The sequence below is a fragment of the Triticum aestivum genome, chromosome 5B (genome assembly GCF_018294505.1).
Source record: "Triticum aestivum cultivar Chinese Spring chromosome 5B, IWGSC CS RefSeq v2.1, whole genome shotgun sequence".
NCBI lineage: Eukaryota > Viridiplantae > Streptophyta > Magnoliopsida > Poales > Poaceae > Triticum > Triticum aestivum.
The window spans coordinates 318,460,756-318,532,844 of record NC_057807.1 but is presented as its reverse complement, the minus strand read 5'-3'; positions in this window follow the sequence as shown (position 1 = coordinate 318,532,844).

The following is a 72,089-nucleotide window of genomic DNA, read 5'->3' as shown; positions in this document are numbered from 1 at the left end:
ATGGTATGATTGTTGTTCGTCCTACGGACTAAAACCCTCCGGTTTATATAGGCACCGAAGAGGGTTAGGGTTACACAGAGTCGGTTACAATGGTAGGATATCTACATATCCGTATCACCAAGCTTGCCTTCCACGCCAAGGAAAGTCCCATCCGGACACGAGACAAAGTCTTCAATCTTGTATCTTCATAGTCCAGGAGTCCGGCCAAAGGTGATAGTTCGGCTATCCGGACACCCCCTAATCCAGGACTCCCTCAGTAGCCCCTGAACCAAGCTTCAATGACGACGAGTCCGGCGCGCATATTGTCTTCGACATTGCAAGGCGGGTTCCTCCTCCGAATACTTCATAGAAGATTTTGAACACAAGGATAGTGTCCGGCTCTGCAAAATAAGTTCCACATACCATCATAGAGAGAATAACATTTGGACGAATCTAATCTACTGATGTATTCCGCAGCGCGACATCATGCCGCGCCCAAGCCTTCATTCGAATCGTTTTATTGTCCCACCTCAGCGCGTTTAGCGAGGCGGTTTCCTTGGCACGTATTGTCAAAGCAGAGATCGTGTCCCCTTATTCCGGGATTCTCATCAATACGGGCGTGGGTAACCCAATCGTGCCCGTTGGCACGCCCCCTCTATCGAGGGCGAGTCCCGAACGGTCACGGGGAAGGCTCTTGGTATTCAACATCTTTATAAAGAGAACAAGGCCCCGCTCCTTTCTTTCAATCTCAATCGAATCCGCCCCTCGCCTCGAGTTCCAACACCCAAAGCTCCAAATTCAGGCGCTTCAGACCTACGATGATGTCCGGCTCCAACCTGCAAGGCCGGTGGATGGCTTCCTCCGTTACGGAGGAAGACGTGCTAAAGTTAAGAGATGCCAGGTATCTAACTGGCGAAATTTCGCATAGGCTACCTGCCCAAGGGCAGGTTATTCCCACTCCCAAGCCTGGCAAAAGCGTAGTGTTCGCGTCTCACTTTCTTCGAGGGCTAGGCTTCCCGACGGACCCCTTCGTGAGGGGGCTCATGTTTTATTATCGGTTGGAATTTCATGACTTGGATCCGGAGTCCATCCTCCACATCTCATCGTTCATTGTTGTATGTGAAGCCTTCCTCCGTGTTACCCCTCACTTCGGATTGTGGCTCAAGACCTTCAAGGTGGAGCCGAAGATGATCAAGGGACAGCAGGCAGAGTGCGGAGGGGCTATTATAAGCAAGAATGCTGATGCTCCGTGGCCCGAGGGCTTTTTCCAGGAGGAGCTCGGCCTATGGCAACAAGAGTGGTTTTATATCATAGTTCCCAGGGGCACCAAATGGGTGGTGCCACCTGCCTTTCGCTCGGGTCCTCCACCGCGGCTGGCATCATGGGTTAATAAAAGACTTGACTGGGGGCCATCCAAGGACGTGCCCTTGCTGCAGGGTTGCATTCGAGACCTCCTAGAGAGGGAGATCACTCTGGTCGTAGTAGCGCAGGTCATGCTGATTCGTCGCATCGTGCCCTGCAAACGTCGCCCCCTCCTCCTATGGGAATTTAACCCAGAGGGACCACGAGCTCTCCAACATTTTATAGGTGTGACGCCCGTGGAGATGTACAAGCTTCTCTTCGGATCACAAGCGATGTGTCCGGACTTGACCGAGGACGCAGGTCTGAGCTACAATCGCCCGGATACTCAAGCAAGTAGCCCTGTATCCGAACATACTATCCCGTATTTATTACGAACTTTTCCCTTTAAAAGAGTTGTTCCTTGAACAGGAGTGGATAGCGAAGGCAAAGTTAATCAGGTGTCCGGCCCCCCTCCCTGAGACCATGCCGGTTCCCGTGTTAACCAGGATGCTGGAGGTTGCGCCTTCGGAAGAGGGCGAAGGGGGGAACAAGGAAGCTACCGCCTCCATGAAGGAGGCTGTCAGGAGAGGGGGGATCGAGAATCCCTCCCCCCAAGGGAAGAAGAGGACTGCCTCTGAAGACCCGGAGACCATGGTCTCAAAGCGGGGGAAGAAATCTTCGCCAGAGGGTCCTGCGCCGAGAGATGCCTCGGTCGCATTATGCCCCCATGGGGATCAGCCCTCTACCGAGCCATAAGTAAAAAATGGGGAGTTTATTTTAAAATAAAGGATATCCCTGCCCAATTTTTGATGAAGATGACCGAAATTTACCTTGTAGTTCGGATCTCAGCCCTTCTCAGCAGAGCTTATCTTCGGGGGATCTTCGTCCTGAGATGCTAGAGAGCGAAACGCCTCCCCCTGCCGTACCGTCTAGCAAGGCAGGCGACCCTGAGGTGTCGTCGCGGAGGGTTTCTCCGAGTCCGGCGGGGCCGGAAGGCAGTCGCATGTCCCCTCAAAGCCCTCCGCGTCCGGCCTTCGAAAAAGGCCATCGGACGAGTCCGGCACCACCTGGTGTACGGTCGGAGGAGATGAAGGATCTCCTTGTGCGAGCGTCTATCTCAGAAGATCATTGTGCGTTAATGGGTGCGGTGATTGAAAGGATCTCATGCACTGAAAGCGGATTACATGAAGCCGTCAGAAGTTTACAGACAGGCTTTGAGGTACGCAAAATGATGTACCCTGTGACAGTTCCGCATATAACATGCGCCCTGTGTACATAGTAGCCCCTGAGGCTCAGTGTGTTGTCAAGAAGGACAACGCGCCGAGGATCATAATCCCAGGTATAATGTGTCGCCCTTCCTATGTAGGTGGCGAAGGGTCCGGTGGCTAGCCGGACTGAGGAATTTGCCGAACTAAAGCGGCAACTTGACATGGCAGATGCCGACATCGCGCTTATCAATAAGCGACTTGATGAGTCGCAAGGTATGCAATTTCTCCGCGGACACCTGGTAGGGGAGCTTGATGCCCGTGCCTTACAACATGTATGCTTGATGCAGATGGTGCCGCTTCCATGGAGAACCTATGGGCGGAGCTCGCCCGAGCCAAGGAACAGGCCAGAAAGAGTGATGTGGCTGCCTTAAAGGCGGCCGAAGAGCTAAAAGCCGAACAGGCTGCTCACTGCCGAAGCAAGAAGGAAGTGGCTGAGATGGCCGGGAAGTTGAAGAATGCTGCCGACCGCTGTAAGCTTCTTGAAAAAGAAGATCGAGCGGTGCAAGAGGACCTGAAGAAGGTCACTACCGAGGCCAAGGATGCTCGCTCTGCGATGAGAGCTGTCAGGACCCCGATCCTAAGTCACACTGATCTAGCATGTAACACATCATATCACTTTGCGGCCTCACGCACGGTATTCCCACGGGTGCCACCTTACCTGGCCCAGGACCGTTTGCGCCTTTTGGCTCACGTATATGATAGTGCTGCTAGCATCCATATGACAAAGAATCCGGGCTGACATGGCTAGTCGTGAACCCAAAGTCGCACTAACTTACAGGGACAGGCATACATGACCCAACAACGAACGTGTTGGTCATCAGCTAGTGAATCCGGGCTGTAGCAACTGGGCTAGCAGGACTCCGGTAAACTGGGCTGTAGCAGGCTAACAGGACTCCGGTAGACACCGCGTGACATTTCCCTGAAGGGACAGACACATGAACAAATAAGGACACATGCCGGCCAGCCTAAGTGTTCCGGAGCAGTAGCAAGCTACCAAGGCTCAGTGGAAGCACTAGGAGACATTTCCCGGTAAGAGAGGCTACCAAGGATAAACAACTAGATAGTCAGATCCCACACATACCAAGCATTTCAATAACATTCACACAATATGCTCGATATGTGTAAATACAACATGGCATCACAACATGACTCTACAACTCAAGTATTTTATTCAATAGGCTCCGAGGAGCGAGATATTACAAGCACGAGTCTCATGACCCAACATTCAGAGCAAACAAGTCAAAGCACAAGCGGAAGCTTAACATGTCTGAGTACAGACATCTAGAAATGAAAAAGGCTGAGAAGCCTGACTATCTACCAGATCATGCCGAGGGCACAAGATTGTAGTTGAGGTAACAAGCTAAACGTCGAAGTCCACGCGGTACTACTAGCGAGACTGAAGTCTCTCTGCAAAAACATAAATTAAGCAACATGAGTACAAATGTACCCAGCAAGACTTACATCAGAACTATCTACATATGCATCATTATCAACAAAGGGGATGGTGGGGTTTAACTGCAGCAAGCCAGCTTTGACTCGGTGGCTATCCTGAACTACGACTGCAAGACACTCTTTTGAGGTGGCGCACACAAGTCCACGTATTCACCATATCAATACACCACTATGGATCCGCTCCCGTCTCCCTACGAGAACGCCATCCATAGCACTCACACTTATCTTGCGTATGTTAGAGTATCCACTTTCACTTGTCTATGACTGCACAGGCAACCCAGAAGTCCTTTACCGCGGACACGGCTATTCGAATAGATAATATTAACCCTGCAGGGGTGTACTTCTTCACACACGCTCTCACCACTTACCGCCGTTTACACGACATGTACTCGGCAACCTTCAAGCGGAAGCCCAGCGAGGGTGTCGGCCACGACCTGACTAACCACACAAGTCTCTCGTCCAGGTTTATCGCCTATTCGGGTTCCATCCGCAAGGAGATCCGGCCGGGGTGTCGCTCATGGCCCCAAACGATGTGTGCAGGGTTCCCAAGCCCACCATCCGGGTGCCACTTGGTACATCGGGCCACTGTGCCTAGTCTGTCCCAAGCCCACCTGTACCGGGTGCCACTCGGTAGACTACTAGCACTACCTGCAAACACCAGAAACTAGTTGCAACTCCTGGACAGAGATCAAGTTGATTAATAAGTCGAGAGAGTCAATTAAGGATCCCAATGTGTGGTAGTAGCTGTTCATGGATCACAAACACAGGACTCAGTTCCTGAGGATGGCTGCAATGAGACAACCCACCATGTACTCCTACGTGGCCTCTCACCGCTACCTTTACCAAATTGTGTTCACACACTTAGCTCTCAACAGTAGGACATGTTCACCACATTCCAATTCATCCCCGATGAATCAGACCTGACACAACTCTAAGTAATAGCAGGCATGACAAACAAGCATGAATGAGTAGGCACATCAGGGCTCAAACAACTCCTACTCATGCTAGTGGGTTTCATCTATTTACTGTGGCAATGACAGGTCATGCAGAGGAAAGGGGTTCAGCTACCGTAGCAAGTAACAGATATGTCGTTGTTGTCCTAATGCAGTAAAAGAGAGCAGGAGCGAGAGAGTGGGATTGTATCGGAATGAACAAGGGGGTTTTGCTTGCCTGGCACTTCTGAAGATAGCATTGAGTCTTCATCAGTGTCAACGATCACAACGTCGGAACATCGTCTACCGAGAGGGGACAAGCACCGACAAACAAAGAAGAAACACAATCAATGCAATGCACAATATGATGCATGATCATGACATGGCAATATGCTATGGTTTGGGCTAATGCAACTAGCAGCAAGTTAAATGGGGTTGGTTTGAACCAAGGGTTCAAATTCAAACTCCATATGTGCTTATTTAAATGCCATTTATGCAAATTGCCATATACAGCAACCTTAGGTTGTTCAAACATGCATGAAAATGGTACAGATGGATAGATTGGATTTTTCTGATCATTTTTCATATATAAATTATTTCATTTGGAGTTACGGTTGATTTTCTATGATTTTTAGAAGTTTAGGACATTTTATGGAATTTCCTAAATAAACTTAAATCCAGAAAATGCTTTATTGCGTCAGGGTGACGTCACTGTGATGTCAGCAATCAACAGGGTTGACCCAGGTCAAACCTGACCAGTGGGGTCCACTGGTCAGTCAAACGGTGCTGGTTAGGGTCGCTGTGTGTGGGCCCAGTCAACGGCCACGTCAGCGGGGTCAACTCGGGCATGTGGGTCCCGCTGGATTTTAAACTAACCTAAACAGAAACAAAACTGGGATTAATTAGGGCGTGGGGCCCATCTGCCAGTGAGCTAGGGGGTTAGTTAGTGGCGTCATTAGTGTTTAATTAAGGTGCCACGTCATCCTCGCCGGAGGTTAACCGGCGACGACCTCGGCCGATGGCGGAGGTGCATCATGTGCTCGCTATGGAGCACCATTTCGCGTGTGGTTTGCGGCTACGGCGAGCTGGCGGTGCGGCACATCTAAACGAGGCAGCGGGAGGTGCCGGGGTGCAGTGTAGCGGTGGCGGCGACATGCGGAGCGGCGGCCAGAGTTCGGCCGGGTGCGGGGACGCGGCTGCAGCGCTCGAGAGAGCGAGTTGGGGTGCGGGTTGGGTTCCTGGAGAGGTCTGGAGCATGTCCACGTGCCTAGGGGCGATGAGAACGGCCTCTGGCCCCGGCGGCGAGAAGCTCAGGCGGCGGCGCGAATCGGTCACCAGCGGAACGGTGGCCATGGCGAGAAAAAGAGTACAAGAGCAAGGGGAGAGGAGGCAGGGGCTCACGGCGAGTCAGCGCAGTAGGTCAGTGGGCTCGGGGACGTCCTTGATGGCGCGAATCGACGGCGGCGATCCTCGGTGGCCGAGGAGGGGAACGACGGAGCTAGCGGAATCCAGGGGCTTCCGGCGCCTTTCGTCTGGGTGAGGATGAAGAGGGAGGCGAGGCGGAGCTTCCTGGGGCGTCAGCGAGGCGGGGCTATGGTTGTGGTCGCGGCGAACGGCATCAGTGGCGATGGTGGCGCTCGGGCATGAGTTGCAGAGTGAGAGGGAGAGCAGCAGGGAAGGGGATGAGCACGGGAGGGAGTCGAGAGGGGCCTGAGGGGGTGCGTGGCGCTGCGGGAGACGTCCAGGGGGGAGGAGGCAGCCAGGCAGGGAGGAGCTGGCCTCCTCGGCCGTGCGTGTGCCAGCACGCAGTTGCTCCTACTGGCAGGAGGAAGACGATAGGAAGGAAAGCAGTGGTGGAATGGTCTAGTTGGCTGGGCCGCCAGCTGGGCTGCACGGGTGAGGCCAGGTAAGGTCAGGTGAGCTTTCTCTCTCTCGTCGATATTTTTTTGTTTCTGTTTTCTAATTTTGTAGTTTATTTTTGATCCAGTTTTTAGAAAACCAAATCAATTTTATAAATCCTGAAAATATTCATGAGCACTCTCTGAATTATTTTAGTGTCCCACAAATAATTCCAACATTATTTGAGCATTTAAATTATTTATAGTGTTTAAATGCCCAAAGTCAAATACAATATGATTTAATTCAAAAATCCAGAATGGCCTAGAAAAATGTGCACCATTTTCGGGAGAGGTTCTAGACCAATTCAAAAATGATGAACTTTTGTGAAGGGCATTTTGGGTTCATGGAATATGATTTTAGGTTGAACCTATTTGAATTTCATTTGGTGCTAGGGTTTGACAATCCCCAATTGAGGTTTAAATGAAATTTAGACATGATGCAGCAACCAAGCTAGTCCAAGTGCATAGCAAGACTAGGGACGTGACAAGTCACCCCCACTAAACAACAATCTCATCCCGAGATTCAAGACATGAGGTAGGAAGACAGAGGGGGACATAAAGCTATCACAGTCTTCATGATCCAGTTGTCCTTCTCGAACATGTTGATTCATTGCTCCAATTGATTTGACGTCTTTGCTTTCGAGATCTTCATCCAACACGACAATGAGAAGAAAGGAAAACTCTAAGGATGCGGTTTTCTCGAAGATCAAGCAACTCGGGATCAACTCATGAAGTGATACATTGAGACATCTCTCGAGCGGAGACACAAGGCATACATCTAAAGGGACGAACTGAAATAGATGACGAAGGTTCACTAGGTAGACAACAATTCCACACCTAAGAAGGTGGTGAACGGTTGTCAACGTAGCGAGGAGTTGAGTTGCCATGATACCACAACGAGACATCTTAGAGGAGGTGACTCGTGGAATCATCACTTTAGTGGCAAAATGAATTACCTTTGAGTCAGAGATCATTGAAACTCGTTATACCAGCCTAAGGCAATTCTCAAGCGATCGTTTGGACGGGTTTGGTAGAATGGCATACCCGGATTAGAATGGATGATGTGGATTACCTTGTTGAAGACAACACAAGGGATGATTTTAGTAACTGGGGAGAAGCTCAACAGTAGAGAGTAAGTCCACTGTTTGAAAAGTTATAGCATAACTGTCGTGGATTTGTCACGGCAGGTGTCCTAGCGAAACGACTTAGTCGTGGAGCCATCGCTACGGGTTTACTTGAAGGGGTTAAAGCGGACACAAAGACACGAGGGTTTTATACTAGTTCGGCCCCTTCAATGAAGGTAACAGCCTACGTCTAGTTGTGGTGAATATTGATATGATCTCGATGGCTAGGGAGCAAACAAGTTTCGCCTAGGCTCAAGCTGTGGTTCTCTGCCTTGAACCGCCGCCGGGTCGTCCCCTTATATACACGGGTGACGCCCGTCGGTCCATAGAGTCCCAGCCGGTTCATATTCGTATCCCGGTCGGTATCTCTCTATTCCTAACTTACAATACAAGTTATACATCAGGTCGGTTTTACTGATACAGATTCTAAACCGACTATAGGCCTTGGGCCTTCACCTACTTATACCACTATGAAGTTAACCCGGCCCAAGTAAACCGGTTTACGCCCAGTGGTAATATCCCCAACATTAGGCCCCAGATTGATTTGAACTGGTTCATTTCAATCCTTCACACCATCTTGCGTCTTGGATGTCTTCTGTTAATTGGCAAATCTCCATGTCGTCATCATTTTTGGTTGCTGTAAACCGGCATGACGTCATCAGTTTTGGCTACTATAAACCGGCATGACGTCATTATGAAATTCATAACGCCCTCTTAATGACAGCTCCTGGATTCGCGCGTTTGACCTAGCTCAGTTGCCTTATAAATAAGACCGAAGGGTCATTTCCTTTCTCTTCCCCTTCGTCCCTTCTTCTTCTTCTTCCTCACGTCGCTGGCTTTGGAACTCCGCCACCACCGTCGACCTCTGCCTCGCCTCAGGCCGCTGCACCAACCTATACGTACCAGAGTATTGCGGCGTCTTTCCGCATCTTCTCCTTTTCCGGTAAGTTCTCTCTTCCTCTTAACCTAGATCTGTTCTTAGGGTTCCATGTTCTTGCTATGTTCATTGCGCGTTCCTAGCTGCTCTCTGATCTTGAATGCATCTGTGAACTCTTGCTGTGTTTAGTAGCGATCCCTTTAGCATCCGCTTGCCACTTCTCATCCAAGCTCATAGATCTCCCGCATCTAACCGCCCAATGGTTCACTTCTGTTTCCGTCTTAGTCTTCGAAATATTTCCTGTTTTTATGAGCTTGCTGTAGATCCGCGGCTGTAGCATAATTTTGTGAAACTTGTTTCTGCATAACTAGTTATCCATAATTTCGATTGCCTCCGATGCTTAGGCCAGGCGGTTTAACTTCACCATAGAGAAAAAATTGCTAGACCAGTATATATGTCATTAGTCCCCTGGTTGAACCGCCAGAATCCATCTGATGCTGCATTGTAGAAAACCGGTTTATTTGTACTACCTCCGGTTTACTGTAATTAGATCAACACCGTTTTATCCGGCATGTTCTTGAACCGGATCATTTATTTCTTGTAGATCTTGTCATGGCCAAACAAGTGTACGAGTGCAACTGGGTTCCCTCCCGTGTCACAGAATCACAGCTGAACGATCTAGTCCTGATTGGTGCTTTGGATAGCAAAGACACGATTCATTGGAGGGTTCCTGGAGATGAATGTCCTCCTACACCCCAGGAAGGAGAGGTCGTGGTCTTCACAGATCATATGGCCCGGGGCTTCAAACCGCCCGGCTCCAAATTTTATCGGGATGTGTTAGCCAACTTTCAACTCCGTCCACAGGATATTGGCCCCAACTCCGTCACCAATCTATGTCACTTTCAAGTACTTTCTGAGGCATACCTTCAAGAGGAGCCTTCCGTCGAGTTATTTAGAGATCTCTTTCATCTGAACCGTCGCACTGAATTCACTGACGGCCCTAATACCGAACTGGGCGGTATGGCCATTCAGAAGAGGAAAGAAATCACGTACCCTCACGTCAAACTCCATACTCACCCCAAGGAATGGAACGTAACTTGGTTTTATTGCAAGGATACATCTCCTGACAATGAAAATCCCTTGCCTGGCTTCCGTCCGGAACGGCTCAGCAACACTCACCCTTTTCCACAAAGGCTAAGCGCCAAGGAGAGAATTAAATATGCTCCTCAATTGTCCAAGCTCCGGGCCTTCATGGGCAACGGTTTAACAGGATAGACCTTGCACGCTGCTGGATATCATGGAGTATTTTGCCTCTAAGCCGGCGCCCAAATTTGATGTGTGAGTATACTGATAGTGTCGATGACCCACTCCGACACACTAAAATCCAACTCCCTGAGGACGAAGTCACAGAATCTGTGAAGAAGATGCTGAATGAACCGGAGCACCTTTGTGCTCAAACCGGTCTGCTTCCTTACTGCACCACCAACAAACCGCCAGCGGTAATATTTCAATTGCTCTATTGTTGAACCGAGTTACTATTTTATATGTTCAACGTTTAATTGCTGCTGATCCAGGGTGATAATCCGTTCTGGAGTAAGAAACTTCCTCAAGACAAAACGGAGAAGGCAGGACGGCCAACCCGGCCCAAGACCAAGGTTGTCAAGAAACCAGCTCATAAGAGAAAAACCACCGCTTCATCTGACCCAGCCATTGATGATGATGTGGGTAATCCGGATCTTGAGGTAGAACTTGATTCACTTGGCTTACTTTTTACACGCCTTATTGATGATGATGTTTGTCAGGATGACGCTAAAGCCAGCAATGCAGTTTTCGTTGAGGTAACCATTCTCTCTTCCGATTCAGAAATCTTGCCTTTGCCAAAATTTCGCCGGGCAAACCGGAAAGTTAAATTTTCTCATCCTCTTGCTTATCTGGATTCCCAATTTCTTATGAAGACCCAGCAACACGAAGCTTGCCGCACAACCCGGCACAGTGGCCAGGTAGTTACCTCTGCCGGTTTACCAAACAGTCCGGTTCGAAAACGCCGCTCCGAGGTCTCCGACCTTTTTATTGATTTAAATCGTAAAGCGGGTTTCTTCCGTCAACCTCTTAATCCATCTGACTCCGATTATCAGGTCACTTCTCATTCCTCATCTGGTGAATCGTCGGCCACCCAGCTACCACCTTTGAAAACAGTTGCTGGGTAAGTTAAACCGAACATATGCTTCCAGTATACTGCGCAATGTCTTACGCTTTTCCTTGACCTTTGACTTTTTTTTGTATTTTTCTTTCAGGGCTAAACCAAAACCAAGCAAGAAGGCCCGCCTGGATAAAGCGGCTGAAGAAAATGTGGCCCCAGAACATGACCAAGCGCCGGATCATGAAGTGTTTACTTCTGAAGATATCCCCAATGATCCTCCTCTGCAAGACGACATTATCCCTGAAGAAGGTCTTACTAATGCTCCAGCGTCTGCTGATCCGCCTGCCAGTTCTGTCCATATTGAGAAATCCCACACTCCTGCTGACAAAACGGCCGCACCAACCCAAACCGGCGAATCAAAAGATGATGATGTTGTGATTACCGGTGTAGGCCGTTCTGAACCCAGGAATCCTGCCACTCTTACCAGGCATACCATCAAAGAGGATTCTTCCTCTTTGAACAAAGGAAAATGGGATGTTGAATTGGAAACATATGCCGCTCTGAATGCTCATGATCTTCATTCTGGCTATTTAAACCGGCTTTACACTAGCCGTGACTGTGAAGCTGGCCTGGTCAAAATGATGAGGGATAAATTTGAGGTAAATTCCTTCTTTCTTTTCTGCTCTTGCATTCATCCCGGTAGCCCCCAAGGGCCGGTTTGTGACCTTGGTCAAACCGGGACTTGATCCTGAATATATATTTTTTGAAATCTGTCGGCATAACCCTCGAGGGCCGGTTTAGCATAAGCAAACCGGGGCTAAAAAGCTGTCCTTAGAACAGAACTTGATCAAATAGCCATTAGCCCCCAAGTGCCAAGTTGAATACTTGTATTGAGCTTGGGACTTTGTATTTGAGCAATATACAAAAAATAGAAGATACATTAGCCCCCAAGTATTAGGCTTATAACTTTGTTATGCGGTTGATACTTCAATTTCTTGTCTCAACCATGAAAAGCTTTAAAATGTCATCTGTATGCAGGCTGAGATTAAAATCAAGGAGGACCGGATCACCGATTTGCAGGAGGCCCTGAAGACCCAGCAAGCTGAAACAGATAAAGCCAAGCAAGAATTAACCAGCGCTTTGAGCACTGCTGAACGGCTGAAACAAAATTTTAAGAAAGAGCGAGCTGACTGGGCCACTGAGAAGGCCGGTTTAACCAAAAGAGCAGAAAATGCTGAAGCGGCCCTTAAACCGGTGGTAGATGAACTGACGGCCGTACAGCGGCAAATACACTCCATGACTGCTGCTATCTTTGGTAAGCTCCTTGTAACTTCTGTGATAAATTTGAATCTGCTGTATCGTAAGTCCGGTTTGAGACCATTCCAATTCTTTTTTAGGCACACGTATTGGGCACTTAGGAAATGATGTGCAGAAGAAATTGAAAGTTGCCTACACTTTGGTAGAACAATTGTACACTGGAGCCCAACGGATCATCAGCACAGCTTCTCACAACAACCCGGCGCCCTCTTTAATCCAGGACACTCTTAGCAAGTTGTCACTGCTTCCAGCCCGGATTGAGGAGCTGAAAAAATCTGCTGCCCGAACCGGAGCCATCAATGCCTTAATCCGGGCAAAGGCATGGGTGCCCGACTTTGATCCTGTGGAAGCAGCTCAAGGCTATCCCAGTCTGAAAGAAGATGGCTCTGAGTTCAACGAAGAATATTTAAGGGCCATAAACCGTGCAGTGCGCCCTCTGGCTTGCCAGTTAGCTGAAGAGGCAGATTTAACGCATTATCAGGCGCAATATAATAATCAAAACAAGCGAGTGCCTGCCCCAACTGTTGAAGCGGAGAATCTGATTCCTCCAATCCGTAAGCACACTTACGCCCCTGATATTGAACCGTCTTCCCTGATCCATGAAGAAGCTGTTTTCCAAGCTTTAATGGGAATCGACTGGACCACTGTTGATTTCCAGCCAATGGGTAGAGACGAGGAAGCTGAAGCGGCGGAGGACGAGGAGCAGGCTTGAACCGGAAGCCGGTTTGAAGTGCTATTTGCAACATCCTTCTACAAAAAACAATGATCTTGTTTGGGTACCATGCTGCCTTGTAATAGGATAGTCAAAACTTCTGCCTGGGATATGCCTTCGTGCATAAGTACTGAAGCCTTTGCTTGAAAAAAAAACTTTAATTCATATTTCCTGCAATCAGAAAAATTCAAACTTCGGTAGCGGTTATACCGTCAGTCGGATTATGATCCTGATATGTGTATCAAAAATATAACAAATATATGATACAGAAATACCTGCCATGATTGGGTATAAAGCTGGTTTAACCAAGCCTGAAGCGGTGGTTTTATAAACCATTACCGTCAAAAAAGGGAGAAAGTAGCCCCCGTACAAACCGTACTGACTTAGTACGAGCCCCCTGGTTACTCCATGATGTTAACAGGGAAAAGGTAAACCGGGAGACTCCTCCGGATTAGAAGGTGGATCAAAAATCATTGGCTGAACCAGAAAAAATATGCTTGTTGACATAAAGAAATCCAACAAAAGCAAAAACCGAACAAACCATGAAAACAACATGGAAGCAAAAGTAATGATAAAAACCATTTGCAAAAATGTGCTATACTGAGCTGTTCAGATGGCATTACCATGGTCGGACAGGATCAAGGCCCCCAATAGGAGTGACAACGATTCAAGTCAGCCAGGTCCCCAAATGACTCGTGGCATATATGCCAAATCAAGAGGCGTAGCAATGGCTCGGGCCCGACCATGCTCCCAAGTGATTTTGTGGCCTTAGGCCGACCAAGAGGCGTGACTGGTTCAGACTTGACCAAGCCCCCAAATGATCTGGTGGCTGTCGCCTATCAAAGGGTGTTCGTTGGTTCGGACACGACCAAAGCCCCCAGTGATGTATAAAAGCAAATGTCAAGGGGTAAACCGGAGGCCGCTTTAGGCAGAACCACTCCATGTAACCTCGCATGATAAAAAGACAGAGACCCCGCTTCAGCTAAGGCTCCGGTTTGATATATCAAAGATAATATATACATTGTCATGACATGTACATAGATAGAGCCAATGGCTTAAGTATAATAAGGCCGAAGATGAGCTATATTCCACGGTCTATTGGTCTCCTGTTCTGATGTACGTGAGTCTTGATGCTCTCGAATATCAATCAGATAATACGACCCGTTGTGCAGATTCTTGCTGACTACGAAAGGTCCCTCCCAAGGTGGGGATAACTTGTGCATATCCGTTTGATCTTGGATGAATCGGAGCACCAAATCTCCTTCTTGAAAAGTTCTGGTTCTAACCCGGCGACTGTGATAGCGACGAAGATCTTGCTGGTAAATCGCCGAACGGGCAGCCGCTATATCACGCTCCTCGTCCAATAGATCCAAAGCATCATGTCGTGCTGTCTCATTGCCTGCCTCAACATAAGCTGCCACACGAGGCGAATCGTGCCGGATGTCACTAGGGAGAACTGCCTCTGCTCCATAGACCATGAAAAATGGCGTGTATCCTGTGGACCGGTTTGGCGTAGTATTGATACTCCATAATACAGAGGGCAGCTCTTCAACCCAACATCCTGGTGTTCTTTGCAATGGGACCAAAAGCCGGGGTTTGATGCCTCGCAAGATTTCCTGATTAGCTCGTTCTGCCTGTCCATTGGACTGGGGGTGTGCCACTGACGACACATCAAGTCGGATGTGCTCACGTTCGCAGAACTCCTTCATAGTGCCCTTGGATAAATTGGTACCATTATCAGTAATGATACTGTGCGCAAAACCAAACCGGAAAATCACCTTCTTGATGAACTGTACCGCTGTTGCTGCATCACACTTGCTGACAGGCTCCGCTTCAACCCACTTGGTAAATTTATCAACTGCCACCAAAAGGTGAGTTTTCCTATCCTTGGATCTTTTAAAAGGTCCAACCATGTCTAGCCCCCAAGTTGCAAACGGCCATGTTATTGGGATCATCCTCAATTCCTGAGCCGGCACATGAGCACGCCTTGAAAATTTCTGACATCCATCACACCGTTTAACCAAGTCCTCCGCGTCAGCATGTGCTGTCAACCAGTAGAAACCGTGACGAAACGCCTTTGCAACCAGAGACTTTGAACCGGCGTGGTGCCCACAATCCCCTTCATGGATTTCTCTTAAGATTTCACAGCCTTCCTCAGGAGAAACACAACGTTGAAACGCCCCTGATACACTGCAATGATGTAATTCACCATTGACAATTGCCATAGACTTGGATAGCCGGACTATCTGCCTGGCCAGAATCTCATCCTCTGGCAACTCCCCCCTTGTCATGTACGCAAGATAAGGAACTGTCCAATCCGGAATAACATGCAGGGCTGCCACCAATTGAGACTCCGGATCAGGAATAGCCAAATCCGCTTCACCTGGGAGCTTGACTGACGGATTGTACAACATATCCAAAAAGACGTTAGGCGGGACCGGTTTACGCTGAGAGCCCAACCGGCTTAAAGCATCCGCCGCTTCATTCTTCCGACGATCCACATGATCCACTTGATAACCCTTGAAACAACCTGCAATATTATCTACTTCCCGACGATATGCAGCCATGAGCGGGTCTTTAGAATCCCAAGTGCCAGACACCTGTTGAGCCACTAGGTCCGAGTCACCAAAACACTTAACTCGGCTTAAATTCATCTCTTTAGCCATCCGCAGACCATGGAGCAAGGCTTCATACTCAGCTGCATTATTAGTACAAGGGAACATTAAGCAGAGAACATAACAAAACTTATCACCTCGCGGGGAAGTTAATACGACTCCAGCCCCCGAGCCTTCCAATTGCCTGGATCCGTCAAAATGAATAGTCCAATATGTGTGATCCGGCTTCTCCTCTGGAGCTTGTAATTCCGTCCAATCATTGATGAAATCAACAAGTGCCTGAGACTTCACTGCCGTCCGAGGCACGTACTTCAAACCGTACGGCCCTAGCTCTATAGCCCACTTGGCAATCCGGCCAGTCGCCTCCCGATTTTGTATAATATCACCCAAAGGAGCTGAACTGACCACTGTGATGGGGTGCCCTTGAAAATACTGCTTCAACTTCCGACTGGCCATAAAAACACCATAGACCAGCTTCTGCCAATGCGGATACCTTTGCTTGGATTCAATCAGCACCTCACTGATATAATAAACCGGCCGCTGAACTGGATATTCCTTGCCTGCCTCTTTGCGTTCTACCACAATAGCCATGCTAACTGCCCGAGCATTAGCCGCTACGTATAATAATAGCGGCTCCTTGTCGACCGGAGCTGCAAGAACAGGCGGATTGGCTAACTGCCACTTCAGATCCTCAAATGCCTCGTCAGCAGCTGGACTCCAGACGAAATTGTCTGTCTTCCTCAGCATTTGGTACAAAGTGATAGCCTTCTCCCCGAGGCGGCTGATAAACCAGCTCAGCGCAGCGATTCGGCCCGCCAAACGCTGAACATCGTTGATACACTCCGGTTTAGCTAGAGATGTAATAGCAGTAATCTTCTCCGGATTAGCCTCAATTCCTCTGTTAGACACCAAGAAACCCAGTAACTTGCCTGCCGGAACACCAAAAACACACTTGGCCGGATTAAGCATCATCCTGTAAACTCGCAAGTTGTCAAAGGTCTCCTTCAAATCATCCACCAGTGTCTCCTTCTGCCTTGATTTTACTACAATATCATCCACATATGCGTGCACATTGCGGCCGATCTGCTCATGCAGGCAATTCTGTACACACCGTTGATAGGTGGCTTGGGCACTCTTGAGCCCGAAGGGCATAGATACATAACAGAAGGCTCCAAAGGGAGTGATGAATGCTGTTTTCTCCTGGTCTTTAGCCGCCATCTTGATCTGATGATATCCAGAGTATGCATCCAAAAAACTCAAACGCTCACAACCCGCCGTGGCATCAATGATCTGATCAATACGGGGGAGGGCAAAAGGGTCTGCCGGACAGGCTTTGTTAAGATCTGTATAATCCACACACATACACCAAGTGCCATTTTTCTTAAGAACCAGCACCGGATTAGCAAGCCACTCCAGATGGAACACCTCAATAATAAAACCAGCTGCTAAAAGCCTGGCCACTTCCTCTCCAATGGCTTTGCGTCTTTCTTCGTTAAACCGGCGGAGGAACTGTTTCACCGGTTTATACTTAGGATCCACATTAAGAGTGTGCTCAGCGAGTTCCCTCGGTACACCTGGCATGTCAGACGGCTTCCATGCAAAAATGTCCCGATTCTCACGGATGAACTCGATGAGCGCGCTTTCCTATTTGGGATCCAGGTTGGCACTGATAGTGAACTGCTTGGATGAATCGCCGGGCACGAAGTCAACAAGCTTGGTCTCAGCTGCCGATTTGAACTTCATATCTGAATCATGCTTTGTAGTTGGCTTCTTTAAAGGGGTCATATCCGCCGGATCGACATTGTCCTTATAATACTTCAACTCTTCCGTGGCACAGACCGACTCTGCGTAAGCCGCATCACCCTCTTCACATTCCAAAGCGATCCTACGGTTCCCGTGAACCGTTATCGTCCCCTTGTAACCCGGCATCTTGAGTTGTAAGTAGATATAACAAGGCCACGCCATGAACTTGGCATAAGCCGGTCGCCCAAACAAGGCGTGATACGGGCTTTGGATCTTCACCACTTCGAAGCTCAATTTTTCTGACCGGGAGTCGTGCTCGTCTCCAAAAACCACATCTAGAGCTATTTTACCAACAGGATATGCAGATTTGCCTGGCACAACGCCATGGAATACCGTGTTCGACGGTCTGAGATCCTTGTCTGTCAGTCCCATGCGCCTGAATGTCTCATAATATAGTATGTTAATACTGCTTCCTCCGTCCATGAGTACCTTGGTTAATTTATAACCCCCCACCTGAGGGTCCACTACTAATGCTAACTAACCCGGATTATCAACCCGGGGCGGGTGATCTTCTCTGCTCCACACGATGGGCTTCTCTGACCAGCGTAAGTAACGCGGTAAGGCCGGTTCAACAGAATTCACCGCTCGTTGGTGGAGTTTTCGGTCACGCTTATCCAAGCCCGTTGTGAAGACATGGTATTGCCCATTGCTCAACTGCTTTGGCTGGCTCTGATAGCCTGACTGCTGCTGCTACTGCTGGCTGTTCTGATTATTCTGGTAGTTGTGACGGCCCTGATTACGTCCTGAACCGGAAACCCCATCGTGATCCGGCCCGCTGAAATCGGATCCTGAACCGCCACCTGATCCGTGATCATACCGGAAAGCATTAGAGTTCTTGTACTCCTGCATGATATAGCAATCTTTCCAAAGATGGGTAGCTGGTGCCTCCTTCGTCCCGTGCTTTGGGCAAGGCTGATTCAACAAATAGTTCAAGCGGCTTGCATTAGGATTGGGAGCCCCGTTATGATTTGCCGCTTTACCTCTGCGCCGCTGCCCCCTGTCCTATGCGTTAGTGTTGGCCACAAAGTCTACGCTGTTGTCCGCCTTGCGCTTGCCTCCGTTTCCATGACCCGCTAGTTTATTCTGCTGCTGTTTGGAGTTGCTATCCTTCTTTCCCTTCCCTGTTTCATCATCATTAAGCTCGGGATCCTTGGTACTGTCCGAATCGGCATACTTCACTAAGGCAGCCATGAGGGTTCCCATGTCATTGCAGAGCCGCTTCATGCGTCCCAGTTTCAATTTTAGAGGCTCAAACCGGCAGTTGCCTTCCAGAGTTAGGATCGCAGAGTCAGCATTAATCCTGTCAGACGAGTGCAAAATTTCCGAAACGCGGCGCACCTAATGGGTCGTTGATTCTCCTTCTTCCTGGACACAAGCCGCCAGGTCTACTATGGACTTGGGCTGCTTAGATGTATCCTTGAAATTCTGTATAAACCGGGCCCGCAACTGGGCCCATGAGCTGATAGAATTGGGCGGCAGGCTTTTTAACCAAGTACGATCCGTGCCCTCAAGCATCATGGTGAAATATTTTGCACATGCGGCCTCATCCACGTCCAGCATTTCCATGGCCATCTCATAACTCTCTATCCATGCTTCAGGGGGTAAATCAGCGGTATAATTCGGCACCTTGCATGGACCCTTGAAATCTCTGGGCAGGCGCACATTACGTAAAGCAGGGATCAAGCAAGGCACTCCCAGAGCGGACGTGATTCCTGGTCCGGCAAAGGTGGCAGAACAAACCGGTGTAAGTTGGCCCGCATTACCCTGTGCTGCTAACTCGGCCTCCCTTTGCGCCCGGGCCTGGTTCACCGCATCCCGAGCATCGACAGCACCACCTGCCGGGTCATCACCACGGGCCGCTTCACGACCTTGCGCATTGCTTGATATGGCCGGTTCATCTATGCGCCTGCTATAGCTCCGGCTCGGACGGGGCGTAGAATGAATCCGATCACGGTTGTATGAGTATGCCTCCTGCTGCATCAGCGCGATCCGGAGAAGCTCCTTAACCCGGTGCGTCTCTACTGCTTGCGGAGAATCTCCTTCGACTGGGATGGCCTCTAACCGTGCCGCGGCCGCAACAAGGTTGTCCATAGGATTTGAATAATGACCCGGGGGCGTCTGGACCGGTGGAGGAACCACAATATTTTGGTGAGGGGGTTCCATCAGGCGAGGCTGGACCGTCGCTCCTGGCCCTGGCGCCTCAATCCGGTTTGTCTCCTGGTACCGCGGTGGGTTACTAGGTCCAGCTCCCGGAGTGTGAAAGAGATTTCGGGGGTCAAACCCTAACGGCAGGCGTGATCTGTGCTTTCGCTTTAAAACCTCCTGTGATGCATTCTGGTCAAGCATGAGTTTATAGGCCTGTGCGTCCAAAGCGGCCCGCTCTGCGGCCATCCGGTCTTTTTCTGCTGCCAGATCCGCTTTGGCTTGCACGATCTGCTCTCTCACCTTCGCGATTTCTGCATTATGAGCCTCTTGATCCGCCGGGTCATCCTCCGCCATAAGCGCGGCTAGTGCGTCAAACAGATCAGATAGAACTTGAACCGGCGGGCGCACAAGGCCTCCTGCCCCTGCTGCCGCTACCGCTGCGGATCCGGAGAGCATTGCTGCGGCAGTCAAAGAATAATTCGCCGCCTGGGTGCCAGCCATGAATATTCCAACTCGGTTGATCTGGCCTGGGGGGTCCGGAATACTGTCGCCATCAGAACAACCCCTAACCTGATCGTCTTGCATCCGGTATAGCGATTCGGTCTCTCCGGTCGAGGACTCGTCGCTAGAATAGACGACGGTCTCGCTACCATGCTCTGATTCGTCCTCGTGCTCTCCTCCGTAGATGACTCCAACGAAGGCACACTTCATGGCCGGTTTAACCTAGGTAAATCTCGCACGCTGAGCCGTCTCGACGGGGTCGGTGTAGATGTCCGGCTCAGGCCCAGGCTCACCGATCTTGCCGATGAAGACGTGTACGCTGCCAAAGGGGACCCGGTAACCATACTCGATTGAATCGGCCTCGGGACCCCATCCTGCATCATCGATGTAGATCCTGCCCCGACGACTCTTGGTCATCCGACCCACAACATAGCCTTCGAGTCCCTTGAGCTTGCCCTCCAAGATCGTCAAACCATTGTGCGATAGCCCCATGGTGGGCGCCAACTGTCGTGGATTTGTCACGGCAGGTGTCCTAGCGAAAGGACTTAGTCGTGGAGCCATCGCTACGGGTTTACTTGAAGGGGTTAAAGCAGACACAAAGACACGAGGGTTTTATACTAGTTCGGCCCCTTCAATGAAGGTAACAGCCTACGTCTAGTTGTGGTGAATATTGATATGATCTCGATGGCTAGGGAGCAAACAAGTTTCGCCTAGGCTCAAGCTATGGTTCTCTGCCTTGAACCGCCGCCGGGTCGTCCCCTTATATACACGGGTGACGCCCGTCGGTCCATAGAGTCCCAGCCGGTTCATATTCGTATCCCGGCCAGTATCTCTCTATTCCTAACTTACAATACAAGTTATACATCAGGTCGGTTTTACTGATACAGATTCTAAACCGACTATAGGCCTTGGGCCTTCACCTGCTTATACCACTATGAAGTTAACCCGGCCCAAGTAAGCCGGTTTAAGCCCAGTGGTAATATCCCCCACAATAACCCTGTTAGTGCCGATGATAACACCTAGCGCTTGTGCGTGCCCTCAAGAACTTGAGCATTTCCAAATTCATCAAGGTTTTACCAATATCCGTGTCAAGGATCCTGGCAACACAACTTACTACCATGATGAATGGTGATGGAAGATGCATATGCAGACGCAAAGGAAGATAACACCTTCTCAAATTTCACCTTAGTGAGGCCAAGGGATCAAAATCCGGATGATCGACCGAGAGACATTTAGCACTCCGCTTCTAATGTTCTCCTTGATGTGCTAGTACAACCCATTTATAGATATGGTTTGATAACTAGAACATCAAGTAAAAGGTCGGACTTCGGGAGCACAAGAGTCCATAAGGAACAACTAGGGAGTAAATCCTATGAAGTCCTTATGGGGAGGTGGCCAACTTCCTCAATCAAGATACTACAACAACAGGTCTTCCGGCTGGGTGTGTTGGCCACGACATCCACCTTACCGGTTACAGAGAGACCATTATTATAGTTCTTGGGAAACATTACAACCATCATATCTGCCTGAGATTCAGATCTGGTTGGTGTCAGAATAATCTAGACTCATCGAATCTAGAAAAAAATGAAAGTTTGCAACACAAATCGACGAAATGACATTGCGAGATTCTCGGGAAATGAACTATGATAGCAAGCTCCAAAACATGAGCTGGTTCTGCTACACACGTGTGAACATGCTGTCCCAGACAAACATGATCACATGGTAGTCTTACAGTAAAACACTACCGAGTTCTGGTAGGGAACCATCATCGGGGATATCGAAGTCTTCTGTGTTACCATGGATTAGCACTTAACTCCTTTTCCTTGAACAAGTCAATCAATGGCTTGGTGTGCTAGGGACACATATAGAATGAAGGTTGCAAGTCTCCAAACCACATAATACTTCGCACGTATGCATGACTGATTTGGGATGATTCCAAAGGAAGCAAAACTAACTTTCTCAAATTCACGATGGCAACTTTCACCAAATGCACGTGTATAAGAGGAAGTCACTCCTTTCATCAAACAAATACTTCATGAGCTAGCATGAAGAAAATGCTTTCAAAAGTTTCCAACACTAATTAATGTCCAACAAGATCTTGGAGAAGATAAAATGATGTTGATGGGCTCAACAACAAATCATCGAGATTTCCATGAAGATGGAATTCCATAATTAGGTGAATAAGATGATAGCATTGGTCAGACCCAAAAGATATAATGGTGTATGCTCGAGGAAACAACCACGAGTAAGACAACATTATGAACATCATTGGTTCTGATTTGATTTGAGGATAGCCCACACTCAAATCAAAGATGGGGTAAGACAATAGGCCCAACAACTCATCACAAGGACTAGTTGATGAAGATATCATCTTTCTTCAACACACACACACACACAGAAATATATCCCTTAACATGAACTAAGTCAGACAAGCTTTTATCCTCCAACTCTCCAAGGTGTTGTTTAGCTTGACCAACTAGCTCAGGGGTATCCCACACAGATTCTTGGAGAAGGGGTGGTTTATAATAAACCATCTTGATCACGAACTCAACATAGCGGTTAGGTGACGACCTTGTGATACTTCCGAGAAGATATATGAAAATCATGAACCACCGATATGTTACTAAGCTCGAGAACAATCTTGCTTTTCAGGGCAAGACGATATGATCAAAGAGCGAGGGATTTGGAATAATCCTAACTCATTGATCGAAGAGTGCACCAGGAAAATGGACTAGGTAGCACGATCAACCTTAGGGTGATGATTCAATAACCAACACACTAAAAATGAAAATATTGTCCTTTAACTACCAAGCAATGGGGTTGCTAGGAGTATAGATTTCACACATCACGGTTCACTTGTCGGCATTCCGGTTGCAACAACACGGGAACCGAGGAATGAACAACGATGGCGAGAAGTATCACTACATCAAGAATCCATAAGAGAAGGTGCAACCCTCATGACATGCCTGACATAAAGTGGGTAATACTTCAGGGTAGAACAGAACAAGAGCTGGGTTGGAATTTTGATCTGCGAGATACAACTACTTTGACCCAATCCTGGATATGGACGAGGTACTGGAGTTTGTTTCTCCTAGTCATTCCGGAATAGAATGGCTTGACAGACCACAAGAGTAATAGGCATCAGTAAACACGAATGCATAACTACTCCTGGCTATCAACTGATAGACGAGGGTCAGAAAACTACTAAAGAGAGACAACTAATAGGAACATATATTTTTCTGAGTTGTGGATGCATAGATTAGTATGTCGAGCTAAGCTCAACATTTCTTCTGGATAACCCATGCAGAAAGGTAGAACTGGCAGAGTCACAACATAGAATCGAGAACTCATCAAGAGCACACTGGTCGTGATCTTTCGGTTCAGCGAGGAACTTCTGCCATAAGCAGTTCATGGTATTTGGAAGAAGGATATACCACAAACCTCGAGGAACAATGCAAAGATTACTAATATCCTAAAGGAACTAGCAAACACTATCAACATGAAGTAAGTAAGGTGAATCTCGGGTTCATAACCCAGGAGTGGAATACCTACTAACTAAATGGCATCACGGGATGCTTTCGAGAATAATGGCCAGAATCATCACACTGGGAACACAAAACATGGCTAGACTACTAGATGATCCCCTGAGACACCTAGGGTCATAACAATAACTCCAACATAAATGTCGAGGCAATAGAGTACCTCAACTCATCGATTAGTGTGGTTGATCTGGCACAAAGGAACTTCAGAACGGTAAGAAGGGATTTGCAAATGCATTAGACTGTTTAGAAACCTAGGACAACTCGGACAGCATGACAGTTGTAAATGCTCGAAAGATTGGATACATGCTACAAAAATTGTGGCATAGCCACTCAGAAGCACAATATCAAGGTTTCGAGATCAACAGTTAACATACAGAAGTAGTAGGAGCTGAACTCAAGTTTAGAACCATCACTCCTATAGGCCTACGGATTAGTAACACGTGATCCTGATAGAAAGAAGAGAAAGCCTAGTTCCTTAACCCCGTAGTAAAGATAAGATGACCCAGATCAGAAGGGCATAAGGTATAAGGAGTAAAAAGAGCCTTACGTTCCATCCCACAATCAATTCCCTTATATAACTAAAGAATTTCTGGACTCAACTTCGACCAGTTTGGCTTGGTAATCCTACAGGCAGTCAAGCTCTGATACCAAAACTGTCAGGACCCTGATCCTAAGTCACACCAATCTAGCATGTAACACATCATATCACTTTGCGGCCTCACACACGGTATTCCCACAGGTGCCACCTTGCCTGGCCCGGGACCGTTTGCGCCTTTTGGCTCACTTATATGATAGTGCCGCTAGCATCCATATGACAAAGAATCCGGGCTGACATGGCTAGTCGTTAACCCAAAGTCGCACTAACTTACAGGGACAGGCATACATGACCCAGCAATGAACGTGTCAGTCATCAGCGAGTGAATCTGGGCTGTAGCAACTGGGCTAGCAGGACTCCGGTAAACCGGGCTGTAGCAGGCCAACAGGACTCCGGTAGACACCGCGTGACATTTCCCCGAAGGGACAGACACAGGAACGGAGAAGGACACATGCCGGCCAGCCTAAGTGTTCCGGAGCAGTAGCAAGCTACCAAGGCTCAGTGGAAGCACTAGGAGACATTTCCCGGTAAGAGAGGCTACCAAGGATAAACAACTAGATAGTCAGATCCCACACATACCAAGCATTTCGATAACATTCACACAATATGCTCGATATGTGTAAATACAACATGGCATCACAACATGACTCTACAACTCAAGTATTTTATTCAATAGGCTCCGAGGAGCGAGATATTACAAGCATGAGTCTCATGACCCAACATTCAGAGCAAACAAGTCAAAGCACAAGCGGAAGCTTAACATGTCTGAGTACAGACATCTAGAAATGAAAAAGGCTGAGAAGCCTGACTATCTACTAGATCATGCCGAGGGCACAAGATCGTAGCTGAGGTAACAAGCTAAACGTCGAAGTCCACGTGGTACTACTAGCGAGACTGAAGTCTCTCTGCAAAAACATAAATTAAGCAATGTGAGTACAAATGTACCCAGCAAGACTTACATCAGAACTATCTACATATGCATCATTATCAACAAAGGGGATGGTGGGCTTTAACTGCAGCAAGCCAGCTTTGACTCGGTGGCTATCCTGAACTATGACTGCAAGACACTCTTTTGAGGTGGCGCACATGAGTCCACATACTCACCATATCAATACACCACTATGGATCCGCTCCCGTCTCCCTACGAGAACGCCATCCATAGCACTCACGCTTATCTTGCGTATTTTAGAGTATCCACTTTCACTTGTCTATGACTGCACAAGCAACCCAGAAGTCCTTTACCGCGGACACGGCTATTCAAATAGATCATATTAACCCTGCAGGGGTGTACTTCTTCACACACGCTCTCACCGCTTACCGCCGTTTACACGACATGTACTCTGCAACCTTCAAGCGAAAGCCCAGCAAGGGTGTCGGCCACGACCTGATTAACCACACAAGTCTCTCGTCCAGGTTTATCACCTATTCGGGTTCCGTCCGCAAGGAGATCCGGCCGAGGTGTCGCTCGCGGCCCCAAATGATGTGTGCAGGGTTCCCAAGCCCACCATCTGGGTGCCACTTGGTACACTGGGCCACTGTGCCTAGTCTGTCCCAAGCCCACCTGTACCGGGTTCCACTTGGTAGACTACTAGCACTACCTACAAACACCAGAAACTAGTTGCAACTCCTGGACAGAGATCAAGTTGATTAATAAGTCGAGAGAGTCAATTAAGGATCCCAATGTGTGGTAGTAGCTATTCATGGGTCACAAACACAGGACTCGGTTCCTGAGGACGGCTGCAATGAGACAACCCACCATGTACTCCTACATGGCCTCTCACCGCTACCTTTACCAAATCGTGTTCACACACTTAGCTCTCAACAGTAGGACATGTTCACCACATTCCAATTCATCCCCGATGAATCAGACCTGACACAACTCTAAGCAATAGCAGGCATGACAAACAAGCATGAATGAGTAGGCACATCAGGGCTCAAACAACTCCTACTCATGCTAGTGGGTTTCATCTATTTACTGTGGCAATGACAGGTCATGCAGAGGAAAGGGGTTCAACTACCGCAGCAAGTAACAGATATGTCGTTGTTGTCCTAATGCAGTAAAAGAGAGCAGGAGTGAGAGAGTGGGATTGTATCGGAATGACCAAGGGGGTTTTGCTTGCCTGGCACTTCTGAATATAGCATTGAGTCTTCATCAGTGTCAACGATCACAACATCGGAACATCGTCTACCGAGAGGGGACAAGCACCGACAAACAAAGAAGAAACACAATCAATGCAATGCACAATATGATGCATGATCATGACATGGCAATATGTTGTGGTTTGGGCTAATGCAACTAGCAGCAAGTTCAATGGGGTTGGTTTGAACCAAGGGTTCAAATTCAAACTCCATATGTGCTTATTTAAATGCCAATTATGCAAATTTCCATATACAGCAACCTTAGGTTTTTCAAACATGCATGAAAATGGTACATATGGATAGATTGGATTTTTTTGATCATTTTTCATATATAAATTATTTCATTTGGAGTTACGGTTGATTTTCTATGATTTTTAGAAGTTTAGGACATTTTCTGGAATTTCCTGAATAAACTTAAATCCAGAAAATGCTTTATTGCGTCAGGGTGACGTCACTGTGATGTCAGCAGTCAACAGGGTTAACCCAGGTCAAACCTGACCAGTGGGGTCCATTGGTCAGTCACACGGTGCTGGTTAGGGTCGCTGCGTGTGGGCCTAGTCAACGGCCACGTCAGCGGGGTCAACTCGGGCATGTGGGTCCCGCTGGATTTTAAACTAACCTAAACAGAAACAAAACTGGGATTAATTAGGGCGTGGGGCCCATCTGCCAGTGAGCTAGGGGGTTAGTTAGTGGTGTCATTAGTGTTTAATTAAGGTGCCACGTCATCCTCGCCGGAGGTTAACCGGCGACGACCTCGGCCGATGGCGGAGGTGCATCATGTGCTCGCTACGGAGCACCGTTTCACGCATGGTTTGCGGCTACAGCGAGCTGGCGGTGCGGCGCATCTAAACGAGGCAGCGGGAGGTGCCGGGGTGCAGTGTAGCGGTGGCGGCGACGTGCAGAGCGGCGGCCAGAGTTCGGCCAGGTGCGGGGACGCGGCTGCAGTGCTCGAGAGAGCGAGTTGGGGTGCGGGTTGGGTTCCTGGAGAGGTCTGGAGCATGTCCACGTGCCTAGGGGCGATGAGAACGGCCTCTGGCCACGGCGGCGAGAAGCTCAGGTGGCGGCGCGAATCGGTCACCAGCGAAACGGTGGCCATGGTGATAAAAGAGTACGGGAGCAAGGGGAAAGGAGGCAGGGGCTCACGGTGAGTCGGCGCAGTAGGTCAGTGGGCTCGGGGACGTCCTTGACGGCGCGAATCGACGGCGGCGATCCTCGGTGGCCGAGGAGGGGAACGGCGGAGCTAGCGGCATCCAGGGGCTTCCGGCGCCTTTCGTCTGGGTGAGGATGAAGAGGGAGGTGAGGCGGAGCTTCCTGGGGCGTCGGCGAGGCAGGCGGTGGTTGTGGCCGCGGCGAACGGCGTCGGTGGCGATGGTGGCGCTCGGGCACAAGTTACAGAGAGAGAGGGAGAGCAGCAGGGAAGGGGATGAGCACAGGAGGGAGTCGAGAGGGGCCTGAGGGGGTGCATGGCGCTGCGGGAGACGTCTAGGGGGGAGGAGGCAGCCAGGCAGGGAGGAGCTGGCCTCCTCGACAGCGCGTGTGCAAGCACGCAGCTGCTCCTATTGGCAGGAGGAAGACGACAGGAGGGAAAGCGGTGGTGGACTGGGCCAGTTGGCTAGGCCGCCAGCTGGGCTGCACGGGTGAGGCCAGGTAAGGTCAGGTGAGCTTTCTCTCTCTCTTCGATATTTTTTTTGTTTCTGTTTTCTAATTTTGCAGTTTGTTCTTGATCCAGTTTTTAAAAAACCAAATCAATTTTATAAATTCTAAAAATATTCATGAGCACTCTCTGAATTATTTCAGTGTCCCACAAATAATTCCAACATTATTTGAGCATTTAAATTATTTATAGTGTTTAAATGCCCAAAGTCAAATACAATATGATTTAATTCAAAAATCCAGAATGGCCTAGAAAAATGTGCACCATTTTTGGGAGAGGTTCTAGACCAATTCAAAAATGATGAACTTTTGTGAAGGGCATTTTGGGTTCATTGAATATGATTTTAGGTTGAACCTATTTGAATTTCATTTGGTGCTAGGGTTTGACAATCCCCAATTCAGGTTTAAATGAAATTTAGACATGATGCAGCAACCAAGCTAGTCCAAGTGCATAGCAAGACTAGGGACGTGACAAGAGCTATGAAGGAGGAGCTGTGTCAGGTCGGAGATATCGCGGCTGGAAAGCCCTTTCCGCTGCGGAGGAAATTCGTGGATCCTAAATGTGCTCAGTTGGACCGGCTGTGGAGTTCGGAAGATGCTTATCTGGACTTGGCGGCAAGTGCCGTGGATGCGGCCGAACACTTCCAAGATCAAAAGGATCACGAAATGGAAAAGGTTTTTTGGTCGCAGTTCCATAATCCAGAGCGCCCACTTCCATTAACTGATCGCTTGGCCGAATGGGCGGAGCTGAATAGGTTATCCGGACTTGCCATGAAGGATGTCATGAGTCTTTTGTGGCTGAGAAGGCCCGAGCCGAAGAGTTATTTTGGCTTGGTGCAGCAGTTCCTTGGTGCGGTGCCGCATATCAACGCAATGAGGAGGTCGGCATGCATAGAGGGTGCGCGGATGGCTCTTTCCCGTGTCAAGACATACTGGGCAGAGATGAAGGCCACCGATATTGCATCCCAAGATTCGGACGGAAGCCGAGTACCTGTCGAGCACTATTTTCAGGAAGTTCTGCAGGGCGCTCATTTAATAGAGACACAGTGATCGAAGGATATTATGTTCGAATAACATGTATTATTGTGAAACAATATAAGAGCTTTTTATACTTGTGCCTTTCAAGAATTAAAATACCTCCTGTGCGGCCGCTAGTGTATATGTATATATAACCTGAAAGATGGCAGTCTTTGGCTTCAGCCCCCACGTATATAATGCGGGGGTGTTTGCGAAAAGGCGCATTTTCACACTTGATCCAATGTCTTGGTCCTATAAAGGAGGTGGTAGCGCAGCAAACTAGGCAACCAGACTATAATGCTTTATCACTTTCACTTAGCCATAGGAGTTTGACAGTGGGGCTACTACATAGCCCCTAGGGGCACCGCGCTCACCCGAATTTGGGGCGCGTATGTGCCTGACCGGGAAACGGTCCTTCGTCAATGCGGAGGAATCCTATAGATTCTGGCGGGTCATCAAGTGGTTGACCAGTCTCACGCTATATCATGACAGTCAGTTTTCGGCTTTCTCTACAGAGGTGCTCGCCTGGCCGGACCGGGGCACAATCGCAGTAGTTCTCCTGGTGCCGCCTTAGCCGATAGAGCGGAACGTAAGGCAGCAAAACACAGGAGCCGGGCAAACCCAACATTTGACCAAAGACATGATTCGGAGCTGATGCATATAAGGCCTAACTCAAGACACTGAACAATCCCTAAGGTATTCGGTCTTTATGAAAACGGGCCGAACAATGCCTGTGGTAATAAGCCCCTGGTGTCCAGGTACGTGCAAAATTCTGACGTGGCCCATGCCAAAACGTCAGCCTCCTCCTTGGTTATAGCAAGAAACTAGGGGATGTGTATCAACAAGAGACAGTAAAAAAGGTTTACGCAGGGTCTTAATCTGAAAAGAATCCTTGTCACGGGTCCCTACTGCACATCCGCGCCTGTGTCTCCGTTGTGCCGTATCCTGGACGGGTGTAGCACGGTGTTCATCTGAAAAGAGAGGAACTTAGTTGAAAAAGATCGTGCGAAAATGTATTTTATAAAAAAAACAAAGTACAATTCAAAGAATGAATAAAATTGAGCTTTATTGGCTCTTGTTGTACATGCGCGGAGCCCCTTGTATGTTTACGCCGGACACGTCTAACCGTGTCCGGGGTCCGAACGACCTACTTAGGTGCTTTGCTTAGTGAAGTTGTTTTAGCGTGTGGCTGTCAAGGCAGTCACACAATCTTTCACGCTCAAGGAACACTCGATATTTCCCTTTAAGGAGATGACGCCTCGTGGACCGGGCATTTTAAGTGTAAGGGATGCATAATGCGGTATTGCGTTAAAGCGGGCGAAAGCTTCGCGTCCTAGTAGTGCTTGATAGCTACTTGTAAATGGGGCGAGGTGGAAGGTTAACTTTTCACGGCGGAAGTTGTCGGGTGAGCCGAACACATCTTCTAGTAGTAGAGAGCCCGTACAACGGGCATATGGGCCCGACATTACCCCTTGAAAGGAAGTGTTGCTATGGCGAATTTTGGTTGGGTCTATCCCCATTTTGCGGATTGTGTCCTGGTATAACAGGTTTAGATCACTACCGCCGTCCATGAGGACTTGTGTAAATTGGAGTCCGTTAATTATCGTATCTAATATCAAGGCAGTCCATCCTGCATTCTGGATACTTCTAGAGTAATCCTGATGGTCGAAGCTGATTGGTTTTAACAACCAATTGCGGGACTCCGCTGCGATAGGCCGTGTGGCGCGTACCTCTATGGGTACCGCTCTATTTTTCCCTTTTGTCACGTGAAGTGAGTTTACTGCTTTGACTTCTTGCGGGAAATTCTTTTGTATTCCGGTGCTCTGCTTGTGGGGTTCGTCATCGTCCTCGCTTGGTGTGTCAAGCCCCTTGTGTTCGGCGTTGAGTTTGTTGGACTGCTTGAAGACCCAATAATCTCTGTGGGTATGGTTTGCAGGCTTCCCAGGAGTACTGTGGATTTGGCATATCTTGTCCAAGATTTTGCTTAAGTTAGATAGCTCTTCCCTGTTATCCTTAAGGGGCAGTTTTTTATGATTTTGCCGAGAGCTTTTGAATCTGGCGTTGACTGTCATGCTCTTCGGGCTGTTTCCCTTGGTCCGGTGCTGGTCCTTGCTGCGTCACGATTTCCCGTTTCCATTCCTGACTTCGGATGTACTTGGGTTGCTGGTACTGCATCTTGCCAGCCAGCTATCCTCTCCCGTGCAAAATCGGGTCATGAGGCTTGTTAATGTGGCCATTGTTCTTGGCTTTTCTTGGCCGAGGTGTCTGGCGAGCCATTCGTCTCGGACGTTGTGTTTGAAAGCTGCTAAGGCTTCGGCGTTCGGACAGTCGACTATTTGGTTCTTTTTAGTAAGGAATCTGTTCCAGAATTTTCGGGCTGACTCTCCGGGTTGTTGAGTTATGTGACTTAAATCGTCTGCGTCCGGAGGTCAGACATAGGTCCCTTGAAAATTTGCCCGAAAAGCATCCTCGAGCTCTTCCCAACTTCCAATGGTGTTTTCGGGGAGGCTTTTGAGCCAATGCCGGGCTGGCCCTTTGAGCTTGAGGGGTAAGTATTTTATGGCGTGGAGGTCATCTCCTCTAGCCATGTGTATGTGGAGGATGTAATCCTCAATCCAGACTCCGGGGTCTGTTGTTCCGTCGTATGCCTCTATGTTTACGGGTTTGAATCCCGCTGGGAATTCATAATCCAGAACCTCATCGGTGAAACATAGGGGGTGTGCGGCACCTCTATATTTAGGTGTACCATAGCATTCAGATACTTGATGTGTTGCATTGCTTACTAGAGCTTTCTTTCTTGGCCCATAGATAGATCTAACTGGGCCATCTCTTTGATGTGAATCCGTATGCAGATCGCGTGCCGGCTTGTGTGCGGCGCCGTTTGCCGTTCTATGTTTTCCATGGGTTCGTCTATCTGACCGGGTGGTCTCCCTGCTTTTTGATTGCGGGGGCTCTACGGCCTCCTCATCAAATTCAGGCAGTAGTTTTCGCTTCGGGTAGCTCTTCGTTCGGCGACTATCGCCGTATTTGTCTGCGGTGTTGAGTACTTTGCTTCATATGATTCGGAGCGCTTCCTCCGCTGTTTTGAGATTCCGCTTCTGCTTTTTCAGGCTACGCGCGGTGGCGACGAGCCTTTTGTGAAGGTTCTTCTGCTCTAGCAGCTTGTCCGATGTTAGATCGTCCGTACTGTTATCTTTGCCGGGGACGGATTGTTTATCTAGGTTGTCCTATTCGAACGGTTGCACGATGGCATGTTCGTCGTCCACCGGTTCGCCCTGCTCTATGGCTAGGTCTGCATGGCTGCTCTCTTTGTCGAGGCGGGATCTTGGGCGGCGCTTACGTCGCCGTTTTGACTGATTTTCGGGGGAATGATCCCTCGTGGCGTCCCGTTGTTCCTCGTCGTCGCTTCCTTTAGGTGTGTCCACCATGTATACATCGTGAGATGAGGTGGTTGTCTAGTGCCTTATAGGTGCTGGTTCATGCTTATCTCCTGCATCGTCATCCATATCGTCGATGTCTTTGGAGTCGAAGTCGAGCACGTCGTTTAAACTTTCGATAGTGGCTACGAAGTGGGTGGTGGGTGGGCTTTGAATTTCTTCATCGTCCGCATCCCAACCTTGTTGACCATAATCCGGACGGGGCTCTCCTGATAAAGAGAGAGACTTTAGTGAATTCAGGATGTCGCCAAAGGGCGAGTGCTGAAAGATGTCCACGGTGGTGAACTCTAGGATCGGCGCCCAATCGGATTCGGTCAGCCGGGGCGCGGAAGGTTCGGAGTCCTGAGAGGAGTCCAGCACCTTGGAGTCACGAGCTTCGCAAAGGATAGGGTTGGTGTTTGGTGCAATTCCGTAGAGATAGCAGCCCCCGAGGAGGTGTCCAGCCACCCATCCTCGGTCGTGCAGTCGGCTCCGAGCTAAGGGTCAGAGCGGACACTTGTGCGGCCTCCAGGGCTATCCGGCGGCAAAGCTAGATTGTGCCCATCGTGACAGTGCGGCGCTCGGCTGTGGCTTGAACCCGTCGAAGATCAAGTCTCCGTGGACGTCAGCCGTATAGGTCAAACTTCCAAATCTGACCCAATGGCCAGGGGCGTAGCTTTCAATCTGCTCCAGATGGCCAACCGAATTGGCCCGCAGTGCAAAGCCGCCGAATACGAAGATCTGTCTGGGGAGAAAAGTCTCACCCTGGACCGCATCGTTGTTGATGATTGGAGGAGCCATCGGGCCTAAGGATGACGACACAGAGGAACTCTCAATGAAAGCACCAATGTCGGTGTCAAAACCGGCAGATCTCGGGTAGGGGGTCCCGAACTGTGCGTCTAGGCGGATGGTAACAGGAGACAAGGGACACGATGTTTTTACCCAGGTTCGGGCCCTCTCGATGGAGGTAAAACCCTACTCCTGCTTGATTAATATTGATGATATGGGTAGTACAAGAGTAGATCTACCACGAGATCAGAGAGGCTAAACCCTAGAAGCTAGCCTATGGTATGATTGTTGTTCGTCCTACGGACTAAAACCCTCCGGTTTATATAGGCACCGAAGAGGGTTAGGGTTACACAGAGTCGGTTACAATGGTAGGAGATCTACATATCCGTATCGCCAAGCTTGCCTTCCACGCCAAGGAAAGTCCCATCCGGACACGGGACGAAGTCTTCAATCTTGTATCTTCATAGTCCAGGAGTCCGGCCAAAGGTGATAGTTTGGCTATCCGGACACCCCCTAAACCAGGACTCCCTCACCCGCCTTCCCAATGCGTCTTCCAGCAGTTCGCGCGCGAGGTGAATGCAGTGTTCCCCAAGCCCGAAGCAACTCTCCCTCTCAGGTGGTCCAAGTGCGCCATCACCTTCAGCTCCTCAGACCAGCTCAAGTGCACGGCCACTGCTGGTGCGCTCCCTATGCTCTGCTCCCCCGTCATCAGCAACGTGGTCGTCACCAAGTCTCTCATTGATGGCGGAGAAGGGCTCAATGTTTTGTCTGTTCAGACGTTCGACAGGCTCCAAGAGCCATACTACCAGCTTCACCCAACCAAGCCATTTTCAGGAGTGACCGACAGTTCTACACACCCGATAGGGCTGGTCCGCCTCCATGTCACCTTCGGCCAGCACAACAACTACCACACCGAGCTCATCGACTTCGACGTCGCCGACATCCGCCTGCCCTACAACGCCATCCTAGGGTACCCAGGACTTGCCAAGTTCACGGCAGCTACGCACCACGGCTACAACGTCCTCAAGATGCCAGGAAGCGACGGCGTCATCACGGTCGCGTGTTAAGAGAAGGGTGCGGTGTGCTCCCTCGAGCGTGCCTTCCAGGCTGCAGCGGTCGAAAACCCTGAAGACGAGGACGGTGCCCTCCCTCTTGAGGTCACCCCCAAGACAAAGAAGCTGCAGATGGGACAGGGGTCTCGTGATGGAGCATCGCTCGAGGATGCCGCGCTGAGCCTCGCGTCCTCGGACGCGGCACCTTCACCCATCGCATAGGAAGGTGCGCCCGGAGCCCCTCTGAGGCTAGTCTCGGGGGCTCTCCTCGAGAGGGCCTCAGACTTAGCCAGGGTCACGAGGGAGGCGCTCGGGCACCATGTGGAGGCGCTCTTTAGAGCACGCTTCCCAGGAGAAGGCATCAGGCGGGAGGCACCAGGCGTTCAGGAGTTCATTGGCAAGGAGATCGAGGAGATTCAAGAGGCAAGGGTTCTGCAAAGTGATCATCGCCTACTGCGAGGCACAGCTCATTGCCCCGACGAGGGTAAGGAGTTTCGCGTTTGCATCGACATCCTCGGGCTCAACAGGGCCACGTCTCGGTAGCTCATCTGGCCGTCTCCTGTCGGCCGATGTGAGGGTCCACCTCACAGCTATGTCTGCATGCCCTTCGGCCTGTCGGGCGCGGCTGTGGTGTTCCAGCGCTGCATGAGGGACACCCTGACGGCTCGCGGGGTCAGGCATCAGGCGATCCTGGTGGAGATGGAGGAGCACCTTCAGGAGCCTCCCGGGCCCTCTGAGCCTCCCGAGGCTCGCACCAGAGCGGCTCGTGAGGAACGCCTCCAGCAGCGGGCTGATACATCTCCAACGTATCTATAATTTTTTATTGTTCCATGCTATTATATTACCCCTTTTGGATGTTTATGGGCTTTATTTTACACATTTATATCATTTTTGGGACTAACCTACTAACCGGAGGCCCAACCTGTATTGCTGTTTTTTTGCCTATTTCAGTATTTTGAAGAAAAGGAATATCAAAGGGAGTCCAAACGGAATGAAACCTTCGGGAGCATGATTTTTGGAACGAACGTGATCCAGGGGAATTGGAGTGCAAGTCAAGAAGCAGCGGAGGCGGCCACGAGAGGGTAGGGCACCCCCCCTATAGGGCGCGCCCCCTGTCTTGTGGGCCCCTCGGGCAGCCACCGACGTACTTCTTCCTCCTATATAAGCCTACGTACCCCGAAAACATTCAGGGAGCCAACGAAACACAATTTCCACCGCCATAACCTTCTGTATCTGCGAGATCCCATCTTGGAGCCTTCGCCGGCACTCTACCGGAAGGGGAATCGACCATGGAGGGCTTCTACATCAACACCATAGCCCCTCCGATGAGTTGTGAGTAGTTTACCACAGACCTTCGGGTCCATAGTTATTAGCTAGATGGCTTCTTCTCTCTTTTTGGATCTCAATACAATGGTCTCTCCCTCTCTTGTGGAGATCTATTCGATGTAAACTCTTTTTGCGGTGTGTTTGTCGAGATCCGATGAATTGTGGGTTTATGATCAAGTTTATCTATGAGAAATTTTTGAATATCCTCTGAATTCTTTTATGTATGACTGAGTTATCTTTGCAAGTCTCTTTGAATTATCAGTTTGGTTTGGCCTACTAGATTGATCTTTCTTGCCATGGGAGAAGTGCTTAGCTTTGGGTTCAATCTTGCGGTGTCCTTACCCAGTGACAGCAGGGGTTGCAAGGCACGTATTGTATTGTTGCCATCGAGGATAAAAAGATGGGGTTTATACCATATTGCATGAGTTTATCCCTCTACATCATGTCATCTTGCTTAATGCGTTACTCTGTTCTTATGAACTTAATATTCTAGATGCAGGCAGGAGTCGGTCGATGTGTGGAGTAATAGTAGTAGATGCAGGCAGGAGTCGGTCTACTTGTTGCAGACGTGATGCCTATATACATGATCATGCCTAGATAATCTCATAATTATTCGCTTTTCTATCAATTGCTCGACAGTAATATGTTCACCCACCGTAATATTTATGCTATCTTGAGAGAAGCCTCTAGTGAAACCTATGGCCCCCGTGTCTATACTTTATCATATTTGCTTCCAATCTAATTTTATTTCCATCTTTACTTTTTGCATCTATATTATAAAATACCAAAAATATATTTATCTTATCTTACTATCTCTATTAGATCTCACTTTCGCAAGTGGTGATGAAGGGATTGACAACCCCTTCATTGCGTTGGTTGCGAGTTCTTTGTTTGTTTGTGTAGGTGCGTGGGACTTTTGAGGAGCCTCCTACTGGATTGATACCTTGGTTCTCAAAAATTGAGGGAAATACTTATGCTACTATTGCTGCATCACCCTTTCCTCTTCAAGGAAAACCAACGCAAGCTCAAGACGTAGCACGGGTGTTTTTGGCTACTTCAACACCTCTTCAGCGACGGTGCCAGGTGACATCTCTCTAGTTCGTTCAGTTTGGGGGCGCCCCTCGGGCTGCATCATCCCCAGGCCATGTGGGTTCGTCCCTACGACATGTATCCCTTTTGCATCCATCAGAGCTAGTTTACAATCCTTCGCAAGCTACTTTTAAATTATTAACTGCCTAATCGGCATTTCGTCGCTAAGAATGTCTCGCGCCCTTGTGAGCCCTCCAGCGGCCACCTCATGATTAAGGACTGGCATGGCGTCTGTGCTCGGGTCCGTCCCTGCAGCATCGCTAAATCCAAGAGGCTCGGCTCTAGCTCACAGGCTAGTCCCCGTGTACGTCACCTCCCATGGCCCTTGGTGCCTTGTTCTCGCATGAGCTAATCGCGGGTGGATGAGTAAGGGCGCGTGACCTGGTGCCCCCGTGGCCATGGGAACCGCGTGCATGTTGTTTTTCTTCAGGATCTTTGCATGAGAAGACTGGGCACGGCGTTTGTGCTCGGGTCCGTCCCTGCAGCATTGATAAACCCAACGGCTGAGCTCTGTCTGGTGGGTCGGCCCCATTCACGTCACCTCCTGGGGGCGTTGGTGTCTGGCCTTCTCATGCAATAACCTCAGGTGACTCATTTGGTGCAGGCTGCCTAACCATCTCGCAGGACTAATACGAGCACCCCCAATCAAGACCAGGCGCAACCCGCCTTGAGGTAGGGCCTCGTGAGTCCCGCGCTGGCTCACGGGTGCCCATATACACCTCCTTCAGCCCTGTCATGCAAGCCACATGTTAGGGCGGGGATGTACACGCCCCGTGGGCTCTCCTCAGAGGGAGCCCCCTCCCACGCACCAGTGGAAGCACCATGCTCTGCGATGGCCGTCGACACTGCCGAGGAGCGGCTATGCCCGTGCAAGAGCGGAAGCGCTATGCTCCGCGCTGGTGATAAACAACTGGGGGTGGCCTCGCGGCTGCAATAACCTCAGGGAGCCTCCGGGCTCAGTGACCAGCCTCACCGTGTTGCTCTCCCTCGGGAGGGTAGCGCGAGGGGGTTGGGCACGGGGGCTGCACTCAGGTCATGCCTGACGCACCCCCACCTCACCAGGCCTCATGGGCCTGGTCTTCGCGCGCCCCTCCCAAGCGAGAGCTCGGCGAGGAAAAGATATGATGGTCGGTTTGTACATCAAGGGGGACTCCTGAGCATCGCGTCTCAGGAGCCTAACTAGTCTCGTAGCCCCTCACCCCTTGGGCTCGTCCTGGTGATCCGGACGGCCCAACGGTGGCTGAGGCATGCGCGGGGCCGGGCCTACCGACGCAGAACATCAAGGCTTTCCTCCACGCCTTTTCCTAAGTTGTTCGCACGTCATGGAGGACTCCTGAGCATCGCGTCTCAGGAGCCTAACTGGTCACGTAGCCCCTCACCCCTTGGGCTCGTCCTGGCAATCCGGACGACCCAACGGTGGCTGAGGTATGCGCGGGGCCGGGCTCTGCCGATGCAGAACAACAAAGCAAACGGAAGAGTCGAGGGACCATAATCTAATTATTACAAAACATATTGTTCCAAGCAAACATTTTTAAACGCCTCCCCGAGGCATGCTACATGATACAGGACGAACAGGGAAGAGCTGCATCGCCAAGCCACCTCTTCAGACCTGGGCGCCACCGTCACCCACCAGCGGAGCCTCGTCGCTAGGCGCGTCGCCCGTCCCCTCGGCCTCGGTCGGAGGACCGACAACCAGGAACTTACTCAACATGGCGTCCACGGAGCTCTTCAGAGCGGCAGCAGCAGCGTCCTGGGAGTCGGAGTCCACCGGGGCAAGGAAGGAGGAGAAGTCGAAGCCGGCGTCCTGGAGATAGAGATGGCTAAAGACGCACGCAAGGGCTGAGGAAGAAAGCGAGCGCGCCTCACTTTCCACCAAAGAGGCAAACCCGTCCACAGCATCTTCGAGCACTACCAAGACTTTAGGGAGCAAAGCAGCGGGACTCTCCCTTGGGGTCGTCGCCGTCACCTTCTTCAAGGGATCTTCCCCAAAGAGCAACTGCTGAGCCTTGTGGAACCTCGCCTTGAGAGAGGCAAGGGTGCTATGCTCCATGACGGCCACCTCCTTGGCCCCGGCAAGGGCCGCCTGGGCCGCCTCTGCCTCCTCCTTCATCTTCGTCAGGCGGTCGCGCTCCACAGCCTGCTCCAAGGCCGCCTTCTTCACCTCGGCGTCTCGGTCGGCGATAGCAGTCTCCTAGGCCTTTAGCTCCTCCTCACGCTCCTGGAGCTGCCTCGCCCGGACAGCCTGCTGATCCTGAAGAGCCTTCAGTTCAGCCTCCACCACGCGGCACAGATCCTCGGCTTCCACGACCTCCTTCCGCACTAGGTCGCGCTCGGTGGCGACCACCCTATGCACTTTCTGGGCTTCCTCCACAGAGCCCCAGGCCGCGCGGACAGACGAGTCGGCCTGAAGCCAACTAGAAATCAGCCCCAGGCGTCCCAACACCGAGCAACGGTCCGGGCACCAAAGTTCACCCTGGAGGAGGTTCAGCGCCGCCCTTGCCTCCTCCAGGGCCCCGGAGGTGGCAGGAGTGTCGCGACTCGGCTGCACAGGAGAGGACACCCTCAGCGCCAAGACAGAAGAAACCTCAGCCTCAGGAAGGACCGAGGACTCCGGAAGCTAGGCAACCTCAGCAGCCGCAGTGAGGATGGGTGCCAGCGGGGTCAGCCCTGCCAAAGGCGCCAGCACCTCCTGAGGATGGGTTTCCATGCCCTGGGGAGAGGACATCTCCACTAGAGCTGCAGGGCCCTTGACACTCTCCTTCACTTGGGCTGCGGTGGCCAATCCGACGCCTTCGACCACGGCAACCTCCATGCCCTCCTTCTTCTTCTTCGATGACTGCTGCCTAATGACAGGTGAAGATGCTAAGCATCGCTTCCAAGATCAACAAACAAGGCCAAGGAAAAGACTTACTGGTCAGCGAAGACATAGCTCCTCTTCAAGCTCAGCAGCGGGCGCCGAGACAGGGCAGCTGGAGCTGAACTCTTAGGAGCAAGAGAACTTGCGGTTGGCGCCACTCGGGACGCCGTCGGCGAAGGCGGAACGCTGCCCGGAGGAATCAGTGCGGTCCTGCCCTTCTTCGTGGCCGTCCGCTTGGGCTGCTTCTAAGAGGACACCCCGGATCTCGTGGTGACTCCGGAAGGGCGAGGCACCTCTACCACCGGAGGCTCATCATCATCATCATCGTCAAGGAACTCGCGGAGGAGCTCCCTCTGCCGTGGGGCAGAGGATTCCTCCACAACCTCGTCCTCGGTGGCCTCGGAGGATTGGTCGCCGGAGGACAGGTGCACCAAGGAGGCAGACAGCGGGGGAGGCCCCGCCCGCACGAGCCCGAACTCGTGGAAGACTGGCATGGTGGCGGCAACCTCCTCCCCGTCAACCCGACAGTACAACGGAAGCCAGTGCTCCAGAGGATTGCTCGGGTCCTTCCTAGTCAAGTAAAGCAACACCTTGCTCAGCTCCTCCTCGGGAAGGGCGTCCTGGCGCATGCGAATCTTGTCGTTGGCGCCTCCGAGCTTCCACAGGGGGCGGGAGCGATCTTGGAGCGGCGCTATGCGCTGTGTCAAGAACTCCTTTATGAACATGGCCCCCGTCAGCTTCTCGCTCTTCAGGTCCTCCTCCATCTTCTTCACCAACGGCTTCAGGGAAGGGTCAGTGATTTTCTCAGAGTACCACTGTCGGTGTCAAAACTGGCGGATCTCGGGTAGGGGGTCCCGAACTATGCGTCTAGGCGGATGGTAACAGGAGACAAGGGACACGATGTTTTTACCCAGGTTCGGGCCCTCTCGATGGAGGTAAGACCCTACTCTGCTTGATTAATATTGATGATATGGGTAGTACAAGAGTGGATCTACCACGAGATCAGAGAGGCTAAACCCTAGAAGCTAGCCTATGGTATGATTGTTGTTCGTCCTACGGACTAAAACTCTCCGGTTTATATAGACACCGGAGAGGGCTAGGGTTACACAGAGTCGGTTACAATTGGAGGAGATCTACATATCATATCGCCAAGCTTGCCTTCCACACCAAGGAAAGTCCTATCCAGACACGGGACGAAGTCTTCAATCTTGTATCTTCATAGTCCGGGAGTCCGGCCAAAGGTCATAGTCCGGCTATCCGGACACCCCCTAATCCGGGACTCCCTCGGTAGCCCCCGAACTAGGCTTCAATGATGACGAGTCCGGTGCACAAATTTGTCTTCGGCATTGCAAGGCGGGTTCTTCTCCAAATCCCATGTACCCGTCGAACAGTGTCCGGCTTCCAGTGCATGTTGTACTCCTCAACTTCTGTGCCCAATAATGACCATCTTCCATGTGTCAAAAGAATGCGAAAAGCTAGGGAGTTTTTTTCATTCACCCCCTAGCCGCGTGAACGAGCTGCCCATAAAAGAGACGGGGATTTAGATCCAACCCACACCATCTTCCCTCCACGAGCCTTCATCAGAGTGCCTTCGACAGGGATCCATTCCACCATGGCCGGTCGGTGAAGCTTCTCCTCTCGCCTCTCCAGCCCTCGGCCCGGAGATTGGGGGCGGTGTTCCATCCCGCATAGCGAGCTAGTAGTGCTTCAGTCCAAGGGGTTTCTTCCCCCAGCATATATGGTCCCGGTTCATGCCGGAATTGCCACCTATAGCGACGGAGAGCAGGCGGAGAGCATCCCCAATCCCTCCCGAGGAGAGCGGGTGTGCCTAGTCCCTTACTTAATAAGAGGACTCGGATTTCCAATTCATCCGTTTCTCTGAGGGCTACTGGAGTTCTACGGCCTCCAGCTACACAACCTCACACCTGCCTCCATACTGCATATCACAGGCTTCGTGGCCCTCTGCGAGCTATTCTTGGGCATTGAGGCCCATTTCACGCTATGGAAGAGGTTGTTTTGCCTCGTGCCCCGTTCTCAGGAGGGGTCTATTTATCAAGTGGGCGGAGCCGAACTATGGCGCATCGCTGGGACCGGATATCTATCCGGTACCCCAAAGAGGGCGTCTGAGGGCTGGCCTTCAGAGTGGTTCTATATAGATGACGTCCCCCTGCCGAACCCTATACGGATCAGCCTCCCTGAGTTCAATAATGCTCCGTTGAAGAAGCGCCTGAGCTGGCGCCCGCGGAACCCTCAGAGGGAAACTGACAGGGACGTCCTTTACCTGATGAACCGGATAAGGTTGTTGGCTCATTCCGGACTGACCATGGTCAAGGTCATGGCCACATGCATTACGTGAGGGGTGCATCCGCTTCAATACAGAGGCCACCCCATGTGGGATTTCAACGGGGAGGACAACGCCACCCGGTGCGGTCGTAAGGGGCCGGATTCGGCCGCCACTTTAACGAGAATCTTATCCGCTTTGTACAAGGGAGAAGAAGAGGAATTCCTCCGTGTCAACCCGGAGGGCGGATTCTCCATGTATAATCCTCCAAGTTGGGTGAGCGAACGCTTTCACTCGCCTACCAGTTTTCAAATTCCCATAGTTGAGTATTTAATCTAGCAATTGCAAAGCAGGAGCTACGCCAGACCGTGAAGGAAATGAACAGCCCCCCTCCACAATCCGAGGACCCGGACGGGCCCTCGACCTGGACTCCCAGGAGGACCCGGACCTATGTGTGGAGCTAATTGATGGGGTGTTTCATCAGTTAAGTAAGGACAACACCTTAGTGGCCATTACGGCCGATTATCCCGGACTACTTCCAGCCTCAAAGGTGACCGAGATCGAAGTCCCAGTACTCTTCGGAGGATCCATCCATGCTCATTGTGATTGTCAGAAACCAATAGTGTTTCGCTTTGCAGGGGAAATACTCGCGGCGGAGGGTCGAGCCCGCGGTGGTTAGCCAACAAGGGCCGTCGAAGCTAGGCGGGACAAAAAGAAGTGCGGACCGGATCGAGACTCCGGTGCAACGGTACGGCGTGCAATTTTAACATCTAGGGTATATGCCCTCGAGTCGCGCTAACGCTCATGCTTTCCTCAGGAAAAAGAGCGCCCGCTAGACTGTATCTACCGGCCAGGCTTCAAGGCCGGATCCGGAAGCGGAGGTGAACATGGGGCACGCACCGGACATTCCTTCGACAGAGGACGCAGACGGGCTATCTGCCACCAATTTAGAGGTGGAGAGTGTCATGAACCACAAGCGTCGCCAGACTGTTCTTCGCGACGCATGTTTTTCCCAAGAGGCGTTGGACGCCTTTAATACGGGAGATGCGTACCTCCGTGCCGCTCAAAATGGTCTAGCCAGAGCCACAGAGCAGTATGTGAAAAACATACGGGTAAGTAAGTCCGATGGTTATATATATCAGTAGCCCCCGAGACTTGAAGCAGTTAAGATAACTGATTTAAGGATCATATGAAATGCAGGATCTTACAAAGAAGAATACGCAATTGTCCCAGGAGCTGGAAGAGTGCAAGGCTCAACTTGAGGCCGCACTGGCCGTTTCGAAGAGTACCAAGGGGACACCCTCAGGTAATATATGCTTCGAAAGATAATTCTGCCGAGACGTGCGGCATGTGTGCAATTCTGACAATAATAGTACAGATGGGGCCGGAGTGAATCCGGACAAGCAGCAACTCCTACACCAGTTAAAGGCTGGTGAGAGCATGTTGACGAGGGTGAGGCAAGAGAAGAACAAGCTTCAAGACGCCAATACCCAGCTGGGCGAGGAACTAAAGGATGTTCGTGCTTAGCTGTCTGATTCCGTAAAGGAGAATCGGCGACTTCGACGCGGCATTTTTAGTAAGTGCTTAAGTGAATCTTCGAAAAAAGAGTTCGGCGAGGAAGTCGATTGGCAGAGCTATGTCTGCAGATGTGCTGACAAGTCGTCCTACGGAGGAGATGCCCGATTCAACGGGGGACCTTCTTCCCGAGCTGTTGCAACTGCACGAACGAGTTCGGCAGGCGATGCAAGGCGTCGTCCAGGCTATGTGGCCATCCCTCTCCATGCCCGAAGGCCTTGGAGAGCTTGCAGAGAAGCTGAAGGGAGTGCGGTAGCGCTTCCAGTTATGGAAGATATCGGCCTGCCGTCAAGGTGCCAGGGAGGCCTGGGCCATGGTGAAGACTCGGTACACGAAGGCTGACCCAAAACCACATGGCCAAGGTCGGCCCTGTGGGGCCCGATGGGAAGGAGATCCCTATCAGTTTGGTGTATGGCCAGGTAGAGCTGGCTGCCAAGTATTCTCAATACGACTGTAAATTAGACATCCTGTTGGATGGTATTTAAGAAGAGTATACCGAGTCAAATTGACTATGTAATTTTAAAATGACATGTAAAATTCCTTCGAGCCGGATTGTAGATCGTTTGTCATTGCGGAACTTTTCGCTTCAACCTCTGGACCCGATAGTCCGGAGTGTGTCCGAATACCTTCTTGGTTATATAAGAACCGGGGCATGCATGGAGACCAGGCGTAGGGGTCATAAGTGCTTTAGCAGACAAGTGCCAACTAGTTATGTTATATTACATGGTTAGTAAGAAACATCTTCCAGGGAGAATAGTTCCGTTAGGGGTTCCTTTCCCTGGGAGGCATGCCCTAAAGTGCATGTCCGAACTGCGAGAAAAAAAGCAGAAAAGCATCTGGGGGCAGATAAATAAACAAGAAAAATCATCTTTTAGTTCACCGACCGAATATTCCCTTAAGAACACTAGCTTTCGGCTTCAACCAGTCTGAGGTACACATCCGGCTGACCCGGCAGTAACAATCGCAGAGGTGCTCCCTTTACCACCTAGCCGAACAAACGGGAACATAGGGGTAAGCACAGGAGCCAGGCAACCCAGCTTGGCCAAAACTTAAGTCATATCGATGCATATAATGGTGTATAAAAGGTTCATGCGGAAGTGTCACACATGTTTTGGGCATAAGGTCCGTTTACATAAACTTGTGATAAAGAAGCCCCCAGGTATAATGAGCGCGGGTGGCGCGTCAAGTATGTGCGAACAACGCGCAAGCAAGCCCCTAAGGTCTTGGGAGAAAAAGGTAGGGAGAAGGAGAGAAATACCAGGCAACTAAAATTAAAAAAAAGGTAAAAGAAGAGACAGAGGAGGGAGATGAACACGGAGTCCGGCGCTAGGCGTAGAATCTTCGTAGGCGTGCTGCGTTCCATGGGTTTGGCTCGAGTTGGTTGTCCGATGCGTTTCGCAGACGGTACGCTCCACTTGTCAGGACTTGGTATATTATGAAGGGACCCTCCCATTTGGGCTTTAGTTTGTCCTTTTTCTTGTCCGGCAGGCATAGAACTAGTTCGCCAACGTTATAAGTTTTGGCCCGTACTTCTCTGCTTTGATATCTTCGAGCCTGCTATTGATAGAATGCGGAACGAGCTTTTGCCACGTCGTGCTCCTCCTCCAATGCGTCCAAGATGTCCTGCCGATCGAGCTCGGCTTCTCTTCCTTCGTACATGCGCACGCGAGGTGAGTCATGAATTATGTCGCAGGGCAGGACTACCTCTGCGCCGTATACCATAAAAAATGGTGTGAATCCGGTAGTGCGATTCGGCGTGGTCTGCAGCCCCCAGAGTACGGAGTCAAGCTCCTCTACCTAGTGCATGTTAGATTCCTTGAGGGATCGCACTAGTCTGGGTTTGATGCCGCTCATAATGAGACCGTTGGCTCGCTCGACTTGACCGTTGGTTTGAGGGTGATAGAGTGAAGCGTAGTCGAGTTTAATGCCCATGTTTTTGCACCAGAGTTTAACTTCGTCGGCCGTGAAGTTTGTGCCGTTATCAGTTATGATGCTGTGGGGGATTTCGTAACGGTGTATGACCCCAGATATGAAGTCTATCACCGGTTTGGATTTGGCTGTCTTTACAGGCTTGGCCTCTATCCATTTGGTGAATTTGTCCACCATGACCAGTAGATATTTTTGCTTGTGGGTTCCTCCTTTAAGGGGTCCAACCATGTCAACCCCCCAGACCGCAAAAGGCCAGGTAATGGCTATGGTTTGTAGGGCGGTAGGCAGCATGTGGCTTTGGTTAGCGAATAATTGGCAACCGACGCATCGCTGCACTAAGTCCTGAGCGTCTGCCCGGGCCGTCGGCCAATAAAATCCAGTACGGAAGGCCTTGCTTACAAGGGCCCGGGCTGCGGCGTGGTTCCCGCCGAGTCCGGCATGAATTTCAGCCAGAAGGTTTCGCCCTTCCTCTTCGGAGATACACCTTTGAAGGACTCCGGTTGTGCTTTTCTTATAAAGCTCTCCCTCATAGACTTTATAGGCTTTAGATCGCCGCACTATGCATCGGGCCTCGTTTTGGTCCTCGGGAAGTTCCTGCCTAGTTAGCTAGGCAGGAATGGTTCTGTCCACGGGGCAATGACTGCCATTATTGTGTGGGCTAACGGTGTTGTTTCATTGGCGGAGCCACCAACTGCGTCAGAATGTTCAGTGAGGGGCAGTTTGGTTGTGTCCGGGCTATTGTTTCTGGACTCTCCCTCCCATGATATGGATGGCCTGAACAGCTTCTCTAGGAAGATGTTGGGAGGGACGGCATCGCGCTTTGCGTCAATGCGTGCCAACACGTTCGCTGCCTGGTTATTCTCCCGGGCTATGTGGTGAAATTCGAGCCCCTCAAACCGGGCTGACATCTTTAAGACGGCGTTGCGATAAGCTGCCATTTTCGGATCTTTGGCATCAAAGTCTCCATTTATTTGGGATATCACGAGGTTTGAATCCCCACGGACCTCTAGGCGCTGAATGCCCATGGAGACTACCATCCGGAGACCGTGTAGAAGGGCCTCGTATTCGGCCGCGTTGTTGGAGTCCGTGTACATTATCTGAAGTACGTATTGGACTGTATCTCCGGTTGGGGACGTCAGAACGACGCCAGCCCCAGGCCAGCCAACATTTTGGAGCCGTCGAAGTGCATGATCCAGTTGGAATATGCGCCATACTCTTTAGGGAGCTCGGCTTCGGTCCATTCGGCGATGAAGTCGGCCAAAACCTGCGAGTTAATACCTCGCCGTGGCTTGTAAGTTATGTCGAACGGGAGGAGCTCAATGGCCCATTTGGCAATCCGGCCTGTTGCGTCGCGGTTGTTTATAAGGTCATTAAGAGGTACTTCAGAGGCTACTGTTATTGAACACTCTTGGAAATAGTGTCGCAGCTTCCGGGATGCCATGAATACTGCGTATGCTATCTTTTGATAATGCGGGTACCGTGACTTGCATGGGGTTAGGACAGTGGACACGTAGTAAACTGGTTTTTGGAGAGGGAACTTGTATCCGTCCGTTTCTCGTTCGACAACGAGCACCGCGCTTACAACTTGATGGGTTGCCGCGATGTATAATAGCATTGGTTCGCCCATGTTGGGCGCGGCCAGGACCAGATTTGTTGCCAATATGGCTTTGATCGTCAAGTCCGGCCGTAGCGGCATCCGTCCACTCGAAGTGTTCGGTGCGTCGCAGGAGGCGATAAAGGGGTAATGCCTTTTCTCCTAAGCGGGAGATAAAGCGGCTTAGAGCTGCCACACATCCAGTCAATTTTGTATTTGTTTGAGGTCTTTTGGGATATCCAATTGTGACAGAGCTCGGATCTTGGCTGGGTTTGCTTCAATTCCTCTACCGGATACAATGAAGCCCAAGAGCTTTCCGGCTGGTACGCCGAAAACGCATTTTTCCGGGTTGATCTTAATGTCATATGCTTGGAGATTATCAAATGTGAGCCTCAAGTCGTCTACTAGAGTATCGACGTGTTTTGTTTTGACGACCACGTCATCTACGTACGCTTCAACTGTTTTGCCGATCTGGTTGGCCAGACATGTCTGAATCATGCGTTGATATGTTGCGCCGGTGTTTTTGAGCCCGAAGGGCATCGTGTTGAAGCAGAATGGGCCATATGGGGTGATGAATGCCGTCGCGGCTTGGTCTGACTCTGCCATCTTGATTTGGTGGTAGCCAGAGTATGCATCGAGAAAACACAATGAATCATGTCCTGCGGTGGCGTCGATGATTTGATTGATGCGGGGGAGGGGGAAGGGATCCTTTGGGCAAGCCTTGTTAAGGTCCTTGAAATCGACACATAGGCGCCATGATTTGTCCTTCTTTGGTACCATTACCAGGTTTGCTAGCCAGTCCGGATGTTTTATATCTCTGATGAATCCGGCCTCCAATAGTTTGGCTAGTTCCTCCCCCATGGCCTGTCTCTTGGGTTCGGAGAAGCACCGAAGAGTTTGTTTGACTAGATTGAATCCTTTTAGGATATTTAAGCGGTGCTCGGCCAGCCGGCGTGGGATTCCTGGCATGTCTGAGGGGTGCCAAGCAAAGATGTCCCATTTTTCCCGTAGGAATTCTCGTAGTGCGGCGTCTACATCGGGGTTTAATTGTGCCCCGATGGAGGCCGTTTTTGTGGGGTCCGTTGGATGGACCTGGAATTTGACTATTTTGTCCGCTGGTTTAAAAGAGGTGGACTTCGATCTCTTATCTATTATCACATCGTCCCCATCCACCGTCGAGCGCAACACAGTTAGTTCCTAGGCCGCTAGGGCTTCGGATAATGCCTCCAGGGCCAGTGCGGCTGTCTTGTTTTCGGCGCGGAGCGCTGTGTCCGGATCACTAGCAAGAGTGATGATTCCGTTGGGTCCGGGCATTTTGAGCTTCATGTACCCGTAATGGGGTATAGCTTGAAAAATTGTGAATGCTTCTCGCCCTAACAGAGCGTGGTATCCACTGCTGAACGGGGCCACTTGAAATGTGACCTCCTCGGATCTGTAATTATCCGGCGTGCCGAACACCACATCTAGTGTGATTTTCCCTGAACAGCACGCTTCCCGGCTTGGTATTATTCCTCTAAAGGTTGTGTTGCTTCGCTCAATGCGGCTCCAGTCTATTTACATTTTTCGCAGGGTTTCCTCGTAGATGAGGTTAAGTCCGCTGCCGCCGTCCATGATTACCTTTGTAAGTCGGAAGTCGTCCACTATCGGACTGAGGACCAATGGGGCTGGTGCTCAGGCTGTCCGGAATTTAGGTTCGTCACTGGCATTAAAGGTAATAGCCGTGTCACTCCATGGGTTTATTGTCGCTACTTGGTAGACTTCACTAAGGCTGCGGAGCGTTCGTTTCCTCGCATTGTTTGATGCGAAAGTCTCGAAGACTGTCGACACCGTACTGGCGTTTCTGGGGTGGTGCTCTACGGATTCTGGAGTTAGAAGCTCCTCGCCACTTCTGGCCACCTGCCGGAGTATCCAACATGCTCTAAGGCTGTGAGTTGGTGTGGCTTCCCCTGAACTATGAATTTTACAGGGTCCATTAAGCCATCCCTCCAGTACGGTCCCATACCCTGTAGAGGGTTTTTGTTTTTTGCTGTTTGGCTCAGGTGCCTGGCGATAATGCGCCCTTTTGTTTCGGACTGGTATTGTATTCAGGGCCGGATTGTCCCAGAATTTAGTTTCGGTTTTCTGAACGCTTTCTGTCGCACAGTACTTTCATACTATGGATGTCAAGTCGGCGAAGCGTGTAATTTCACGGCGACTTATGGCGTTGAGGATTCCGATGTCCGTGCAGTTGTTATAGAAGAATGAAATTGCATCTTTCTCACGACAGTCCTTTATCCTGTTCATAACCAGGAGGAATCTGGCCCAGTAGTGGTGTACTATTTCCCCGGGCTCTTGCCTTACTTGGGATAGATCCCTTATATTTTGGTGGGCGGGTGGATTTAAATCCGGAACCTCGCCCGATATAAGATTCAGGGGCCAAGAAATTTCCGAATTTGGAAGCTTGTTTTCTTGGACGTTATTCAATGAATCAGGCCTGCTGCCTGACTTTAGGTTCAGGGCTTGGGCAACATCCTCCCCTCCACGGGTGTCCGGCTTGGAGGGGTCGGGAATCCGGACACATCTGGTCCTTAGGATGGGCGAAGATTCGCCGCATTGTTCTTCCACCACTTCAACGTGGTGGGTGACCTGGGGAGAGTCGATCTCTCTCTGATCGGGTTTAAGCCCAATCTGGCTGTAATCTATAGCGACTCCCAGGGAGGCAATGCGATCCAAGAGCTCGTTTAGGGAACAGAGCTACATCAGATCTAACTGCTCGGCAAGTTCCGAGCTGATGTGGAGATTTCTTTCGATGGCCCGAGAGGTCATCATCGGCGCGGCGGCCGAATAGGCGGTCATCAAAAAACTACCTAGCCGGAGAGTTTGGCCGACAGCCAAAGCTCCTTTAGCAACAACGCCGTCTTTAAAGACGGGGTGCGGCATCCTTCCTAACGGTGGCGACACAGAGGAACTCTCAATGAAAGCACCAATGTCGGTGTCAAAACCGGCGGATCTTGGGTAGGGGGTCCCTAACTGTGCGTCTAGGCGGATGGTAACAGGAGACAAGGGACATGATGTTTTTACCCAGGTTCGGGCCCTCTCGATGGAGGTAAAACCCTACTCCTACTTGATTAATATTGATGATATGGGTAGTACAAGAGTGGATCTACCACGAGATCAGAGAGGCTAAACCCTAGAAGCTAGCCTATGGTATGATTTTTGTTCGTCCTACGGACTAAAACTCTCCGGTTTATATAGACACCGGAGAGGGCTAGGGTTACACAGAGTCGGTTACAATTGGAGGAGATCTACATATCGTATCGCCAAGCTTTCCTTCCACGCCAAGGAAAGTCCCATCCAGACACGGGACGAAGTCTTCAATCTTGTATCTTCATAGTCCAGGAGTCCGGCCAAAGGTCATAGTCCGGCTATCCGGACACCCCCTAATCCGGGACTCCCTCAACCACCCCTTCCCGAAGGTAGGGAGCTTGGTCGGCAGCTCCAGCAAGTCCTGGGAGCACTTGGCATCCATCAGAACCCACCTCTTCAGGGCATCCTCCACCTTCTTCCCGACGCGGGAGATCACGGTACTGCCCCGCACCACAACGAAGCCGATGCACCCAACCGGATAGTTGCCAGTCATGCGGAGGAAGAAGAAGTGGCAGAGCATGGCGACGGAGGGCATCACCTCCACGAACGCCTCACAATAGAAGGCGGAAATGGACAGTAGGAGGATGGAGTTGGCGTGAATGTGGAGCGTGTGGAGGCCATAATGGTGAAGAACAGCGTAAAAGAAGCGGGAGAATGGGGCGCCAGCCCCGAGTAGACGTTCTGCAGGAAGAAAGGGAAGAAAGTGCTATTCGCGGGCTCCGGCACAGCGGTGGCGACCCGGAGTGTCGTCCCCCTTCCATTCATTTTCCTCTCGCCGTCAAGAGGAGTGCGGTCTGGAGCTTCTCCCCGTCTACGGAGCGCACAAGCAGCGCCAGCTCATACCAGGCGGAGCCGGCAGCCGAGGCTGAGGCCGTGGTCTTCTCAGAGGCCATTGAGCAAAGGATTGGTGGGGGAAATTGGCATATCTGGTGAGTTCTTCCGCTGCTGGAGGAAGGGGATCTGGAGCAACATGAAGAAGGGGCAATGAAAGCCTGGTGGTGGATGGCAGCCCTTTTGTCAGATGGAAACAGTTGTCAAGGGAGCGTGGGGAAGCGGAGTCGCCCACGTCCCATCAATCGCCATGCGTCATCAAGGCCGCAGGCGGTTATGGCCTGCGGTGCTCCGCACTTGCCCTTTGGCTTCGCCTGGAAGCCTAGTCTGAGCGCGCCTTAGGCCCGGGGGCTACTATCGGTGTTCTGGATATGGGGTAATCCAACCCTGCCTGCCTGCGGCCCACCACGTGGCTCCATCGACGGCCTGGTATGGCCCAACTTCAGCATCAACAACTCAAGACCCTTGCGAGGGGCCAAGCCTCGTGAGGTGGACAACGCCAAGACCCCCGAGGGGATCGGCCTCCCCAGGCTAGCTCCCGAGGGGCGAAGAGTTCTATGCAAGGTTTACCTCACAAGGCTCAGCTGTCGTGAGCCATTACGACCAAGGCCAGGCGGGCGCTAGGCGGGCGCAGAGTGCAGGTTTCCTCTTCGGTGCAAAGGGAGCAAGCCACAGACGCGGAGTCTCGAGGAATCAGCCAAAGGTTTCTATTCTAGTGCAACAAGACCAAGACCGCCAAGACGGCAGGACGGAGGTCATCGACGAGCCCACCGCAGCATCGTGACCAGAGGCTTTTCACAGGCGAAAACTACTTTTGTCAGGATAAGCCGTACTACTTGTCCCCTTTCAAATCCAGCCATTGTGGGGTCCCTTCCCGAGAACATTTGGGAAGAGGACCAAGGCCACTATAAATAGGACCTAGCCACCACCATAGAGGCAAGACAAGCCGAACTATCTCACACCTCACCAGCTCCCTCGAGCTCAAGAACTCCTCACCTCCTGAGGCCAGTTCATCTACTGTACTAGTTCATCCTTAGCCCTCCGAGGCAATCCACCAAAAAGCTGGAGTAGGGTATTACACCGCAAGGTGGCCCTAACCAGGATAAACTACTGTGTCTCTCTATCTCTTCGAGCTTGTCGCACTAGGCTTAGGAGGATCACGAGTAGGCAAGCTGGGTAGGTTGAGATCTCCGCACGCACCCCAGAGTTCGAACCTCTCAAGGGTTTGCAGAACCCGTAATCTGACAGATGTTGAGATGATGCTCCCAAACTTTTGGCAGCAAACATTGGTGATGGCACTTGCCGTCAGGGAGCACGAAGACGAGAACCGAAAGAGGCGGCAAGGATCGACTGTCGAGCGTCTTTGCATCCCTCGGAATTGCCATCTCGGGAACGAGATGTTGATGCAAGACTATTTCGCAGAGAATCCAACGTATCCACCGCACCTCTTCCGGAGAAGATACCGAATGTGCCCATCCCACTTTGTTAGAATTGTTCAAGCTTGCGAGACTAATTGTCGGTATTTTACGCAATGAAGAAATGCTACGGGCTTGAAGGGATTTAGTGCATATCAAAAAGTCTTGGCAGCTATGCGGGTGATTGCGTATGGCGTTCCGGATGATTATGTCGCTGAGTATCTTCGCATTGGTTAAGATACAACAATTTAGTCGGTGCGTAGATTTGCCCAAGTAATCGTCCATGTCTTTGGTCCCGAATATCTTCGGGCACCAAAGGAGGATGACACAAAGAAATTGATGGCATCTAATGAGAGGAGAGGTTGGCCTGGCATGCTGGGTAGCATTGATTGTATGCATTGGACATGGAAAAATTGCTCGAAGGCATGACAGGGAATGTATTGTGGCAAGTCTCGTGATGCAACAATTGTGCTAGAGGCCATAGCATCCGAGGATTTATGGATTTGGCATTGCTTCTTTGGTATGCCAGGCACTCTCAATGATATCAATGTGTTGCAATGGTCTCATTTGTTTGCTAGACTTGCTAGTGGTGATGCTCCTTCTTGCAACTACACTATCAATGGGCATGAATACACAAAAGTGTACTATCTTGCAGATGGTATATACCCTCCTTGGTGCACATTTGTCAAGAGCATCAAAGAACCAAAAACTAAAAAACAATGTGAGTTCACAAGAGTGCAAGAGGCAGCCCAAAAAGACATTGAAAGAGCATTCGGGGTTTTGCAATCTAGGTTTGCCATTGTTCGTGGTCCTGCTCATTTTTGGGACAAGCGGACCTTGAAGAACATCATGACAGGTTGTGTTATTCTTCACAACATGATTCTCAAAGATGAGAGAGGCATGAACTTGGAATTCTTCTACGACAATGTGGGCAGCCGTGTCAAACCAGCTAGAGACCCTAACTGCATTAGAGCTTTTCTTCAAACATACAAGGAGATTGAAAATGCAAAAACCCACTTTCATCTTCAGGAGGATCGCATGGAGCACCATTGGCAAAGGGCTGGACAGTAGCAAACTCATTTTTCCATTCATTTGTATTTGTATTTGTATTCGGGACAATTTTTGAATTGAATTATTTGTATTTGTATTCGGTAATTTGAATAATTATTTGTAATGTGGATGATTGTTGTATTGTGCTGGTATTGATAATTATGGTGTTGTATTGATATTTTTGCGGACCGGTGGGATGCGAGATGCAGCGGGCGCAAGAGCAGACCTCATAAAGCCGACCCGTAAAGAAGTATATTCCACAAATAACCGTTTATACGGGTCGATTTGGGGGGTTTGCCTCTGCGGCCGTCCGCGCCGGCCCACAAAGACATTTTTTCGCGAACTGCAAACGCGTTTTGCGGGCCGGCGGGATGCGGGGTCTGCTAGAGTTGCTCTTAGCAGTGGTCGTTGGATGTCCATCTAACGATTGTGGTGCTTCTCCAATCTAGGATATTCATGCTTCATCCACCCAAACCACCACCGACGGTACCGCCTGGTACTGCCTCCCGTGGCCGGCCATGCTGCTTATTCAACATGTGTTCTTGCTCCTGTCTGCCGTGGGCGGCGGTGCTGCTACGCACCCGAACCAGTCAAGTTTCCCACTCCTCTCCATATGTGACTCCACTACCGCGTCTTCCCCATTTCCAGGTTGTTCCAGTCTTGGGTCTTGCAGTTGTCCATTGGCCTTGGTGCACTCGGCACGGTGTGGTCAACAAACGAGAGTCATTAGAACATGACTGTACGTGAGAGGCTGACAGTGGGGACGCACCACGCCCATGGACGCATGCATGCAACTGCATCCTTTTTACCCTGAAAAATTAATGTTTTCTCCCCCTGACAGTTGGGACCCACCAGCTACATATTCGCACGTAAGGAAGTGCGTCCTTATTACGAGCAAAAAAATGATTCCCCCCTAACAGCTGGGACCCAGCAGCTATATCATCGCACGCAAGGAAGTGCGTCCTTATCCTCCCTGACAGCTCGGACCCACCCGGTCGAAGTGTAAGTAGCATTGTCTATCTTGTCATGAACGTGTATGCACATACTGGTCGATCGATCGCTCTACAACGATGAACCGTGGCCGAGTAAGTAGCAGCACATGTCATAGTAGAGCCCCCCACGTAGCAGTTTAGGCTGTCCCGTCTAAACCAGGTACATGTACATACAACCACACACCAAAAAATATGGCCACGTACGTACATAAGAGCGGGTCTCGAAACACGTACTTGTGCATACGGATGGCTCATGGAGAAGCAACGGATGGCAGTGACGTTGTCCTGTTCATCTTCAGCTAACCGGCTGGGTCGGAATGGAGGAAACAACATCGTGTTCATCGGGAGCCAAGTGACTGGGTCGGAATGAGTACTGTTTATCGGGAGGCAAAAGACTAGGTCCAAATGCATCGTGTGTTCATCGGGAGCCAACCGTCTTGGTCAGAACAGCCAAAACAAGGCTTGGCGTACCGCAGAACAGAGGAAACGGCCTTTTGTTCGACCGCCTACGGTCGAAACGGGATCCTGTTCACCGGGAGGGGTGTGGCATACCGCAAAACGAAGGAAACAGACTTCTCTTCGACCTCCTACGGTCGAAATGGGGTCCTGTTGATTGGGACGGGTGTGGCGTACCGCAAAATAGAGGAAACAGACTTCTCTTTGACCTCCTATGGTCGAAACTAGGGTCTTGTTCATCGGGAGGGGTGTGGCGTACCGCAAAACGGGACTCCACGGGGCTACTGTTCATCCACCATCGACTTCCTCCAGCCTCCACCGGCTACACTTCATCCAGCCCTCCACGGGGTCATGTTCATCCAGCCTCCACCGGCTACTGTTCAACCAGCCCTCCACGGGGTCCTGTTCAACCAGCCCTCCACGTACGGGGTGCCTCCACCGGCTACTGTTCATCCACCCCACCTCCTCGATCAGGGTCTTGTTCATCCAGCGGCAACGGCCTCTACTACCACAGGATATTGTTCATCCAACCCCCACTGGGAACTGTTCATCAAGAGGCAGCTTTGATCGGCTTTAGTTAGCAGTAGTAGCGAAGGAATCACTCCGGTTCAGTTAGCAACAAGGGATCAATCGGGGTTCAGTAACGTAGCTAGTGCAATCGCTCGGGTTTAGTTAGAGCCAACGCCTCGCTCGGGTTTAGTTAGAGCACAACGCCTCGCACACACGTGCGTATGTGTATGAGAGAAACGCGCAAATCTCCGTGCATCTCTCGGCCCCGACCACCCACCGTAACCGGGAAGTCCCCAAAATTTTCCTCGCCCTCGCTTTTACCATGATTTTTTCCGTCATGGACGACCCAAAGAATGTCATGCAGGTGCGTCTCCGGCCTGCCTAGGACGAAAAGCCCATTTTCTGTCATGATTTTTTGTCATAGAAGTAGGAGCCCACCACATCTATGATGATACTGGGTTTTGTCATAATTATTGTCATAGAAGTGTCATAAGTATGACAGAAAAAAATGTGTTCGGCCCAAAATTTCACGGATGTGTCTTTGTTTGTAGTGGTTTATAGCCCGCCTACATGGCACTTTTGTCTATATAGAGAAAATATGCATGGAAATGGTAAAATTGGGCTCTCGTACAAGAACCCATTTATACTCGTATGTAAATGTAATAAATACGAAGAAAGAGAAAGAGTGAAAATAGGAAAATCTACTAATCTAATAGCCAATCTTACTACATGAATGACTTTGACTATAGTTAATGATTATAATTGGCATGACAACTTCATAGTTGATACGTCTCCAACTGTAGGATCGAAAGTATGTCTAGAGGGGGGTGATTAGACTACTTGACCAAATAAAACCTAACATTTTCCCAAGTTTTAGTTGTGCGCAGATTTTAGCAATTATGGCAAGTCAAGCAACACCCTACACATGCAATTATAAGAGTATAGCAGCAGAAAGTAAGACATTGCACACATAAGTAAAGGAGGGTTTGGAGAAAGCAAACTCAATGGGGACACGATGATTTTTGGCGTGGTTCCGATAGGTGGTGCTATCGTACATCCACGCTGATGGAGACTTCAACCCACGAAGGGTAATGGCTGCGCGGAGTCCATGGAGGGCTCCACCCATGAAGGGTTCATGAAGAAGCAACCTTGTCTATCCCACCATGGCCATTGTCCAACAAGGACTTACCTCACTCGGGTAGATCTTCACGAAGTAGGCGATCTCCTTGCCCTTACAAACTTTTTGATTCAACTCCACATCATGTCGGAGGCTCTCAAGTGACACCTAACCAATCTAGGAGACACCACTCTCGAAAAGGTAATAGACGGTGTGCTGATGATGAACTCCTTGATCTTGTGCTTCAAATGATAGTCTCCCCAACACTCAACTCTCTCTCGTAGATTTGGCTATGGTGGAAGAAGGATTTGAGTGGAAAGCAACTTGGGGAAGGCTAGAAATCAAGGTTCAAATGGTAGGAATGGAATCTCTTGATCTCAACACATGAGTAGGTGGTTCTCTCTCAAAAAATAAGTAGTAGAAGTGTAGGCATGTTCTGATGGATCTCTTACTGAGCAAGAGGGGCTGGAGGGGTATACATAGCCTCCACACAAAATCCAACTGTTACACACTTTTGACCCAACTCTGTGGCACAGATCAGAAATCTTGGTGGCACCGACTTGTGTAAAAGATATGAATGTTGGAGGTCTCGCTGGGTGTCACGGCCCTAGCATTAGCCTTTGCTTGTCATTGCATGATCATCATGTCATCATGTTTAAATTCACATGAAGTTGAAATGGGGATGATAAAACCCTAGCACCAAAAATAATTCAAACATGTTCAACCTAAAAATATTTTCAATGAACCCAAAATGCCCTTAAGAAAAGTTCATCATTTTGATAAAGGTTAAAACACCGCGTCCACCGCCGTCCCAACAATGCCCCGAGATGTCTACGAGGTCTGCCTCACCCCCTTCCTCCTCGCCGAGCCACACGGTGCCGGAAGCCCCTGGACGCCTCCAGCATCACTGTTCCCTTTGTCGGCCACCGAAGATCGTCGTCATTGATTTGCTGCCTCCGGTGCCTCCCTGAGCTTGTCGTCTGTTTCTTCTTAACCGCTGTGAGCCACCGCGTCGAATTCCCCATCTCCCCTGCTTTCCCGTGCCCTCTAGCTCCCTAGCCTCCACGAGCCGAAGCCCGGCTCCACCATTGCCGTAGCACGCGTGCTCCTCGTGCTCTGTCCAAATCAGCCCCTGACGCCGATGCACAGCCTAGCCAGCTCGATAGCGAGCCATAGCAGCAATCCCATAAGCACCAAACTCTAGTCGCCTCCGTGAGCTCGTCTCTGACGAGTACAGAGCACCCCAGCCGCTGTTGCCTACTCTGTTGGATGCGGACAAGCCTGGGCTACCTTCTTGTGGTCTCTACGTGTCTAACCGCAGTCCCTAGCGCCGCCTAGCTGCGCCTCTGCCGTGCGGAATGGTCACCACTGGCCAAACTCCGGTGACTGCCGACGTGGCCCCATGATTAGTGCTAATCCCCGCCAGCTAGACCACCCACAGACGCTGACAGTGGGCCCCACAGCGGGTCAGAGTGTGGGTTAACACAAGATTAACTGGGTATGTCACTCACGTGTGGGTCCCAGCTGTCAAGTTTGACCTGGGCTGGCGTTGTTGACCTGCTACCTACTGTCATCATGCTGACGCAGTTAATAATTTTCTGGAATTAAAATAATCCAGGAAATTCCAGAAAATAGTTAAAACTTTAAAATTTCGTAGAAAATCAACTATATCGCGGAATGAACCTGGACTAGAGTCTTGTGTGGTTAGTCAGGTCATGGTCTACACCCACACCAGATTTCGCTTGAAGTCTGCCGAGCACATGTCATGTGCAGGCTCTAAATGATAACCCACAAGTATAGGGGATCCCAACAGTTTTTGCGGGTAGAGTATTCAACCCAAATTTATTGATTCGACACAAGGGGAGCTAAAGAATATTTGCAAGTATTAGCAATTGTGTTGTCAATTCAACCACACCTGGAGATTAATCTATAGTAAACTGATCAGTAGCAAAGTAGTATGATAGTTTTGATAGTAGTAGCAACAGAAATAGCAACAACAACAGTGATAGAAATGGTTTTGTAGCAAGTGCAACAGTAACAGTAGCAGTAGTAACTTGGCAAGAACAATATGACAGAAATTCGTACGCGTTAGATTGGTGAATTCGTTGGATGATATTCATCATATAACAATCATAACCTAGGGCGATACGACACTAGCTCTAGTTCATAAATATAATGTAGGCATGTATTCCGTAAATAGTCATACGTGCTTATGGAAAGAACTTGCATGGCATATTTTGTCCTGCCCTCCCGTGGCAGCGGGGTCCTATTGAAAACTAAGGGATATTAAGGCCTCCTTTTAATAGAGATCCAGAACAAAGCATTAACACATAGTGAATAGATGAACTCGTAAAACTACAATTATCATCGGGAAGTGTCCCGACTTCTGTCACTCTGGGGTTGCTGGATCATAACACATAGTAGGTGACTATAACTTGCAAGACCGGATGTAGAACATAGATATAATGGTGATAACATAAACGGTTCAGATCTAAAATCATGGCACTCGGACCCAAGGTGACAAGCATTAAGCATGGCAAAGTCACAGAAACATCAATCTCAGAACATAATGGATACTAGGGATCAAGCCCTAACAAAACTAACTCGATTACATGTTGAATCTCATCCAACTCCTCACCGACCAGCGATCCTACGAAGGAATTACTCACTCCTGGTGGGGAGCATCATGGAATTGGCGATGAATAAGGGTTGGTGATTACAGATCGAAGATCCCCCTCTCCGGAGCCCCAAACAGGCTCTAGATATGGCCTCCCAGTGAAGAACAGGAGGTGGCGGCGGCTCCATCTCGTGAAACACGATATTCTTTCTCCCTGATTTTTTTCTCCGAATATGTGAATTTATAGCGTTGGAATCAGGGTCTGCAACGCCACCAGGTGGGGACAACCCACCTGGGTGCGCCTGGACGGGGGGCGCCCTGGTGGGCTGTGCCCACCCAGGTGCCCCCATCCGGTGGTTCTTGGCTCTAGAAATTCTTGTTTATTGAATAAAACATCCTCGCAAAGTTTTGTTCCAATCCAAGAACTTTTGTTTCTGCACAAAAACAACACCATGGTAGCTCTGCTGAAAACAACATCAGTCCGGGTTAGTTTCATTCAAACCATGCAAATTAGAGTCCAAAACAAGAGGAAAAGCGTTAGGAAAAGTAGATACGATGGAGACATATGAACTCCCCCAAGCTTAAACCTTTTCTTGTCCTCAAGCAATTCAGTTGATAAACTGAAAGTGAAAAAGAAGAACTTTTACGAACTCTTTTGCTCTTGTTTACATAAATAAGCTTAAGTAGCACCCAGGTTTTTAGCCAAGATTATAACTAACCATGTCGATAATAAATCTTAGAAATTATATTAACTCATATCAATAGCATAATCAACTAGCGAGCAATAATAAGATATCTCAAATAACAACACTTTGTCAAAACAACCATGATATAATATAAGAATAGTGGTGTCTCTCTAGCCCTTTGTGACATCGCAAACCATAAATGCAGAGCACCTCCAAAGTTCAAGCAGCGACTAAACATTGTAAGTCATGGTAGAAAAGATCCAGTCATGATGCACGCAACATTAGCTACACAATGCATGAGGATGACAATAGTTCTCTCAAGTTCCGGTGCTTAATTGAGAAGGTGATGACACAACATAAAAGTAAATAAATAGTCCCTTCGCAGAGGGAAGCAGTGATTTGCAGAGGTGCTAGAGATCAAGTTTTTAAAACAGAGGTAAATGAAAATTTGGGAAATGCACCCTTCTTGTTTACTTCGGAACATTAGTTATTGGTATCTTCCATGCTAAACACATTAGTGGCAGTTCCCAAGCGATAAAAGTAAATGTTTTCTCCCCCTCCACCAACAGTCACACTCCACGGCTGGTCTGAAGCAACTGGTACCGTCCATACCAACAACAGTCCTGGAGGAGTTTTGTTTAATTATTTGCAATTTGAATTCGGGACTGGGAATCCCTATTACCACCCCTCTCGTGCAAGGACGAGTCCCTAACAAGCCTGACAACCACACCAATAGAAATTGATGGGTTTTCAAGCAGGCCGGTAAATTAAATACAGAACACAAGGGGAAAGGACCTCCAAGCAAGGACGATGATGAGCCTCGTCAGCCAAACAATGGGGGACAGAAGCAATTTCACCCCGAGGTAAAAACGGTAAACATGATCTATGTTACCCACATCCCCAAGAGGGAGCGCAAATGCGCATTAAGGGATGTCTACACTGTAGAGCCTGTCGCCCCAAAATTCAACCCATGGTCGGCTTGTCCGATCACCTTTGATCGTAGGGACCACCCAACCAGTATCCATCATGGAGGTTCGGCGGCCCTGGTACTCGCTCCTATCATCGACGGATAGCATCTCACTAGAGTCCTTATGGACAGCGGCAGCAGTCTCAACTTGATCTATCAGCATACTATCCGTAAGATGGGTATCGACCCGTCAAGAATCAAGCCTAGCAACACTACTTTCAAAGGAGTGATACCCGACATGGAGGCCCGCTGCACGGGCTTGTTAACACTGGAAGTAGTATTCGGCTCTCCAGACAACTTCTGGAGCGAAGAATTGATCTTCGACATCATCCCTTTTCGCAGTGGTTATCATGCACTGCTCGGACGAACAACTTTCGCCCGCTTTAACGCAGTCCTGCACTATGCCTATTTGAAGCTGAAAATGCCTGGACCTCGTGGCGTCATCACAGTAAATGGGAATATGGAGCGCTCCCTCCGTACTAAGGAGCACACCATGGCCCTAGCAGCCGAAGTACAGGGCGGCCTCACCAAGTCGAATAGCTCATCGGTCATCAAGACCCATGACACAGGTAAGCGAGTTCGATCTGCATTACAATGCGGCAGCTCGGTGGAGCCAGAGCTTGAATAGCAGTTTGGCCTCCGCCGATCGCCACATAAGGTTGCGGCATACGTACCGCCCGTAGATAACTACGCACTTAAAATACCATGGGCAGTGCTGGAGGCACACTACGGAAAAGTTCTATAGTACGGCTAGACCCTATTCGGACCTCAAATATTCTTTCATTGTAGGTTCGTTAAAGAACCTACCTGATCTACGTCGCGCTGGGACTTTTTTTCTAGGTTCCTCTTTTTAACAGACGACCATCGACCCCTCCCCTTCAAGGATATCTCACCAAGGAGAAACGACACAGACGTGCAGCATGGCATCATTGGGATTTTTAAAATCATTTCATGTAAGCTCCATGTAAACCTTTCCCTTATATAAACTTTTGGCATGTAAAATGACCTCCATGTTTTGGCATTATCTGTAACAACACGGCTCGACGCATTAATCGGGGTATAAAGGAAACAGTTGATCACCACTTTGTTTGGCAATCATTTTATTATATATTATCATCTATGTTCCCTCCCTACCTCAGAATGCCACACGTACTTTAGTCCGACCCTAACACTGGGGGCTGTATTCGGCCCTGCACACTTCAATGTCCGAACACCTATAGTGAACTCTTCGGCGTCCCGGATATTGCATTATATGCATCGGCTCGGAATCATGTCTTTGGTCTATAGTTGGGTTGCCCGGCTCCCGTGCTTACCACCTTACGTTCTGCTCTTTGGCTAAGGTAGTAAAGGGAGAACTACTGCGATTGTATTTCCGGTTCGTCCGGTCAAGTACCTCGGTAGAGAAAGCCAAAAATTGTCTGTCATGATAGGCGAGAGCTGGTCGGCGATTCAGCGACTTAGTATTATACTATAAATTGTTAGCGATTCACCCTGTGTTATACGATGGGCTGGTCTTTGTCCAGGCACATGGAAAAGGCACCGTAGTCTGGATAGTTGCACATGCACTAGGGGCTAGTACTTAGCTCCACAGTCAAACTCCTATGGCTAAGTGAAAATAATAAAGCTGCATAGTCCGATTGCCTGGTTCACCTCGCGGACACCTCCTTAACGGACCAAGACATTGGATAAAGTGTGGTCATGCATTAAGCCGAACACCCCTGTAGCATCTACATGGGGGCTAAAGCTGACGACTGGCAACTTTCAGAAATAGAACAAATAAATAGCTGCACAGGAGGAAACATCGCTGGAAACAAAAGGCGCAAACATAGATATATAACAGCATGGGTTCATAACATAGTTTGTACAACCCGAACACATTCAATCAAATATTACGTCCTTAGAACATTGACCCTCTATCACTCGGGCTCCTTCTAAGACGTCATCGGAGTACCTCTCTGGGTTCCGATGATCTTTGCCTTCGGGCGAACCTGCAATTGCCACTTCTGTGGCCTTCATCTTTGCCCATTGCATTTTAACGCGGACGAAGGCCATCCGGGCACCCTCTATGCAGGCCGAATGCTTTATAGCATCAATCCGCGGCCACGCATTGACAAGCCGCTTCACCAAACCGAAGTAGCTACTAGTAATTGGCTCGGCCGGCCAGACGCTACAAAAAATACACTTCTGTGATGATACGTGTTTGTCACAGTAGGTCGCGTTTTCTGTCATGCATGTACATCCATGAATATTTTATGACAGAATCAAGACAGTCATACATGTATTGTCGTAGAAGTGTTCCATGACATTACCAAAATTATCATCACAGAAGTGTCCACTTCCATGACGATAAATCGCGCGCCATGGAAGTTCTTTCGTCAAGGGTGACTGACATGTTCCATCCACCGTAACAGGTCGCCGTTAAGATATCGGGTCCGATTTTGGATCCGATAACCCGCTAACAGCCAGGACCAACAGGAATTTCCACGTGAAAATTTCTCATTGGCTAGAGGCACCACGTGTCGGCTCGCCGTTGGGATAGATGTCATCCACTCATTGGACCAAGGCGCCTATGATACGTCGACACGTGGGACGGCCCAACAGAGGCCCATTCCTGTGAAAAGGCCGGCCCGTTTGACTTGGTCAAAAGGTAGTAGGTCGGTGCATGAAAAGCCTATTAACGGCCTATTCGCATACAGCCCATTTACACCCCGCGAAGTCATGACCCGTTGTGGCCTACCCGAATTTGGCCCAGTGGCATCATCTAGGCCGTCCAATATGATCCCATCCCGTTGTAACTTCAAGCCCATGTACGACCCATGCCGTCTTTCGGCCCATAGGAGGCCCTTTGTAACTCCGGGCCCAGTAAAGGCCCGAGAAGAAACTGGCCCGTACTGAACAGTGTATCGCTTTATGCCCACTAACGGCCCATTATTCCGTCGGCCATTTCCATCCCATGTTAACTTTCGGCCTTCTAAGGGCTCATTTATTCTTGGGCTCATTTCCAGAATTCAATTACTTACGGTCCATTACAGGCCTGTCCCGCTTGTGGGCCAAATTCAACCTGTGGTTACAGTCAGCCTGTTTGTGGCCCGTTAACCCATTGGGTTGTTTTCATAGCATCATCAAATACGACCTACAAACGGCCATTATGGTTGGGCCATAAAACACACGACTTCCACTCTAGCCCGTTCACGACCCATTTAGCGGACCGTTATTGGTCCACGAATGGTACGACCCATGTTTGGCGACCCATTATATGGCCCATAAAAGGCCCATGGATTCGTCAGCCCGTAGAAGGCCCATGGATCCAATGGCCCATAGAAGGCCAATGAATCCGACGGCCCATAGAAGGCCCACGGATCCGACGGCCATAGAAGGCCATGGATCGTACGTCCCGTAGATGGCCCATGGATCGTACGGCTTGTGGAGGGCCATGGTCACTACAACGTTTTGGCGAGTTGGCCCCCGTTTGAACGATATAGCATATTCAAAGAATTATCCTACTCTATACTATCACCTCTAAAAAACATACACTATACAATAGAGACTAAGGCATAGAAATGTAGAATAATCCTACACTATACAATAAAGAAATTACAACCGATTATACCCACATGGTTCGGCACCAGTGATAATAAAGCATACACAAACAACAAATTACATACACTGGGCAAATACAGCTCATACATCATGGATGCACATGAACATAACTTACCATTTGAACTATAATCTCTTCAGAAAATAGGATTGGCTGGGTTCAGATAGCACAAATTTTAGTCTGCAAAATCTCCAATTCCTTCAAGGTTACCTCAGTCTCTCGTTTCATTTTATTGACTCCTGCATCTAATACCTGCAAGACCAGTCTCAACTTGTTGATTGCACGTTCAGAATCTTGTACACGTTGTTTGGCCACCTCTAGTTGATACTCGAGAACATCATCACATTCCAATTCCAATCCATAATCATTTGGTAAGGGCCATGCCGCACTGCTCACAGATCTTCGTGTTGATGTCACTTCATCCTGAAATGTTTCTGTAAGTACACATGACTAGGGTAAAAATATAGTTACAACAATGAATCGAGCAAGACAGACTATTTTGTACATGGCAAAATAGGACTAACAATAATGTTACACGTCATGAAGCATAAGAAAGTGATATTTTAAAAATTATAAAAATGGTAGTATGTGCAGCCCTCATACAGAAATCTCTCTTAGCTCACCAGAGGAGTATGATGTTGGGGCAAATCCAAAACATAGACAGGTTACAAATTTAGACAGCACGTTGTGTATAAGCAAGCAGTTGGCCATTATGTAGCTCAATTATAGTCTTAGGGAGCATAATGAACAGCAGAGGGATTCATACAAACCTACTACAACAAGCAAAACTATGCAATCATTAGCCTAGTATAAAATAGATTGTGAGCCTCATGCAGTAATAGTTGGTTAATAGACTTCAAAGCATCAGGCACAGTTCGCCAGAGTAGTTAAATGGTAAGGCCTTTAATTATGTCAACTAATAGTTATACAAGTACCCAACATCAGGCATCATTGTTTGGGCATCTCATTAACTGAGGACAAATAAAGCAATTGAAAAGAGCAATTTAACTATGCCTGAAACAAACAAGCAATTGAACTGTTGAGTTGGCAGCATGCATACATGCACGCCTCAATAACATCCATGGCCTAGCTACATTTACTATATAAAGGAACAAGTAATGTAATATTGTTTGCCCCCCATTAAGTATCTCGACTAGTATGTAATCAATATCTTAGTAATTATAGGGATCCTAATGATGTGAGTATGCGTTTGGTTATGACATTTATGACATCGGCAACTCTACCATGGCAGGAAGCAGTTTCACATTGTTCACTACTATAAGATCTTTTAGATATTTAAAAGTAGAATACATCTGTAATGAGTGAATAGACACATTAAAATGTGTTTACATACATCTGAGTTACAAAAAAAATTAGAACATCATATAGTAGTGAGTGGAGGGGTTTTTAATCAATGGCACAATGACTGGGTTACAGGTGAAGAACCCTACGTAAGCACAATGTCAGACAAATAGGATGTCCTGGTAATTGTAATACAGTGTGACTTACCTTAACTGGTTGAACAGGCTCAACACTGTTCCTTCTTCTCTTGCAAGGCTCCTTCCTAACATCTTGTACATGGAAATCCTCAATCTTATCTTCATTGCACCCCCTCTGCAAGGTGACACAAACTAGTTACGGGTCTCCTTGGAAGATAAATATGCATACTCTCCAGTCTATGAACAAAAAAGAAGGATGATATTATAATAAAACAACACCACATAATGAAACATGTCACATCTCTTGCACACAATGAAATGAGCATAATATGCATACTTTCCAGTCTATGAACAACAAAAAAGGATGACATTATAACAAAACAACAACACATAATGAAACATGCCACATCTCTTGCACACAATGAAATTAGTATTTACTATGTGTGCACTATGTAAAAACTAGGCATACCTTCGAACTGTATCTCCAGGTACTCTTGGAGAGCCTACTTTAGTGTACAGCCAAACCTTTATGTCACCTATGAGTTATACAAGCCCCCACTACAGCAACCCTTAGTGTTTAAAATCGTTGACAAGCTCTGTTAGGTCAAGAACAACAAGTAATCAAAGCAAACAGTCCTAGTATGGATGGCTGATACAGACAAGCAAATGAACAAATGTGTGAGCAAATCTTACATATCAAGAAAAGAAGCATAGAAGGAGGCTTAAAGACCATCACTTGACTGATTAGATTTAAGGGGCATTTAAACATCATGTGCAACGTATGAACTAACATAAACATTGCATATTCTAGATTCTATAATGAAATGCACATGTATTAGGTTATGCCGTGTATGATGATGCCTAAATATACACTATAGAAGGCAAGAGTGATTCATCATTGCACGCACAATTGAATTGCAGGTTAAGGGCGACTTCTATTCCACCTTTTCAGAGCTTATTGTCAAAATAAGCCATAAAAGATGTAAAGAACTCAGTTTTGAGTTATGGGCTTGGGCTTAACTTATTTCGCTTTAGAGGGGGGTGTTTTAGGTAGAAGCTCACTAAAAATTGAAGGGAAGGGGAATAGTGAAATGACTCTATTGTCTGCCTATATTACACTCAAAATACCACTGCTCACGCCCGCTTCACACCTGACCCTCAAGTAAAAACAAACACGCAAGCGTTCATTGCCCTACCCGCTTGCATCTCCTCTCCCCTTTCCCTCTACCTCGACAGTGCTAGGGTTCCTCCAGCAAGCCGTCACCACTGGTCCCATCTGGCCTGGACCTCGACGATGCTCTATCCAGCTAGGCTACATGGCCGGCGGGTAGGGCCAAATCTCCTCGGCTACTCCTCCCTCTGGCGTCACCCCTCATTCTCATGGTCTCCAGTAGCTGCTCCGCTGTGGCCCGTACAACGCACTACTCCGGCGGGCGCCACACAACTACGGTCGATGCCACACTGCGGTAGAAGGCACCTCCTTCCCCCTCCCCTCCTCCTAGGCCATGGCCTTGAGGTGTTGTTGAAGGATGAGCTCATCCAACAAGGTGAGGATCTCCTCTGATTTTTTGCCAAATTTTCATTCTGATCCGCTCTATGATGAATTGCTATGAGCTACTTCTGCTGCTGCTATACGATGCATTCTTATGAGCTGCTCCTGCTGCTGCTATATGATGAATTGCTATGAGCTGCTGCAGCTATATGATGAATTGCTATGAGATGCTGCTGGTATATGATGAATCGCATGCTGCTGCTGCTGTATGATGAGTTGCTATGAGTTGTTGCTGCTATATGATAATAACCAACCACTTGGACAATCGAATTTCGATAAACAATTGTTCTTCATTTAAATTTAGGTCATGTGTTCTTCATTTAAATTAGGCAATGGGATCTCTATGGAAGACATTGACCAAAGTAGATTGTGTCAAGTAGATGGTATCTTTGTATTTGCATTTTGAACAAAATATTTATGGTCTATTTTCCTACCATATTAATTACTGCACTGAGTTCAATTACTGATGTTTGCAAGTCAAATTAATTTTCATATGGACAGCAAAATGAAAAAATATAATGCAATCTAGACTTTTCACTGATCATACCACAGATAAGTTGAAAAGGCAGGCAATGAAAAGAACTGGTTGGCTTATTACCTGAAGCTTATATTCAAAGGTGCTTATTTTCTTAGGATAACTCGAAATAACTGTCCCTAAGAAATTTGGCCAACAGAACTGACATACAAATAACATGTCACGATGATTGCAATGGGAGAATCCTGCAAGAGAACTGGGCCAGAGTGACCTACCATAGCACACTATATAGGCTCACCGATGCCTCTCCTTTTTTTTGCAATGTTCCATGAAATTGACACATACATCTTGGACTTTTTCATTGTGTAACCCTATATGCAAGTTGACACGGCTAATTTCAGACATCTCTACATGATAATACATTACATATCCCTTGCGCATATTTAAACCACCAATTAACGACTGTGTGCATAGCATAAACTAGCCATGACTCTGTGTGCTAGATTAGCAGGCACTCTAAGGGAGCCTAATGTGGTGCAATGAAATTCCTACATGCCACCTACGATTTTGTGTAATGTACTACCTCTGTTCCAGCGAGTATCACGTATGACATCTACATATCTAATTTAGCAGCCAGTAGTAGAAATCATTGTCTGCACAAAGGGATTATTGATCGAATATCCTAGCAAAGCACACTGGCTGGCACACAACAATACAAGAGAGAGAGAGAGATGCACTTACAATATCATAGCGATGCCTAAGTCCAGGATCTTAGTTGGCCAAGGTGTTAGATCCAGAAGAAACATCGTCCTTGTAGTTTTTCCAGCTGCATAACATGTAACAGCGACCTGTTAGTATATTTGAAGAACATCTGACAGGTGATGCTGGATGGGTTTAAAGCTGACAAGTACCTAGGCCGTGGAGGCTTCTTGGCATCTTGCCATACGGTGGGAATCAGGTTTGAAACGTAAGGGTGATGATGCTGCGCTAGCTGTCGGGGTCTAGTAAGGAGATCTAGAACCGTCGAGTAGAGTGTTTGTGGAGTGGCTCTGATAGGGTGGACTACAGTGTGGGCGAAGCGAATCTGAGGCCGTGGAGAGGGCATCAGTGAAGCTGCTCCGATGGTTGGGTTCAGGATGGTGTCGACGATGTGGATCTGCGGCCGTGGACGGGGCGTCAGAAGCTGCTCCGGTAGGTTGGACGAGGGTGCGACGAAGCGGATCTGAGGCCGTGGACTTGTGCATTGGCAAAGCTGCCCCGGTAGGGTTGAGAATAGTATAGGCGAAGCTACTCCGATAGGGTTGATGATGGTGTAGGCGAAGTGGCTCCGGTAGGGTTGACGATGGTGTCGGCAAAGCGGCTCCGGTAGGGTTGAGGAAGGTGTCGGCAAAGAGGATCAGAGGCCGTCGACGGGGGCGTGGGTGGGGCGGCTTCGGGGGGGTGGACGAAGCGTCTCTAGTGGGGAGTACAAAGGAGCGCTGTAGATGTGCTGCGGTTGACGAGAGTACTGGCGAAGCAGATCCGGCGCCGTGGACAAGGGCGACACTGAATGGGTTGTGGTACAGTGGTGGATGAGCAGTCTACTTGTTTCTAGGGGAGGTGGGAGGGGTAGATGCGAAAGCAGAAGCTAGCGGGAAGGTCATGCGAGACTGTGTACACGGGGCACATGTCAGCAGTTAATAACTGATGTGAAGTCCACCCCAGAAAAAAGTCAATAACTCGGGATGATGCACCAATAACTTGGACGTTCACACGTGCGCGGCCAATCGTACGGGTGTAGAGGCGCGTTCAAAAAAAAGGGATCAAAATGCTCAGCCTATGTATTTCTCGTGTAAATATATAATTTAGTGCCATTGGTTATCTACTTTAAACATAATGCATTGACGTCTTATTGTAGAGGCGCACAAAAAGAAATGGATATTGTAGTCACACAAAAGAAATGGATATTGTAGGCCGCTACTTAATAGTGTTACCTCATATGATTACATAGCCTCCATTTCATAAATTGCGTACCCGTTGAATTCGTATATGAATATTATATATATTACTTCATAATAGAACCTTAATCATCCAAGACTAATGAACCTGAATGCAATACTAACAATGGTGCATGTACATGATAGCTACATTGGTTGTTTGAAGAAACATCAGTGTAACTTTGGCATGCACAATTGAAAAGGATTATTTAGAAAAAAATGTGATATGTGAGTGTCCAATATTTATAGCGTTTAATCGATATTGTATCTTTGGCCACTATACGAAGTAGATATTGATTTGTGTTAAAGCTATGCACGTCCACGATTGCTAGATAGTGATATGTGAATGAATTGTGAAATCTCTCTCACACGCATACATATCTCATTTCTCCGTGGGCATCGGAATCACACACACGCACTTCATGTATTTGTCTCCCTCCGTAAAGGTTAGAATTCGTCTTTCTACCCTGTCCTACAAGTCTCTCACACAGAAACACACACACTCTCTCTGTCAAACACGCCCACCCCTTTAATTCCGCCCACCCACCGCCACTAATGTCTCAAAGTATAATTATGTCTCGCACACATATGCCTATGGTTAACTCGAGCTGGATCCCATTGTAGGTATTCATATGGTTCTGGGACTCAAAAGACGACGGAGGTTATTATTGACTTGAAGGCCAAAACCTCTGTCGTCTTTTGAGTCCCAGAACCATATGAATACATGCGATGGGATCCAGTAGAGCACCTTTTGTTTTGAGATTTCACTCTCTCTCTCACACACACACACATGTAGACATTGTTTCTCTCTTAAAAAAATTCCGGCACTTGCATGCACACTGCTTGTTTATCTCTGTGATGCTTTAAGTGTGCCTCGCACACATGCTATCTACCTATCACTTAATATAGATATGTGTCACACAAACTCCTTCTCCCTGTATCTAAGTGTCACTGCCCCCCCCCCACCCCACCCCCCCACACACACTTCCCAACACTAAAGGAGTAGGGTGACACCTTGATCTCGATACTAATCTATCTACTGGCTTATCTCTCCAACACACACACATACACACACACACTACCCGACACCGAAGGAGTAGGGTGGCACCTCGATCTTGATAGTAATCTATCTACTCGCTTCTCTCTCAAACACACACACACACACACACGGTAGGTGTGCCTCTGTGCCTACCGCGCGCACACTCTCGATACGTGTTTCTCTCCCCCCTCCCCCCCCAACAATGATAGCAGAAGGGTGACAACTTGATCTTGATCTGAATCCATCAATTGGTTTCTCTCTCAAGCACACACACACATGCACACACACACACACACTAGTTGTGTCTATGTGCCTCGCTCACACACACTCGACACGTCTTTCTCTCTGTAGCCCCCTCGATATGTAGACTTCTCGCGTGCGCACAGTTGTAGTGACAATGACGCTGAACCCAGTGTGCCTTGTTTTTACCGGCCTCATGTGATAGTTTTCACCCTGTTTTCTGTTAAGTAACAAGGCAAACTTTTCTTTGTTGCTACTAGTGCATCTGAGATCATTCAGGGCAGACATACAATATATCACTTCAACCCAATTATCGCAGTAACTATTTTAAAAGAAACTAGCTAGATGCCCGTGCGTTGCACGAACCATCAAGATGCATTGTATGAGTAGTTTATCTTGTGAGAGAAATAGATGAACGAGGGAAGGCCTTATTTGCAAATGTGGAGAGGGGTGTGGGTATCTCTTTGCAAAATTGCCATAATTTCCTCCTATCCATTAGATATAAATCCTACAGCCTATATTGCAGGATGGCAGGCAGACCATCATCACCAACTCTGTTTTTCTACTCCCTTCGTTCCTAAATATTTGTCTTTTTAGACATTTTAACAAGTGACCACATACGGAGCAAAATGAGTGAATCTACACTCTAAACTATGTCTATATACACATCCGTATGTGGTAGTCCATTTCAAATCTGAAAAAGACAAATATTTAGGAACGGAGGGAGTATAGGAGTATACATAGAGATATATCTCCAGCATCGTCCACAACGAACATGTGCTGGACTGGTTAGCGCCAGATGCTCGCAACGCGATGATCTGTGTTTGAATTATGTCTTTAACTTTAGATTTTTATATTACTAGCAAGATGCCCATGCGTTGCACGAAACATCAAGATGCATTTGTATGAGTAGTTTATCTTGTGGGAGAAAAGGATGAACGAGGGAAGGCCTTATTTGCAAATGTGGAGAGGGCTATTGGTATCTTTTTGCAAAATTGCCATAGTTTCCTTCCTATCCGTCAGATATAAATTGGACGACCTATAT